The sequence below is a fragment of the Danio aesculapii genome, chromosome 2, assembly GCF_903798145.1.
Source record: "Danio aesculapii chromosome 2, fDanAes4.1, whole genome shotgun sequence".
Lineage (NCBI taxonomy): Eukaryota > Metazoa > Chordata > Actinopteri > Cypriniformes > Danionidae > Danio > Danio aesculapii.
The window spans coordinates 11,585,337-11,650,542 of NC_079436.1; the positions used below are offsets into that span (position 1 = coordinate 11,585,337).

The 65,206-nt window shown below is 37.4% G+C and overlaps 3 protein-coding genes across 3 annotated transcripts in view; 2 read left to right on the forward strand and 1 right to left on the reverse strand.

Annotated features, from left to right (window-relative positions):
* Positions 1 to 31,216: 31,216 nt before the first annotated feature.
* Positions 31,217 to 33,356, reverse strand: ftr01 (finTRIM family, member 1). Its single transcript, XM_056472825.1, has 3 exons — positions 33,185 to 33,356; positions 32,041 to 32,186; positions 31,217 to 31,950 (listed from the first exon to the last, which is right to left on the reverse strand). The coding sequence occupies exons 1-3, from the start codon at positions 33,213 to 33,215 to the stop codon at positions 31,855 to 31,857; spliced, it is 273 nt and encodes a 90-aa protein (XP_056328800.1). The 5' UTR covers positions 33,216 to 33,356; the 3' UTR covers positions 31,217 to 31,854.
* A 173-nt stretch (positions 33,357 to 33,529) lies between these two features.
* On the forward strand, positions 33,530 to 56,871 carry mffb (mitochondrial fission factor b). The gene is made up of 7 exons (XM_056472836.1): positions 33,530 to 33,894; positions 35,448 to 35,662; positions 35,772 to 35,947; positions 38,059 to 38,147; positions 43,740 to 43,907; positions 46,936 to 47,023; positions 56,353 to 56,871. Exons 2-7 carry the CDS (start codon positions 35,452 to 35,454, stop codon positions 56,482 to 56,484), a joined length of 864 nt encoding a protein of 287 aa, XP_056328811.1. The 5' UTR covers positions 33,530 to 33,894; positions 35,448 to 35,451; the 3' UTR covers positions 56,485 to 56,871.
* A 6,442-nt stretch (positions 56,872 to 63,313) lies between these two features.
* The window catches only part of bpnt2 (3'(2'), 5'-bisphosphate nucleotidase 2), a 14,055-nt gene continuing 12,162 nt past the window's right edge, over positions 63,314 to 65,206 (forward strand). The window contains exon 1 of the mRNA XM_056472846.1: positions 63,314 to 63,999. Coding sequence (XP_056328821.1) covers positions 63,661 to 63,999 — 339 coding nt within the window. The 5' untranslated portion in view covers positions 63,314 to 63,660. The remainder of the gene's footprint in view (positions 64,000 to 65,206) is intronic.

Here is a 65,206-nt window from a genome sequence, read left to right on the forward strand (position 1 = left end):
AAAATATGAATACAACAGAAAGACATACAACTTTACAAAGTACATGTCAACTTTTGTAGGCTCAACACAATAGTGTCATTTCTAGATAAAATAGCCTAAGCTATATAGAAATCATTTGGCGCGTCAGTTGGCGTTTCTGTGTGGAGTTTGCATGTTCTCCCTGCGTTCGCGTGGGTTTCCTCCGGGTGCTCCGGTTTCCACCACAGTCCAAAGACATGCGGTACATGTGAATTTGGTAGGCTAAATTGTCCGGAGTGTATGAGTGTGAGTGAGCGTGTATAGAGGTTTTCCAGAGATGGGTTGCAGCAGGAAGGGCATCCGCTGCGTAAAACATGTGCTGGATAAGTTGGCGGTTCATTCCTCTGCGGCGACACCAGATTAATAAAGGGACTAAGCCAAAAAGAAAATAAATGAATGAAATATTGGATATAATAAAATCACATTAAATATCACCAACAAAAGCTATAACAATGTAGCTATATACCAGGGGTTTTTAAACTGTGGGTGGGGCGTGAGACATTGAGGCGTGTACTCGAGTAAATTATGATGATTTTTATGTGTTCACTAGAGGGAATAATATGATTAATGTTAGCTCCACAGCTAACTATCAGGCACCAGTAGTTAATGCATTCCAGTAAAATATATACAAATAAAATGGACCAGGTGCTTTTTAAAACTAATGACAGTGAATGAATGAAAGTCAAACCAGTGAATCGTCTGACAAAAAAATGCACTTCGGAATCAAATCAGCAGGATGCCTACCTGGATCTTTCACTTTGAAGATTACTGACTTTGTTTACATGCACATGTGTAGACAATAGTAAGACAATAATAAGACAATAGTAAGACAATAATATAATTACGTAAAGTGCTTTTGAATGTTGTGTCACCAGGCTATTCACATTTCATGAGTCTCATGTTTCATCTTCAATTTCTTGACAACTGCAGTTCGGCAGTTTAACTTTCACTCATGTACAGTTTATTCATGCACCCATGACAAACTGGGGTTTTTGACGCGAATATGAAGGACTGGTGGAAGAGTGTTGTTTTTAATAATACTGCACGTTAAATGGAAAGAAAAAAGTCCTACATGAGGTAATAATACTGTTACATATTGAGTAACATTATTTTGACAATGCTAGTGTGTATTGTTCCTGTGTGTGTTGTATCCTATTTTCTGTCTCTTTTTCTCTCTCTCTCTCCACATGAGCGGAGATCAGGTGCAGCTGTGAGAGGGGCGGCACCAATTATAAAAGCATGCTGTTTGCGCTCTTCATTGAGTTCTCTTCCTGTTTCCCCTTGCTGTTGTGTGTGTGTGAGCAGATCGCTCTAAGTTCTCTGTGTGGCAGTGATATCTTTCTGTCTGAAACCTTTTTCCAAAGTCATCTGGTGAGATACTCCGTTAAATACGGTACTAGGACGGTATTCTGTGTTAGCTGTGGCTAAATGTTTACTTACTGCTGAATGATCTAAGGGAATGCCCCTTTTCTTTTGTCCCGTTTTCACCTGTTTAATGAATAGTTATGGAGGTCAGAATTGTTTGTTTCATTTACGGAACTTTATTTTCGGTTTTAGGTAAGAAATTTAAGATTAGGTAACGTGCCTTGTTTTGTTTATTGTTTTGGTCTTTTTGTTCCCTGTTTACGATGCTGGAATTTTTTATTAATAAATTTGTTACCCCTTTTTCACAACTTGGCCTGTGTGTGAGTGCTTGGGGAACAGGAACGGGGACTCCGGGTGACCTCTTTTAACAGCGGTCATCCTTAACCTTATGTGCGTAGTGAGGTGCATCCGCTACATAACATAATTGGGGGCTCGTCCATAAGTTATTGTGTGAATGCTCATCTGCTTTTGTTAGTCTGTGCGTCAAAACTGGTGAGTAAAACTTTTTTTCTCTTTTCTCGTAATTGTTGTAATAATTTGGGTGAGGGGGAGGAAATATGGAAGCTGAAGTGAAAACGTTTATTGATTCTCCGTCGTTAGAGCGATTAGATCACTTTCGAAAAAAAGATTTGCTGCAAGTGGCAGAGCTCTATAAAATATCAGTTTCTTCTGCTGCAGTGAAAGCTGAAAAGCCGAACTTCTCTCTGAACTGACCTCACAAGGTGTTTTTCCAGCCGCTGTTTCCCCTGCAGCGCGAATGTGGCACTGAAATTAAAGGAACTTGAGTTTAAAATTAAACAACAAGAATATGAGACTCACCTATTACGCATTTGTGAATTACAACTACGCCAGGAAGCTAGAGAAGTGCGAGCTGCTGAGGGTAGTCAGTTTGATCCCAGTCGCTATATGAAACTCGTTCCTCAATTTAGAGAGTCGGAAGTGGACGCTTACTTTACTGCTTTCGAGCGAGTGGCAGGCAAATTGGGCTGGCCAAAAGAAATGTGGGCGATTATGCTGCAGAGCAGTTTTGTGGGAAAGGCGCAGGAGGTGTGCTCTGCATTGTCCATGCAAGATTCGCTCAAATATGACGTTGCTAAAGCTGCTGTATTGAAGGCATACGAATTGGTACCAGAGGCATATAGGCAGAAGTTCAGGGGCTATACTAAAAAAGCTCAACAAACCTTTTTGGAGTTTGCTCGTGATAAAAAGACCATGCTAGAGAAATGGTGCACTGCATCTGAGGTTACCACTTTTGAAGGTCTCCAGGAATTAATTTTGTTGGAGGCCTGGGAATATGGTTTTATATTTGAACGAACAAAAAGTCCCTACGCTGTCTAAAGCCGCTCCACTGGCCGATGAGTAGTTGAAAGTTGATCGTGAGAGAGATTTCACAGATATGCGTCCCATGAAGCCAGAGGCTGTGCGCACTAGAGCATCTACGGTTGGAGTGTCTAGTCGCACAGAAAAACGACTTTGCTTTTATTGTCTTGATTCTAATCATTTTATTGCGGATTGCAAGGCATGGAAATTAAAGAATGCGTCCGGTAAACCTAAAAGTGTCTTACATGCAGTAATTAAACCTTGGATGATGGAGACTGAGAACACTGGGCTGCACACATATCTTTAAACCTTTTCTGCACGAAGGTTCGGTTTCCACGTCTCCAGGGGAGACCGTGAAAGCCGTGTCCATCCTGCGGGACACTGGTGCAGCCCACTCTTTCATTCAGGAGAACATTTATCGGAAAGGACCTATGTTTTATGTTAACATGTTCAGATGTTTTAATTCGCAGAATTGAACTGGTTGTGTGAGAATTCCGGTTCATTCTGTGTTTTTAAAATCTGCACTGGTCACTGGAGTAGTCAAAGTGGGGGTGTGCGCACAATTTCCCATTGACGGGTTAGATTTTATTCTGGGAAATGATTGTGTCCGATTGTCCTGATAATAATGTTGCTAAGGTAACTGACACATCTAAATTGTTCCCAGCCTGTGCGATTACACGCTCGCAGTCACGTAAATTTGAAAATACTGTTGACTTGTCTGATTTGTTTTTGCTGCACTCGGATCCTACCGAGCTTGTTCTGTCAGTGGATGACAATGTGGTGAGTATACATGAAAATATATTGGATAATCAAATTGTTAATATTGGTCGTAAACAATTGAGTGAAGCGCAAAAATCCGACCCGTCAGTATCTTATTGTGTTGACTCTGCTGTCAAAACTGATTCCGAACTAGATGGCGTTAGAATTGGGTACTTCTGGGATGGTGAAATTCTGATGCGTAAGTGGACATCAGCGTCTGTGGTTGAGCCAGACACACCGCCCACCTATCAAATTGTGTTGCCAGTCTGTTATCGTTCAGCAGTGTTGAAATTAGTCCATGACCACATCATGGCAGGACACTTTGGTGTTAATAAAACTTTTAGTCGCATCACAAAGTATTTCTTTTGGCCTAGTCTGAGATCGAGTGTGGGTAATTATTGCCGTTCATGTCATGCGTGTCAGGTCGCCAGGAAACCTAATCAAGTCTTGAGGCCGGCTCCCTTGCACCCTATACCGGTGATAGGTGAGCCCTTTGAGTGTTTAATTTTAGATTGTGTTGGTCCCCTTCCAAAATCTAAGCAGGGTTTTCAGTACATTTTAACACTGATGTGCGCGGCCACTAGATTTCCTAAAGCCGTACCTTTACGCAACATTAAAACTCAGTCAATTGTAAAGGAGCTGATTAAATTCTGTTCGCTCTTTGGTCTGCCTCGCGTAATCCAAACCGACCGTGGAACGAATTTTATGTCTACTCAGTTTAAGCGAGCGCTCGAGGCAATTTCAGTGTCACATCAAGTCTCCAGCGCATATCATCCACAATCACAGGGAGCGTTAGAGCGCTTCCACCAAACACTTAAAACAATGCTGCGTACTCACTGTATCGATGCAGACAAAGACTGGGCAGAGAGCCTCTCGTTTTTAATGTTTGCTGTGAGGGAAACCGTGCAGGACTCGTTCGGATATAGTCCGGCAGAGCTCGTTTATGGACACATAATCCGCGGCCCCTTAAAGCTTATGAAGGAGCAGAAACTAGCGAGCGAATCTTCTTCTATACCAGTAACTGTGTATGAGGACTCGTTATGTAAATGTTTGTCATGCTTATGTGATCTTGCCAAAATTCACTTAACGAATTCTCAAGCGATTATAAAGGAGCGTTATGATAAACAGTGTTGCTCATTCATTTGAGCCAGGTGATTTAGTGCTTGCCTTACTGCCGGTGCCAGGCTCTGCTCTCCAGGCTAAATTTGAGGGCCCTCATGTCGTGAAAAGAAAAATCAATGACACCAACTACGAGCTAAAAACCCCAGATCGACGCAAGAAATTTAAAATGTGCCATATCAACATGCTGAAACTCTATCACTCAACAAACCCCAGCAAAGTGATGTGTAAATCTGCAGTGGTAGTGGCAGTGCCAGCTGTATCAAAGAACAGTGATATGGAAAAGGAAACTTGTGACGCAGTGTGTGTGGGGAGTTTACAAAACTCTGTCATTTTAAAGGACTTGAATGCCCGTCTGTCTTACCTATGTGATGGTCAAAAAGACAGTGTGATGTGCTTGATACACAGTTTTCCAGAGATCTTTACAGATGTTCCATCCTGCACGAACGTTTTGGATCCCGATATTGACGTAGGCAGCGCATCTCCGATCAAACAACACCCATATAGAGTCAATCCTTTTAAGTGCAAGATTATGAAAACAGAAGTGGAATATATGCTCACTCATGGCTTAGCGGAGCCATCGCAGATCGCAGAGTGCATGGAGCTTCCCCTGCCTTTTAGTTCCGAAATCTGATGCGTCTTTTCGTTTTTGCACTGATTTTAGAAAAGTAAATGAAGTTACCAAACCTGACTGTTTTCCTTTGCCGAGAATGGATGACTGTATCGACAAAGTTGGACCTGCTAAGTTTGTTACAAAGCTTGACTTGCTTAAAGGTTATTACCTCTTACTCCACACACTGCTGAAATTTCTGCCTTTGTCACCCCAGACATCTTTGGTCAATATTCTGTGATGGTGTTCGGGATGAGGAACGCCCCTTCCACATTCCAAAGACTTATGAACTTTGTTTTACAAGACATTAAAAACTGTGACGCATATCTGGATGATATTGTAGTGTACTCTTCTCTGTGGGAGGAGCATGTTGAAACCTTACGTGAGGTGTTTTCAAGATTAAAAGCTGCATCGTTGACTGTAAATCTCGCTAAATCCGAATTTGCTAAAGCTTATATTACCTACCTGGGTAAACGTGTGGGGCAGGGTCAAGTGTTCCCGTCAGTGCCAAAATGGATGCTATAATGGAATTTCCCTAAGCCTTCTAACAAACGAGAGCTGCAGCGTTTTCTCGGCATAGCCGGCTACTATAGAGGGTTTTGCCGCAACTTTGCCAGCCTGGTTGCTTCCCTGACTGATCTCACCGGAGTGTGAACTTTCTTTTAATGGTGTAAAAGATCTGCTGAGCAACGCACCTGTTCTCACTGCTCCGGACTTTGAGCGCCCCTTTCAGATGGAGGTAGACGCAAGCGCTGTGGGAGCAGGAGCTGTCTTTTTACAAAGTGCTGAAACCGGCATTTTAAAACCCGTGTGCTACTTCTCAAAGAAGTTTAATCGAAACCAGTGCAACTATAGCACAATTGAAAAAGAAGCCCTTGCTTTGTTGCTAGCTTTGAAACACTTCGAAGTATATTTGGGTGGCTCAAGTTTCCCGATCAAAGTTTACACCGACCACAACCCTCTGGTGTTTTTAAATCACATGTTTAATTCAAATCAACGGTTGATGCGTTGGGCACTTTCACTGCAGGAATTTAATATTGAAAATGTGTACAAGTGCGGGACTGAGAATGTGATCGTGGACGCGCTGTCCAGAGCTCCGGGTGCTGAAAGCTTTGGATAAAGTTTGTAGTAGTAAAAAAAAAAAAATTTAGATTTTTTTTTTTTTTTACTAAGGGTGGGGAGCAGTGTTACATATTGAGTAACATTATTTTGACAATGCTAGTGTGTATTGTTCCCTATTATCTGTCTCTTTTTCTCTCTCTCTCTCCACATGAGCGGAGATCAGGTGCAGCTGTGAGAGGGGCGGCGCCAATTATAAAAGCATGCTGTTTGTGCTCTTTATCGAGTTCTTTCTGTTTCCCCTTGCTGTTATGTGTGAGCAGATCGCTCTAAGTTCTCTGTGTGAAAGTGATATCTTTCTGTCTGAAACCTTTTTCCAAAGTCATCTGGTGAGATACTCTGTTAAATACGGTACTAGGACGGTATTCTGTGTTAGCTGTGGCTAAATGTTTACTTACTGCTGAATGATCTAAGGGAAGGCCCCTTTTCTTTTGTCCCATTTTCTCCTATTTAATGAATAGTTATGGAGGTCAGAATTGTTTGTTTCATTTACGGAACTTTATTTTCGATTTTAGGTAAGAAATTTAATATTAGGTAGCGTGCCTTGTTTTGTTTATTGTTTTGGCTTTTTTGTTCCCTGGTTCCGATGCTGGAATTTTTGTTATATAAATTTGTTACCCCCTTTTCACAACTTGGCCTGTGTGTGAGTGCTTGGGGAACAGGAACGGGGACTCCGGGTAACCTCCGGGTAACAGCGGTCATCCTTAACCTTATGTGCGTAGCGAGGTGCATCCGCTACGTAACAAATATAATTGCGATATTTACTTCAAGAATGCCATTAATATATGCATACTCCACGTCTTAATTACATTTCTGTTCAGTCCAATTATGACTTTAGTCGGATTAAGGTAATCAAAAATTTCTGTTTACATGGTAGACTCTAATCAGAGTCACCACACACCCTCATCCACTAGTCCCTAAATTAGTCAATTAGTTTGGTCCACTAGACAGAGTGAATGACCACAAAGAAGTGAATTCATACTCTGATGAACAGCTGCTGCTAACAAGCACAATCACTGAAGGAAAGAACAAGAAATAAACCTACAGACTCAAGCTACGGTCACACTGGGCTTTGTGTGTGCGAAATTCTGTCGTACGGCGCTGCGAAAAGGGGTGAGACTAAACAAGATGATTAGACTTTAAAAAAAGTGTGCGATTGCTCCATGTTTTAAATTTCTGTCCAGAGAGGTCATGTTTTAATCCTCCATTGGTCTCACGCAGTCAAGTGATGCGATTTCGCAGGTCAGAGTTCACCAAGCTTGAACATTGCACCGCAGCAACATGCAAAACTTGATGCATGACCTTGCGTTTCCGGTCTGACGTATTCGCGTGCGTATGAATGGAAGTCTATGGGAGGAAAAGCCCAGTGTGACCGCAGCTTCAGCCTTTCACCAAACCAACTGAATTAAAACAGATGATTAAACAACTCTGTTAAATAACAGTATAACCAGCTTCACTTCACAGAAAATTACAGTTTGACTTCAATTCTCTCATATCTGCAAGAATATTTGATAATTAACAGAGGTTTATATTTTTTATTGCAAATATTTCATTTGACCTCACCATCATGGAGATCAGAGGCTGCTTTAGTTGCACTCTTGATCCTTTACTTTTCTATCTTAATGTTTCTCTGGTCTATTATAGCTGTGTATCTGAAACTCAGTTATAGCAAGAAAGGCAATGAGAAACTATACTCTATGTACTTTCTCGTAACAGATATATTTTCTAGTATTATGTAAGTTAATAGAAAATATTGTTTGGGTTATGTTACAGCTTCCCATGGAAGTTCAACAGACAATTATCAAGGAATTAAAGAAAAATGTAATTTAATTAGCTTCATGCACAAAACCTTGAAATCTCTGGCTGCACATTATGTCACACAGACATCAAAAATCAGGATATGAACCTCATCCATGGTTGCTAAAAAAGCTGCTTAATTCGTTCATGCTGCAATGCATGCTGGGTGCCAGCATAGTACAAAAATCCCAGCATGCATTGCAGCATGAATATATTATGCAGCTTCTTACAATCTCTTTCTTTTCCTTTATTTTATGTTGTTTTTGGGAGGTAATATTTCGAGTGTTTTGTATTGTTCTGGGTTGATTTTTATTTTTTGTTTGTCACCATTGTTGAGATTCAAAGACTAATTGTTGATGTTGGTGTGTTTTTAACTTCTGCCATAGATCAAACATTCTCATTGTGAATGGTGTATTTACACCTGGTAAACAGTCATTGGCTGCTGTAGATCAGGTGGTTTCATTTACATGCGGTATTCACTTCTCACTTACAACTAACAAGATATTCAATGAAGGCACAAGCCGATGAGGGTGGTTTTGATATCATAGTTATTCTTATCAGACTTATTATTGCTTTTCTTTCAGCTTTTCATGGTATACAAATAGAGTGGTTAACACAATTAGTTATAGCAGTCAAAATAAAAACTAACGTCAGAACAAATAGTTGAAGAGCCCAACTAAAGCAGACTCTGTCCTCCATCATGGTGACTTCAAATGAACAACAAAAATTTCATTAAGAGCTTTTGTTCACATAACAGAAATAAAGTCAAAAATCAGTAATAAGTGAAGCTCTTGATGTTTGTGGAGTTGTTTAATGATCTCTGCTGAGATCTTGAGAAATCACATTTTTATTGTGTAATTTGTTTTATTTTTATTAATTATTATTTCATTTCGAGTTTTATTCTCAGTTGATTTCATTTTTGGTTTTGGCAGTTTTTTTTGTGTTTTTCTTTTCTTCTGTGATTCTGCTTGTTAACAGTTGTTCATTAACAATTCTCAATCCTCCTTTAATTAGACACTTAATTATCTCATTAACTTCATCACTGAGTGTTCAACCCTCTGTAGTGAAGACACTAGTGAGGATTTTGTTCTGGGATTTAAATGTGTTAAATGTGGGGTTAAATGTGTTCGATGAAAAATACAGACTGCGGAATGTATTTTTAACAGAAATATTCTGTAAACTGAATTTATTAATGTAAAATGTTAAAAACAGTAGATTACTGGCAATCACAGCTGCCGGTATTTTACCGTAAAATCAAGAAAAAAAAACAGCAAAATACTGTAAAACGTTTTTTGTGTCACCATTATGGAGGATAGTAGCATCTGGGTGCAAGTCCAAGATGAACTCGTATTTGATGTTATGCTGCATCTTCTTTTGTTTAAATGTAAATTAAATTAAAAGTAAAATTAAAAACTACAATTTTAAATGTAGCTTCTGAGCGCAACGAAATATAGGCTATAGCACTTAACAGTTTCCTTTACCTAAGATAACCGAATAATATGCAACAGCTTTAAATTTTTCTCTTAAATAAAGGGGAATTACATATAAAGGCCCAATCCCAATTCTATTTTTGTACCCCTACCATTTCCTCTTCCCCTTCCCTTTGGCCCTTAAAAACAAGTGTTAAGGGAAGGGCTTCAAAATTTCCCCCTAAGAATTGGGACAGCACTACAGCACCTGCCCATCATCATATGCCATCGCGATCTCAAGCTTCTTATGAGATCAGACAATCATGACTGCTATAGTTTTTCCACTTGTGTTATTTTTTGGTATTTATCTTCAGGATATCCCTGAAGGCATATATTATGTTATCATAACGATCTAATGTGGCAATAAGATCGTAACTGTACTGTACATTTACACAGTGGCCATATTCAACACATGAAAACAACACTAACATTATATCAGACACTGTAAAAAAGATCCTTCCCAGTCAATAGACTTTTCTGACTGGGTATTCGAGTATCATCGAGTGACAGAACATTGTGGGACTGCTATACAGAAGTTATTGTTAGGGATTATAGATCGCAAAATTTTGCGGTTTTTATTTTACTGTTTTTTTTTAAAGCATGACTGTAAAACATGATTTAGTTGGTTATAAATATATATTAAACATATGCTTGTTTGTTGTAAAAATTTGTAATAATGACAAAAAATACTAATTTGTGGATCTCCTTACTTCTAGGTGCAGCTGTGGCTGGTGTATTCTGGGAAATTTTCTTACCCCTTGGTTTCGAGTGTGGTCCTGAAAAATCTTAGTTCGAAGGAGTATCTACCCCTTGCCCTTAGCCCTACGCCTTCAAGCTAAAGAGAATTGGGACACCCCTATCCCTTGGCAGGAGCGCGCAAAACGAGGGGTAGGGGTAAGGGGAAGGGCTAAGGGGTAGAATTGGGATTGGGCTTACGTGTCATACTGTATAGCCTAGGGAAAAATTAATATGTTTTAGGTCTCTCCGGAGCATTTGGGCTGAATGTTTGACAACGTCTATCAAAAAGAGGATGTTATAAAATATATTTTAAACCAAGTTATTACTGGAAAATTTCTGTGGTTTTATATTATGGATGGTGTGCTGGGTCATCCCTCCATTATAGGTGAGATCTCTTGATGCATGATGCCAACAGTGGGCCTGTGCGTATTGACATAATAATGTAATGCTGTACAGTAACGTGTCATTTGTTTGTTTTGGTTGTCTTCGTTTTAATCGTTTCATGATGATGTGATGGTGTGCTTTATCTGCTTGATTCCTGCAGAAATTGGCAGGTTATGTGGTGTTTGATTCGGGGGACATTCATGGGGCAGAGTTTACGTGACGCGCTACAAGCTGTTAAGTTTAATTGATGACAATCGTAAATGTGTATGCTGCACATGGAAAGGAAGTAGGACTTTTATGTTATGTCAAAATGGTGGTCATGCATGAAAGTAGATGAGTTCAAAACTGTTGTTTTCATTTAGTAACAATCGGTATCAGAGGATGGTTAGCAATTACAGAGTCCCGCCAACCTTTGATGAAGGGAAGCCGTACGAAAGCTGGAAGAATGAAGTCGGAATGTGGACTTGAGTTACGGAGCTTGAAAAAAGTAAACAGGCGCTCACCGTTGCTTTGGCGCTGTCAGGGAGAGCGAGAGAGACGGTGATGGAAATACCGGTTGATGATTTGAATAAGGACACTGGCATGTCAACTTTACTAGCGAAACTTGATGATTTGTTTCTCAGGAAAGAAAAGGACCGGACTTATGAGGCTTATACGAGCTTTGACGGCATTGTGAAAGACAGTAATGTTTCAATGACGGACTACATAATTGACTTTGAACAACGCTACTCGTGGATGCGCAAATATAAAATGGAACTTCCTGAGGCAGTCTTAGCTTTTAAATTATTGGATACTGCTTGCTTGGATGTGAAAGATCGAAAGTTGGTTTTAACAGCATGTGCAGATCTGACTTTTGCATCAATATAGTCAGCACTTAAAGAGAATTTTCACCGGAAATACGTCTGCATTAACGGTGGGAATTAACCAGGAAACTGCATATATAACAGAACAGAGACGACAGAGAGTCGTCATGGCCTCAGAATGACCAACAAAAGACACCATTACCTGGCACAAACCCCCTGGATAGATATGGTCGCAGATCAAAATGTGTGTCAAAGTACGTTTCATTGGGCTAAGGATTGCCCACACAAAGGTGAGCAAATCAAACTTACTGAAGATTGCGCAAGAAATGATGTAGAGGAATGCAACATCAGTAAGCAGAAACCCTAATGACTGAATGTTTTGGACCTGCAATAATATACAATGCATGCACTCGGACTGTGTGTGGACAAGAATGGCTAAATCACTACATAACTGAGCTCAATCAAGAAGAGACTAATGACCTGAGAAAGACAGAAACATACAGCCATAGACCATTTAGGTTTGGAAATGGAAAAGTGGTTCGCTCAAACAGAAAGTTGAAAATCCCAGCTAAAATTGGACAGATCAAATGTAAGATTTAAACTGAAGTCGTTCCAGCCAACATAGCATTGCTCTTAAGCAAAGCCTCTCTGAAAAGAGCAGGAACAGTTTTACCAGTTAGACATGGAAAATGACAGAGCGGTAATGTTCAACCAGCCAGTAGAACTTGACTTTACAAGCTCTGGTCATTATTGTGTAATGGACAACGAAAGTAGCTCAAAAAGACATGCATTCTAATAAGCAGATTTTGACAACTAACAAAGACATTACACAAAATGTAAAGTATGATGAGAGTAAAATCTTGATAATTTCAGATAAAATGAGCTCAACAGAAAAACGTCACATCATGATGAAGCTTCACAAACAATTCGGCCATGCTTCTGTTGCTAAACTGCAGCGACTACTTGAGAGCTCAGGTAATAAAGATGCTGAATGTAACATCATCTTGAAAAAAGTTGTGAGTGAGTGTGAGATATGTAATAGATATGGTAAAACTAAACCAAAGCCTGCTGTTGGCCTGCCACTGGCAACATAATACAACAAAACTGTGGCTGTAGATCTACATGAACTTAAACCAGGTGTGTGGTATCTCCACATCATTGACCAGTTCACTAGATTCAGTGCAGGCAGCATTCTAACCTCAAAGAGATCCTCTGAAATAGTCAAACATTTTCTCCATGACTGGATAAGCGCACACGGCCTATTCCAAAAAAATTTAGTGATAATGGGGGAGAATTCAATAATGCCCGTGGAGGAATGGCCTCATGGGGCGACAACCAGACACTCATTGGAAATCATAATGAAAGTGAAAACAAGCATTGGTTGTGACTGGCACACTGCAATGGACTGGGCTCTTATGGCAAAAAATTCAATGCAAAATGTTCATAGCTACAGTCCTCATCAACTTGTGTTTGAACAGAATCCCAATTTACCATCTGTGCTAATTGATTAACCTCCAGCTTTAGAGGGCACTACAAAGAGTCAATGGGTGGCAAAACACATCTCCGCTTTACACGCATCAAGAAGGACTTTTATTGAAGCAGAGTCATCAGAGAGGATTTGGAGAGCATTGCGGAAACAAATACGTAACACAGATGAGAAATATGAAATGGATGACAAAGTGTACTACAAAAAAGTGGATTGTCCAGAATGGAAAGGGCCAAGAACTGTCATCGGTCAGGATGGTGCAGTAGTATTTGTGAGACATGGAGGGACTTGCATTAGAGTACATCATCTCAGACTGAGAAAAGTGTACAAAGAAGGTGAAGATCAACATACAACAAAAACTGATGAAGACAATGTCGCAGACAATGAACAAGACTTTACTGAAAGTAACCGACAGCCAGCAGAAGAGACTGAAATCAGTGTACAACAAGGGGTGAGACAAATGCAGGACAAAGGGAGGCAGTATGAAACAGAACAACACACAAGTGATAATGCAGAAACACTGAGTGATACTAGTATGGAAACTGTGGTCATGCTACAAAAAGGACAAACTGTAAGCTACAGAGATAGAGAAAAGGGTGTTTTACACACAGATGAAGTCCTGGGGCGTGCAGGTCAAGCTACAGGCAAATATAAAAACTAGTATAAAATGTTGCTTATTGAACCCACTAGTGTTGAAGGTACCACAGAATCTGCTGACATGTCTAATGTTGAGAATCTACAAATTGAAAACACTGTTGCTAATGTTAACTCCATTAATGTATGTGAGGATGTGTTTGTAACAAAATATGTAACATTTCACTTGGCAAAATAGGATGAGACAAAAAGCTAGATAGATAACTATGTCTTTGAGGGAGCAAAAGATGAGGAACAGAAATTCATTTCCACTAGGTGGGTTTGCACTTGCAAAGAGACACCTAATGGGGTTTCACCCAAAGCTCGTCTTGTAGCATGAGGTTTTGAAGAACTAGAGGTGTCAGAACTAAAAGACTCTACAAAATGTTCTTCAGATTCTTCGGCTCCTTGTGGCAGTGATTTGTTAAAGACAGTGGAATCTGAATTCTTTGGACATAAAAGCTGCATTCCTACAAGGAATGGAACTGTCCCGGGACCTTCATATCAAACCACCTCCTGAGGAAAACTGTGAAAAAAAGCTATGGAAGCTAAAAAAAGTGTGTGTATTGTTTGGCCGATGCTTCACTTTACTGGTATAATAGAGTGATGGGGATTGTCATGAAGTCAGGTGGAACAATGTCAAAAGAAGATCCAGCTGTGTTCTACTGGTTGGATAAAGACTGTACTGTGACTGGTGTACTAGCTTTTCATGTGGATGACTTCACATGGGGAGGCCCACAAAGTTTCTCCACAACAGTAATACCCCACCTCAGAACCATGTTTCAAGTTGGGCGTGAGGAGAATAACAGCTTCTATTATGTGGGAATGAACTTTGAAACTATTGACAATAAATTGCGGGTTCATCAGGAAAACTACATCAAAAACATACAGCCCATACAATTGAATCCTGCACGTGCAGTGGAACAGGACTCCCTACTTTATGAGGAGGAAAAGGATCAGCTAAGGTCAAAGGTCAAAATTCTTTGGGTCGCAAGACAAAGCAGGCCATGATGTCATGTTTGATGCCAGCAGCCTAGCTTCAAACATTAAAAATGCCTCTGTAGAAACTATTCATGAAGCAAACAGAATTGTGTGTAAACTGAAGTCCAAAAAGGTACTGCTGAACTTCCAATACCTCGGAAAAGACTGTGAGCTCAAGATGGCTGTATCTAGAGATGCCTCTTTTGGAAATCATTCAGAGGGGGGAAGTCAAGGAGGACATCTAATTATTCTTATGAAAATGAAAGGTTCTCTATTAAAAGAGCATCTCCTTGTTAGGAGTACTGAATTCTAGCAGTTAAAACTTATGTCATGTTATCTTATGTTTTACTGTTATCTTATGTATTAATGTTTTCCAGGGAGTGCGTAAGACAAGTTTTTTTTTTTTTTTAAAGAAAGTAGGACTTCTATGTTTTGTCAAAAGGTCACTTCCGGGGTGAGCGGGAGTTGTTGTTTTGTTGGTGAATGGCCATGGTGGTCATGCAATAAAGGAGCCGAGTTCAAAACTGTTGTTTTCATTTAGTAACACGAGCTACTAGCCTAACAGTGGAAACACGACATGATTTCGGCCGCACTGCTCATGGTCTCGGGTTATTGGCACAGCCCAGCCTGATAAAAGCTCTGGCTCACACTGGCCCGACAGTGCAAATGCGGCTACTGCTGAGGTGTGATTCTCCAGCAATACACAAGGTGTTCTCCAGTGTTCTTCAGATAAATGTCCACTATTCCTTTGCAAGTTTCCGTCTTCTGCTCCACTACAATCTGCAAAAGATGAAGACAGCACCAACAGAGCCCTACTGTACCTGCTGGCTGATCTCACCGATGCTCTTGAAAGGACATCTATTTTTCTATCTAATTCATCCACCCATCCATCTAAGACATCTAACTAACAATCTATGCCCACCACCACCCCCTTCCTTTTGGAAGGACATCCATCCATGCACACATCCATCTGTTTTTGAAGGATATTCCTGACCATTAGTTTCTAATCATTGCTGAGGTGTGTGATTCCTATTTTACTCCACATACTGCTCCAGTCTGTAAAAGACAAAGACAGAACTAACAGAGTTCTACATGCTTGCTAAACTCAAGCAATGTACAAGCTGTTCTCCACTATTCTTCAGATAAATTTCCACCTATGCTCTTTTGAGTTTTCATCTTCTGCTTGTTGTGTGTCCATTACTTGAAAAAGAAGCACCTGCTGCAGACAAGACATCTAGCTAACTATCTAAGCCCACCACCACCCCCTTGCTCTTGGAGGGACATCTTTTTTCATTCATTCTTCCACCAATCCATTCAGGAAATATCTAATCAGAGCATTAGTTTGCAGTCATTGCTGAGGTGTGATTCCTATTTCTCCACATGCCCCAGTCTAATCTACAAAAGACAAAAACAAGAGTAACAAAGCTCTACATGATGGCTGATCTCCAGCAATACACAAAGTGTTCTCCAGTGTTCTGCAGATAAGTCTCCATTGTTCCGTTGTGAGTCTCCTTCTTCTGCTCCACTCCAATCTGCAAAAAACGAAGACAGCACCAACAGAGCCCTACCTGCTGGCATGAGCTCCTGCAATGCACAAGCTGTTCTCCAGCTATTGTTAGATAAATCTCCACTGATGCTCTTTTGAGTTTCCATCTTCTGTCTGTTGTGTGTCCATTACTTGAAAAAGAAGCACCTGCTGCAGACAAGACATATAGCTAACTATCTAAGCCCACCACCACTCCCTTCCTCTTGGAAGGACATCTATTTTTCATTAATTCTTCCACCTATCCATTCAGGAAATATCTAACTAGTCCATCAGTTTGCAGTCATCGCTGAGGTGTGATTCCTGTTTCTCCACATGCCCCAGTTTAATCTACAAAAGACAACAGCAAGACTAACAGAGCTCTACTTGCTGGCTGATCTCCAGCAATACACAAAGTGTTCTCCAGTGTTCTTTAGATAATTCTCCACTGTTTGCTTGTGAGTCTCCCTCTTCTCCCTGTTGTGTGTCCATTACCTACAATGTAAATAACAGCCACAGACAAAACATCTATCAAACAATCTATGCCCACCACCACCCCCTTCCACTTGGAAAGACATCCATATACACATCTATCTGTTTTTGAAGGATATTCATGACCATCAGTGTCCAGTCATTGCTGAGCTGTGTGATTCCAATTTGTGTCCACATGCTGCACTCCAGTCTGTAAAAGACAAAGACACGACTAACAGAGCTCTACATGAGCTCCAGAAATGCACAGAAATGCTTCTTCCTGTTGTGTGTCCATTACCTGAAAAAGAAACTCCTGCCGCAGACAAGACATCCATCTATCTAAAGCCGGGCTCAGACTACAGGAGTTTTAGCACAATTTATTTTCACCTCCCGAAAATCGGAGATAAAATCTTGTCGAGGACTTCAATCGGTTCTAATTCTTAGCGCAGATTATCTGGTAATGTGAGCCATATAAAGACAAAATCTTAGAAACCTCACGATCTTCAACACAAATTGGAGCCTCCCTGATCATAGCAAACATGATTGATATCCAGGATTTTAAATTGGGCTGATAGCTTTTCCAATCTATTCCATATTAACAAAGCCATGGGGTGAGGAGAATCGTGTTGCTTTCCATAAATAAATAAATATATAATTTTTTGAATAAGCTTGAAATATCCTTTATTATTAGCCAGATTAACATTATTCTTATACCGGAGTGCAGATATTTATGACACATGAGTAGCCAAGTACTAAAACGCTGCCAGTTATCTCCATAACCCAAAATTATTAAACATGTTAAACTGTGTTGTTTTCTGTGATGGAGATAGAATTAGTTAAAAATAGATAGAATTAGTTTTCTATTTAGCCTAGTCCTGTAAACTGAGAAAAAGTCAGCTAAATCTATAAGACAATACTTTTAATCTATGAGAATATTTTGACAGAGAGCGATAACTGAAGACCAGGGGTGTTGCATTGAGTCAATTATTTTATTTCTACACTACTGGGCTTATTAAATGTGCAACAGGTACAATTTCACTATTTTAAAGGGTTATAGTAATCTTAAAGCCAAGCTATTGCCAGTCAAATACAGCACAGCCATCATTTTGCACAAATCAACAAGCAACATTTCTTCATTTTGCAGTCCACTCCCTGCATGTCATACCCTGATGAACATCCAAACTGCCTATTATTATTAGCTATATATTATACGCATTTATGAAATGAATGTTTGTGTGCGAGAGAATTTAACAGACACTTGCGGCTCACCTTGCGAGTGTTTATTTTTATGGGCTAACTGCATGAACAGCTACACAAACTGAGACGTAATGTAGCCTATTTTGAGTGCAGGCTATTAGTGTTTTCCTATAGTGGCAGTTGGTCAAATATTACAAAAATAATAAGTAATAAAAAAAGTGAATTATTGCGTTCGTTGCGTTGTGACGGCTTCCAAGCAGCACTAAAGAGAAGAGCTGGGGAGAATCGCATCAGTTTTACAAAACAAATAAATATAGGTTCATTTATAATATGATAATGGTCATTTTTCATTAGCCACTAACATTATTCTGTGTGCACGAATGCTTATGACCCAGATGTAACTGGGTAGCTAGGCCTACTACGTTGTCAGTTATCTCCAAAAAACAAATTGCTTAAACATTAAAATGTGCTTTTAGAAACAACAAATATATATTTTCTGTGAGGGCTTTGTTTAGGATAGGGGCTAAAATAGTTTTCTGTACATCATTTTACATAAATACATTTGTACATAAATACATTTGTCTGTACATAATTTGTATTGTCTCCATTTATTTAACTTTTTAACCGCCACTAACACCTACACAAACAGCAGGCTAATGTATTTTGAGTGCATGGGAGTTGCCAGTAGTGGCAGTTGGTCTAATATTAGTATAATAATAAATGGTAATTATTGATAAAGAGAGTGATGTGCTCCACCGGTCTTGATAATCTTCTAGTGCTGTGCTGCAGTTATCATATCTTGTAGTGTGCGCACGTTTAAGATTTGAGGTAGACAAATAAATTCACCGAAGATTCTCGTCATGTGTGTGCTACAACCACATTTCATTAACGATTAGGATTTTAAAACTCCTGTAGTCTGAGACTGGCTCAAGCCCACCACCACCCCTTCCTCTTGGACATCTGTCATTGAAAGGGGATACCTGACCATCAGAGTCTCATCATTGGCCTAGTTTCTTCACTGCACTCTGTAAAAGACAAAGACAACATCAACAGAACTCTACCTGCTTGTTCAATACTATCTATCTATCTATCTATCTATCTATCTATCTATCTATCTATCTATCTATCTATCTATCTATCTATCTATCTATCTATCTATCTATCTATCTATCTATCTATCTATCTATCTATCTATCTATCTATCTATCTATCTATCCATCCATCCATCCATCCATCCATCCATCCATCCATCCATCCATCCATCCATCCATCCATCCATCCCCCTCCATCCATCCATCCATCCATCTATCTATCTGAAAAACTTAAAATATATACTTTTAAATGTTTTGAGCTAATTCAACTTAAAAAGTTACGGCAGTACCTACTTTATTATGATGCACTTGTCATTACTGACGTGTGTTTCCCTGTTTCTCCACATGCTCTGTGCCAATCTGTTAAAGAGAAAGATATCAGGTCTTTAATTAATCTCAATACATTTCTCTGCAAACTAACTCCATTGTTCAGTCTGTTCAAGCAGTTCTACCTGTTCCTGAGCTCCTGGTCTTCAAGTATATCTCCTTCTTCTGCTCTACTCCAACCTGAAAAAAGTCAAAGACAGCCCCAACAAAGCCCTATCTGCTGTTGTCCAACAAAGCTCTTGTGAGTCTCCCACTTCTGCCTGCTCTCTCTCCATTACCTAAAAAAAAAAACCTGACACATACAAGGCCTAATTAACCATTTATACCAACCACCCCTCCTGTTTTTTGGAAGGACGTCCATCCATGCACCTGTCAATCTGATTTAAAAAATAATAAATTTCTGACCATCTAGTCATTTTTGAGGTGTGTGATTCCTCTTTTTCTCCATGTGCTCCATTCCAATCTGCAAAATACAATAGAAAGATATCAAGTCATTAATTAATCTCGATACATTTCTTTGGAAAGTAACTCCATTGTTTAATCTGTTCAGGCAGTTCTACCTGCCTCCTGAGCTCCAGGTCTTCCAGTATATCTCCACTGTTCCCCTTGTGAGTCTCCTTCTTCTGCTAAACTCCAACCTGCAAAAGACAAAAGCTGTGCAACAAATGGCACACTATACACTATGAACTTATACACTATGTACTTACGCAGTTACACACTCAATAGCATAGTATATGAATGTAGTGTCGTCCCAAATAGAAAACTAATGGTTATTTACTAACTATAAATTCAAACCTTTTCCCAGATGATGTTTGACGGTTGCCAAAGTAATAAAACAAATGACCAAACTATCAAATAATACCTGCCATGAGTATAACCGCATTCACCATCAGGAAGCAGCATAATAAAGTAATCAAATTTAGTTGCCTGATAGCTCCACACCTTTTCGCTACGTGATCAAAACTGCGTCTCTTGAGTGCGTGAAGTGTCCTACAGTCCACACCTCTGTTTAACAGTTAAATAAGTGCATCATCCGGGAATTTAAAGTGCACTTAATCTCTTTAGAATAAAATGAATATTTCAGTGTGAACGCACTACTTAGTCTATTTATACTACAAAATGGCACAGAATAGTTTATAAGTATGCGATTTAGGATGCACCTACCTACCTGCTGTACTCCAGCCCTACCTGCTGTACTCCAGCATTTTTAGATAAATGTCCACCGATGCTCTTGTGAATCTCCCTCTTCTGCCTGCTCTCTCTCCATTACCTGAAAAAGAAAAACCTGACACAGACAAGGCCTAATTAACCATCTATACCAACCACCACTCTATCTTGGAAGGACATCCATCGATTCACTCGTCCATCTGATTTAAAAAAAAAAAAATTCCTGACCATCCAGTTGTTGCTGAGGAGTGTGATTCCTTTTTGTTCTCCATGTGGTACATTCCAATCCGCAAAATACAATAGAAATATGTCAAATCATTCATTTATCTTAATACTATTCTTTGGAAGTTTCATCTACTTTTGTCTCCAGTCTGGTTCTGTTCTAACACTAACAAATAATATTTTACAGCTATAAGTAAATACTCTACAAGATGACAATCTATAAATTTGGAATAGATAAATGTGTTACAATAATTAGGAAAATTGTCAATAAAACAAATAACAATAAATAGCTAAAATGTTGAACAGGCTAACAGCATAAAGTACAAATAAATAATACAACAGAAAAACAATCTATCCGACAATAGACAAGCAGTAATAGTCAATGAGTTAAAGCTGACAGCATACAAATAAATTATAACAGATCAATTTATCTGATAGCAATATCCAAATAAAGCATAAAAACAAACAAAAAATACTGTAACTATCTATGTCTATCTGAAAGAAACACCCAACTGTCACTTACTGTTACAGTAAGATCAGATTCTCCACCCACTGAAGCACCACGAGCGCCCTCACCTGAGTCACACCTGACAATCATCACCATCATCATCACAGCACTATAAAGACTCCACTCACATTCACTCAGTGTTCGGCCTCTTCGCTAGTAAAGAAAGGAATGAACTCTCTATACATTGCCAGTGTTAAGTCTTAGATATCAGTTTACTTACATCTCCTGTGTCTTCCGTGTCTCTTCTAGTATGATGTCTCCTGGTTCCTCATCTGGTCTTCATCCTGTTCGCCATCTGTGATATCTGTCTCCAGTCTCCAATCCCGCATAGTCAAATGTCCAGGTTCATAGACCATTATCTGCATCAATATAATCACCTGCTTATACTCACCTGCATCCTGTAAATATACATTGTTTATATTATTCACTTGAATTCCGTCCCTTCTGTGACAAACGTTTATTAAAGTTGATTATAATCAACTTAAAAATGTAAGGCAATACCTGATTTATTATGATGCACTTGTCTTTACTGAGGCGTGTTTCCCTGTTCCTCCACATGCTCCGTGCCAATCTGTCAAAGAGAAAGATATAAAGTGTTTTATAATAAATCTTCATCCATTTATTTGGAAACTAACTCCATTAAGTCTGTTCAAGCCATTCTACCTGCTTCCTGAGCTCGAGGTCTTAAGTATATCTCACCCCGTTCACCTTGTGAGTCACCTTCTGCTCCACTCCAACCTGCAATAAAACAAAGACAGCCCCAACAAAACCATCCCTGCTGTTCTTCAGCAGTTGTAGATAAATGTCCACCAATTTTCTTGTGAGTCTCCCTCTTCTGCCTGCTCTTCATTAGCTGAAAAAAGAAAAACCTTACAGAGACGAGGCCTATCTAACTATCTATACCAGTGGTTCTCAAAGTATGATACGCAGCCGTTCTTCTAGTGGTGCGCGTAGGAATCACTGAATAATAATAAAAAATAGATGAACACTCTTTTACCCATTGTATGATAACACCAATGTGATCAGCAATGGCTGTTCCCTGTACTGTATGATCACACTGTTGTGATCAGTATGTTTAGTGCACCACGTCATGAGATGCTAAGAATCAAAAAAATTGCAGACCTCTCGAGCAGATACTTGCTAGAGAAGTGCTTCTGCAGACAATTCCTGTTGGCATTTCAGTTACTGCAAACTCAGGAATTTCTCCATGCTGCATCACTGGTAAAATAATCATCACAAACGTGTTAACGTGTGTTCGTAGTTGTGTAAAATAATGTGTGTTTTCGATATATAGCCTAAAGTCATTAGTTTTGTAAATAGCCTAGCGGTGTGGCTTTCGATTTAGTTTATTACCTCAGATTTAAATGAATCTGGATGTGATTCAAATGGTGCGGGCCACAGAACATAGACTCAAGCAAATTTGCCATGTTTGAAGCTTGAAGAAACAGAAAAATTTGTTAGTTAGTCTTTGTGTGCACAGACGAAGCATCCGCAAACCTTACCCGAGTTGGCCTGCAAATGGTGGTCGGGTGCACAGTTTAGTAGGGTAGCTCGGATTGGCCGGACATCGTATCGGCCGATAATCACATTTCACAAACGGTACTTATTGATCTGGCCGAACTCATGAATCGATCGCAAGTGTTTGTTTACAAGTTTACAACAAACTCGGAGGAAGATGCATGTGCGTGCCCGGCTTATGCATCAGCAGCGCTACTACACATGAGCAATGTTTCCAAATTGCACCACCGGAAAAAGGTGGTTTGCCATCTCCAGGTGGGAGAAAAGTCCTTACTCCAGGTGGAGGTGTTCAAGTATCTTGGGGTTTTGTTCACGAGTGAGGGAAGGATGGAACGTGAGATTGACAGGCGAATTAGTGCAGCGGCAGCAGTAATGCAGTCGATGTACCGGTCCGTTGTGGGGAAGAAGGAGCTGAGCCGAAAAGCAAAGCTCTTGATTTACCAGTCAATTTACGTTCCTACTCTCACCTATGGAAGGACAAGATCTCGGACACAAGCGGCCGAAATGAGTTTCCTTCACAGGGTGGCAGGCCGCACCCTTATAGATAGGGTGAGGAGCTCTGTCACCCGGAAGGAGCTAGGAGTGGAGAGAAGTTGAGAGTGGTCAGCTGAGGTGTTCCAGGCATGTCCCACCTGGAGGAGACCTCGGGGAAGACCCAGGACACGCTGGAGGGACTATGTCTCTCGGCTGGCCTGGGAACGCCTCAGGATTCCCCTGGAGGAGCTGGAAGAAGTGTCTGGGGAGAGGGAAGTCTGGGGTTCTCTCCTAAGACTGCTGCCCCCGCGACCCCGGCCCAGGAAAAGCGGTTGAAAATGAATGAATAAATGTATAAATTGATAAATCATGTATCAATTGATAAATCACATATGAATTGGTCAAATTGTGTAATTATAATCACTCACTTTTCTGATGCACAAATTGTAAATGACGCGCTGTAAGCAGATCTAATCTCTAAACGAAATATGGAATTTATTCAGTCATTCATTAATTTTCTTTTCGGCTTAGTCCCTTTATTAATCCGGGGTCACCACTGCGGAATGAACCATGAACTTATCCAGCATATGTTTCACGCACCGGATGCCCTTCCAGCTGTAACCCATCTATGGGAAACATCTATACACACTAATTCACTATAGACAATTTTAGCTTACCCAATTTACCTGTACCGCATGTCTTTGGACTGTGGTGGAAACCGGAGCACCCGGAGTAAACCTATGCGAACGCGGGGAGAACATGCAAACTCCACAGAAACTGATCCAGCCGAGGCTCGAACCAGCGACCTTCTTGCTGTGAGGCGACAGCATTACCTACTGCGCCAATTGCCATATATTTAAAATACAAGTTCATGATTAGATTTCAAGGGGGAGACTGGGGATAGTTGTAACACTTCCAATCTCTACAACCAGGAACTAGTTATAAATCAGTTAATTCACTTCACACATGCTCCTATTAGTCCTCATATCACATACGAAAGAGTCCTGTGACAGACACAGCAGATATTAGACGGGAAAATCTACATTTCAGCTAAGAAAGTAATATTTTTGACTTTAATTATTTTGAGGTAGAAATGCCTAATTTTTAGTTAAACCTATGTCATTTGTGTGTCTGTGTGTGGATATATTTAATCCAAATTGTTGGTGATAATGTTTTAGCTGTTTAGCAGTTTCATGACCCGATAACACTGGGTCAGTTGTAACAAAAACAATTTGGCTAGTAACTTCAGTGAAATGTTACCACCAACCCCAAGCAGATTTAAAACTCTATTTATATGATTTAATTTAAGTATTCCTATAGCGCTTGAAATAGAAAGAAGTCAAAGTAGTTTGAGGTCAGTGTTCAATTGTTGAAGCTGATGCACATTTGCACATTTTATTCAGCTTTGTAACTCAGACACACAAATGATATTGAAAGCTCAGTCATAATTCTAATTTTATAATGTTACATCTCACCCCAGTGGAAATCATCATTTACATCTTACTACGGGGTGTGTTATAACTAAAGTAGAAATAACTTATATGCCTTTTAATAGCAGACACTCGTAACTCAAGATCTCAAAGATATATAAAGAAATATAATAGAAGTACAACTATCCCGGCTCTCATCCATACAAATATGTCATATGTTCATGCAACATATATTTCAAAATGTATCAAAAAATGGTTTATATATGGCATGAATATGATGACTTATAAATTTATGAGGTCCAAGCTCATTTCCAGGTTTTGATGATTATAGGCTACTTACTACATGCTAATACTTTACCTTTAAGTACAGCATTTTATTTATTTATTTATTTTTACTTTTTATGAACAGTATCGATGTTAATTCACTTTTAAATGCATTTTAATTTAAACGTAAGCATGGTACAGTGTTAATGTTCAAACTATTTATAATGTTTAAAGTGTCTGATATTATTTTATGAATAAATCTGCCTTGTTTATGAACTGTGCAGAGCTGTAGCTGATTAATTAGGCCTACTACACTACTATATTTCAATGCTAGTCTTTACTAGTACTTGGAGAGACAAATTATTTCTGAGGTGAAAAATTTTGAGAACCACTGATTTATACCAAACGCCACCAAACGTCCATCGATGCACCTGTCCATCTGTTTTTTTTTTTAAATAGCTGACCATCCAGTTTTTGTTGAGGTGTGTGATTCCCTTTTTTTCTCCATGTGGTCCATTCCAATCTGCAAAATACAATAGAAAGTCATGTCATGTCAAGTCATTAATTTATCTTAAGTTTCATCTACTATTGTCTCCAGTCTGGTTGTGTTCTAACACTAGCAAATAACATTTTACAGCTATAAGTAAATACTCTACAAGATGACAATCTATAAACTTAGAATAGATAAATGTGTTACATTAAATAGTAAAACTGTCAACCATCAAAAGCTACAAATGTTGAACAGGCCGGCAGCATAAATTAGAATTAAATAATACAACAGTAATATGAAATATATGTTAAAGCTGACAGAACACAAATACATTAAAACAGATCAATTTATCTGATGACATAACAAATAACAATCTGCAAATGTTAAATTAGATAGCAATAAACAAAGCATAAAAACAATCAAAAATATTGTATCTATCGATCTACCAACCTGGCAACATAACAAATGGCATTCTACGATTATAAATAGGCAACTGAGGATGATAACAGAATACACAAACAATAAAAAAAATATATCAAATCCTAAAATTGACAAGTCGACATTATAGCAATCTCCAATTCCAACCAACATTCAGTAACAGTTACAGTTTAACTGAAAAAAAGACGTGGAAACACTAATATAATGATCTGAAACGATACGACAGAGAGAAATACTAAAATATTTCGTGTCCTTCAGCAAAAGCACGTCGAAAAAAAAACAAATATAATAACCTAAAATGATACTTTTAGAAAGATCTTTACATACCGCTAATGTCAGCGATGGACACACACTTAATGCAGGTCACACTAGTTTCTCAACGTCATCGAACGCTTTTTGAACACATTCTTTTTTTTAGAACGTCGCTGACCGTTGCTAAGATACGTCAATGTGGCCGCCATCTTAATCAGGTCATCAACGCGCTATAAACAGATATAACTAAACGAAGGAACTGATGTTTTCTCGGATATAAAACACAATAGCGCGTATATTTATTAACTGATTATGATTTTATGGTGTGTAAAAGCTCCAGTTACCTAGAAGTAAGAAAGCTCGAACTTGTAATGTATATTTTACCTTTATTGCGGATGCCCAAATTTATTATCAATAAATGTGTCTGCTTTACCAAAAGTAGTGCTAGAATCCTGTTTTTTCTTAGTTTTATGACAGTTAAAAAAAAAGTTTATAAAAAGTAATGACTCTCACATTATTGTAATAGTACAAACTATTTTATTAGTACATACAATATGTAGAATAAAATAATACATTATAACTGAAAACATTAATTAATAATAATAGCAAATAGAATATAGTATGTGTGTGCTATGTATAATTATAACTATTCGAGTATGAATAATACTAATACACTACTGCATACACCATTGGCTAAAAGGAACATATAAAAGGTAATATGTTTACTATTTATATATATATATATATATATATATATATATATATATATATATATATATATATATATATATATATATATATATATATATATACATATATTAGTAATTTTTTTCAGGTCCAGGTAGAGTAATAAGTTTTTTATGTGTTTTTAAGATATGTAAATGTATGTATGCTGCATGTTATGCCAGTGCCAGATATGAATTTGGGCTCAGAAACTCCGTGTAGACAATAAAGTAAATTAAAAGTAAAGTAATTTATCATAATAGTAGTGGAAATACAACAATTGAAAACAGGCAGATAAATATTACGCAGAATATAGACAATAACAAAAAATTGTGTGTAGTGAGTAATAATATAATAAAATAATATGCAGGTAGCATGCTGTATAATAATAATAATATTTTTGAAAGCAATCTCACTTTTACAGCAATTTACACAAATCTTGGATGCATGTTTCAATGCTCAGACTTCGTCTGACCAGGAAAAATCCAACAAGTGTTATTATACCACAAGCAACAGTAAAATAACCGTCCAGTAGGGTGGCATGTTGGCGCAAAGGGTTGGGTAAGCTAAATTGTCTGTAGTGTATGTGTTTGAATGAACGTGAATGGGTGTTTCCCAGTGATGGGTTGCAGCTGGATGGGCATCCGCTATGTAAAACATGTGCTGAATAGGTGGTGGTTCATTTATCTGTGGCGACTCCTGATTAATAAAGGGACTAAGCTAAAATGAATGAATGAATGAACATTGTTCAGTGACAATACAGACCTTAAAATGGAGACATTCTCTTACATTCTCTTTGGAAACAAGTGTCGCTTGAATCCACACAGTCATAAGATTATAACAATATGGAAAGAAGAAAATAATAATAAAGCAATAATTAAGGATTAAGGAAAATAGTAATAATAAAATATAAATAATACAATGACAAATAATAATCAAATCATTAACTAATAATCACTAAAATGAAAATTATATAAATTACTAATGATCATATGATTAAATAAGATAATTAAATGAAGAATAAATGAATATAAACAAATAAATGGTTGCTTTCTTAAGGCAACACACACATAGGTTTGCTACAAAGATTTTCAGATCCTTAGTTAGAGTCTTCGATATAAACACAAGCATATGACCACACAAAAAAGGCAACAGTCTAACAACCATATAATTTTATTTTCATTTATTCACTTGTTGTATTTAGATTGGTGGGCAATGTTTAGCTCTATTCTTGGTTAATTTTGTAGACCGCCACTCGAAGACCATCCTCTATGTTCAGTCATGGCCTGTATTTATTTTTAATCTTGATTGCCGTAAAGGTGTCTGAAAGTTTAACATGGTGCTGTAAAATCAATCTGCTGCAAATGATGCAATTGCTCATTGCTCATGCAATTGTCGTTAATCTAATGGAATCATCCCAGGGGTCGCAATCCAATTAAAAAAAGTTAAAATTTGATGGCTTGTTTATTCGCATGTTTTTTTTAAAAAAATACTTTTTATTTTAAATCGTTTGTAAGTTATAGATAAAATATGATAAGTCTAACGGTTTCATAAACTGTATACAATTTTTGAAAAACAAGTGACCCCCTCATTGAACTTCACTTTTGGAAGCACTGAATTAGATGATAGTGACAGACCCCACAAGGTTTGTTATAATGTTTGTAATAAAATCGAATAAAAATCATGACTATAACTTCTTACATACATTTTTATACATATTATACGATTTTAGCATAGGACTAATAAAGGATTTATACAATTATGTGTTGTTTAACACAGTTTCACTTTTAAGCCTATATTTAATCCAAACCCAGTTTAGAGAGGCTGAGTGTATGTGGTCTGGACTTTGTGGATGAGGGTCATTGTGCCAGAGACACCATAGAAGCACAGAGTTCATGCACTGTGATCCACATACACTCCTATCCTAGATGATTTGGAGCACACAGGGATTTCGGTCATTATCTTATTATGCCTGAATAAGTAATTGTAGGCAAAGCAGTACAAACCCCAGGACTGATTATTAAATCCGAATAGACATTCGTTATTGCTTCCCTTCCTGCTAGTAATTTTATATAACACTGATATACACACACCTTTATTTCCACACAATTTACCAATAAGAGTGACCACACACACTCTCGCACCTGCACACAACCATCAAATCTGTCTGGATGACCAGGATACTGCTGGGGCTTGTCAGTGCGAGTGCTGCTCTGTTGCCTTTGGACAGTTGGAGAAAATGGTAGGTCTGAGATCAGGAAGGTCTCAAGAGCTCCCCCTGGTAAAGGAGGAAAGGGGAAGATGGGGTGAACGGGAGGATGCTTCAAAAATGAAGATAAGGCAGGTAAGGCAAAATGAGCTATTTATTGGAGGCTTGGATTCATCTGATTGGTCTATCGTTTATTGTTCATGCGGGACTAGCTGCAATCAATCATGGCACATGCTACTCTCAAAATTAGTTTATGAAACTTTACTTACAGTATGTAATGGATTACAGTCAACCAAAAATAACTAGTATGAAAACATTAACACAATTGTCAATACTTTGTTGGTTCACTCTGAGCCTCAGTTGTTTATTAAAGAGGTGGTCCAGTTCGATATCATATTTTATACTTTAGTTCATGTGTAATGTAGCTGAGTGAACATAAACAACATCTCTGAATGTAATATGCTCAAAGTTCAATGCAAAGGGAGACATTGGCTTTTACAGAGTTAGCTTAGCAAAGCCTACAGCGAACAAAGTTTGGGGACTACAAAAAAAATACATCCAGACTAGTGAGATCACAAACGCTTCAGGTTACACGCATTCACCATGTGCACAGCAAAGGGGTGTGGCCAGAGGAGCTGTAATTTTATAGCAGAGAAAACTAAAATGCTGTCCAAACGCTGCTATTTCCACAGAGCTTCTTCTGTTTCTGCATTTGGGCTTCCAAAGGACACGACACAAAGAAAGAGGTACTAACAGTTTAATTTTAATTATGTTCCAGAAAAGCTCTAGCATTTGACAAAGGACAGCTTCCAGAATCTCTCCCAGTTCAGTGCTGGATTTGGCTAAAAACTTCTCAAAGGAGCAGCTCCAACCATAATAGACGAAGTTGTGGATAGTGAGCCACAACCTGTAAGTATTTTTATTTGTTAAAATTGATCTATTACATGCACAGTTTCTAGCATTAATGGTGTGTTGTGGCAAGGACATAAACAAGGATATAAAGAACGAGAAATGCTGTTTGGCACCGCTAACAATTTAGATACAAATTCATATTTTTCCATCAAACCACTGTAAACAGTATAATATTCAGCAACGCTGCAGTGTCTCTCTATGTGGATGCTTTCCGTGCTTTCTACATCTCAAATAACAAACTCGCTAAAGATATGTGAACGTTTCATATTACTTAGATATGCTTATAACTCGAATATGAAAGACACTTGTCAGATTTTATTTTAGAGAGCAAGCATGAGGTTCAGCTGTGTCCTATTCATTTTCTGTCTCATTCAGGCTCAAACTTATATGGCTAACAGCTACTCTGACTGACAGTATTTACAGAGGCAAATCCATGGGCAAAGTGTGTGCTAGTGACACTTTTCCTGGTGACATTGAGGCGATCAGTGAATCACAGCACATTATGTTAGCTGACCAATCAGAGCCTTTAAAGGGCGGGGCTTTCGGAGGAACTAGGAAATATGACAGTCGTTTTCATGCTAGCTGAGTGGCAATATATAATCAAAGTAAGATATATAAAAAACTATATTCATTTTTTTACAAATGAAACATGAGCACATACTGCTTTGCATCTTATAAACACAACCAAACCAAACAATACACTCTAGACCACCCCTTTTTAATATGAATATGGTTACAACACCACTGTTCATGTGATTTGCTTAATTTTTTTATAATGTATTACTTTGTCTCAATGTGCAACAACTGCACAACTCAAATTTTAAAATACTAATTTCAGAATACCAAATTGAAGCTATAACACACCCTCACCAACATATAAGTATATGTGTGTTATTGTATGCATAGTATATGCACACATAAATGCCTAAAATTATTACACTTTGAAACTTTAAGGGTCCTTGTGTAGAATTCTTACACTTGAGGAGATCTTTCCTGTTATTGACTTCACTGGATAGAGTCCCTTCAATGCATGTCACTATGGAAATAAACATGTGATTAGAAAATGTTTTGTAATTAGTTTCCATTTAAAATGTGTTTTCTTGTAATGCCAGAATGATTTCTGAGAGTAAATACTTCATGAACTTTACCTCTATTAGATATTTTTTCTACCTCTTCCTTACAAAAACTCTCTAGTTTTTCCTTCAGCTTAGAGATTGACGTTACTACGTCCTACTAAAGAGGAAAGAGAACTGACAATGATGTCTGTATATTCAGGATCAGCACAGATATACTGGAACATCTACACAAAAAATAACAAATATACAGACAAAGAAACCTGTCAGAATTCTTAAGCACATTTCTAATAACAGTCCTTTGTTTTAGGGTTTTGCTACCTGGAGAAAATGAATGTGATTTTCAGTATGTGAAAGCTGATTAAATTCAGCATCTCTCCTCAAAGCACAAATCTCCTGCTCTAGTGTCTCCAAGAGTTCATCAGCTTGACTCACTGCAGCCTTTTCCTGATCTCTGATCAGTCATGTCACTTCAGAGCAGCTTCGTAGAAATTAGGGCGACGTAGAAAATCTCAATGAAGATGTTTATTCAGCATAACAGTCTCAAAATACACGGCAGTACCTTGTTTTCACTGGAGTCAGAATGAACCCCGAACATTCCTAAACTCAAACCTTTATACTGTTGTAGATGTTGCCTTTAGACTTTAGATGTTACAACTTTAAGATGCTGATGAAGTTGCAAGTTGCTCCTTGGCTGTTGACCCAGCTGTTCTCTCTATCTCTTAATGCAGTATCAACACCAGTGATTAGATGGTTCTCTGTGCACCACACCCATCCCCATTCTACAATTGTTACCATTTGGTTGAGATGTAGTCACCTCAAACAATGCAGAGACAACAAACTGTTGACTTCTCTTTTCTGGAAGAGTGGAAGTTGGGTCGTGGCAGACTAATTTCTTACACATCACATCAAATCAGTGAACTTCAGTTGGTTTAAAAATGTCCTCAAACAGAAGACAATTCACTTTATGAGACTTCACAGCATCTTTCAACTTCTGAAGCAGCTTCTGTCTCTCCTCTTTTTTTCTGCTGGAATCTTGTTTGTGTTTCTAACAAAAGCTTCTGTAGGAAAAGAAAAAAGCCCATGAAATCAATATGTAGGATTAAGCAGTAGCATTTATTATTTATCATATTTTTAGCATTAGTTCATACCTGTTTCTCTGTCCTCTCAGCTTCAGCTGTTACAGTGTCGTGGTTTTTATGTTCGTCCATCAAACAGATTTCAAGTGGTTTGTTGGGTTTTAGGCAGAACACCTTATGGAGTTGGCTAGTGGGATCCAGTAGATTGTGTCTCCTGTCTTTAAACAGATTATCATGTTGTTCAAGATGACTTTGGCAATAAGTTTAGACACTACACATAGGACTTGACAGCTTTATATTTTCTTCCAGGACAGACCACACACTCCACATCTTTGCAGCGTAAGCATGAGCAGGACAAGCGGTTTGTAAGTTTGTCTTATTTAGTTTCTCTGCTATTTCTGCAAACATGACATTCCTACATAGCGCAGGTCTTGGGCTAAAGGTGTTTCTGCACTGAGGGCAGCTATAGACTCTCTTCGATCCTCCCAGTAGTGAATAATATGTGTCCACAGGGAATGGTCACTGGATCCTTCAATAAATCCAGACACACTGAGCAGCTGAACTAGTCCTCAGAAAAATTTAGGCTTCAGCCATATAGTGTTTAAGCACAAATACAAACAACAGCTTGACAGCAATGAAGTTTCAGTTTCCTAACAAACTAAGAAATATTTTCTGGTTCTGTGTTTCAGTGGCGTGAGCAAAAAAGGTTTGTCTGTGATGTCTCACCTGTATTTTAGTACAGATTTTACCTCTTTAATATTTAAGTGATTGGTGAAGATAAATGGCTGAAATAGTGACACGTGATAAACATAACAGTGAATGAAAAACGACTATTAAGTCAATTCACATTGATTTCTATAGCGCTTTAAAGCTGCTTTAGAAAATATAAGACGTCAGTAATAATAATAAAACGTCAGATAACAACATTTGTTTGTGTGGTATAGTACAAATTTTTAAAATGTGCAATTAATACTTATAAACACATACTAATTTAAACAGTATTAACGAGTCCCAAACTATAAACAGACAATAAGGCTGATACTGTAAATACAAATTATATAAAAATTACCACGTTTTTCTAAGGACGTAAACAGTAACGTTAACTTTATTATTGCGATTGTTTATCATTTTCAGATTTACAACCTAGCTTACGAATTCATAAATGTTCAACGTATAACCTACTATCATGTTATTTAAGGGAATGTTTTGCACTCACTTTCCACCAGCTTTCCACCCAACAAACACATCTATCCTGTAGTCTGTACAACGAAGCTTTAGTTTGCTCCCTTCTTTACCATTCTTCTCCCTTTCTTTTTTCTTCTGTAATGTTTTGCTGTTCCGAAATATTTTTGTTTATATTAATACAGTCTTCCTTTTAGTCATTTTTTCTAAACTATCTATCTAAATCTATTTTGACGTCTAATGTTTACTATGGCAACGGCGCTTGTTATGAATATTATCTAGGACGTGCAGATGTTGATTGGTTACCTGCTCAAACTATCCGTGACGTAATATCTTATATTCATGAGCCAAGTGTTCCTCATAGTAGGATTCGCGGTACGCGAAAACGCTAACAGGAAGTGAGTGAAACCAGCAACGGCTAGCCGATAAAAATGTTTGAAATAAAGATACCACACTCTTATTAAACAAACATCCCAAGGTGTCTGGATGTACAACATAAGGCAAATAAATGTAGTTAACTGTCAGCATTTTTAACAATATTATTTAAATATTTTAAAGCGAGTTCGTTGTATAGCCAGGCAGTTGACATTCAGCAGCAGAGCACATCATCGTACAGCTGTACACTTTGTTGGTTACCAAGGGACTTACGGTTGTTAGATGGAAATATTTATTCTCCGATGAGGTTGTAATCTGTGTCCGAAACATCCGCTGCAACCGAAGTGCAGATCGTTGCAAAGTAAACGGGTAAATATCTTAATATTTAACGTTATGCAATGCTTTTCAGTATGGTTCGATGAACGCACGGATTTCTGACTGAAATATAAACAACGGCAAGCATGGCTTCGCTATTGATTTTGTTTCCTATCAGAACATTTGAGAGGCTGGATATGTAATTGATCCCAACCAATTCAACATTTTGTGTAAAATATATATTACATAGTATAATGTGTGTCCACATATTCAGTCGATGCATTTTTCTAAATAAATATCTGAAACCCAATTCGATATTTTGATATTAGTTTGATACTGACATTCTAGATTTATAATGTTTTGCTATAGGCCTATTTTGATTTAACGAAACATTACTGAATGATATCCATGCGACATATTATATAACCAGGTTACAATCACACTTGTAATTGCCTGGAATACATGCACCTATTCCAATGTTTCTCAACCACGTTCCTGAAGGACCACCAGCTCTGCACATTTTCCATGTCTCCTTAATCAAACACACCGATTCATATTATCTGCTCAATAGCAGAGACTGAAAAACCTGTAGTTGGTGTGACAGACAAAGGAGACGTCCAAAACATGCAGTGTTGGTGGTCCTTCAGAATGGTGGATGAGAAACACTGTTATTTAACTGCTTCTGTTTAACATAAAACATCATTGTCTCAATTAGGGCTGCACAATGTATCGTTTGAGTGTCGATATCGCAATGTGTGTAATTGCAATAGTCACATTGCAGGATTAGACTATTTATTAAAGATCAAAAGATAAAAACATTATGCAGTATAAATATTTTTTAAATAATTTATACAATGATGACCATGTTATTTTACATTTGACTGATTCTGTACCTGATTACTGTAAGACTACTGTTAAAAACCATAAAGCATGGTTTATTTAACGTTTATCTTTGCACTGTTGTATTTACATTTGATCATCCCAATCTATCTAAATGAAATTTTTCTTTGGCTGTTCAAATCATCTGGTGAAATTATATTCATATCGCAATATACAGTTGAAGTTTGAATTATTAGCCCCTCTGTTTATTTTTTTCCTCAATTTCTGTTTATCGGAGAGAAGATTTTTTTCAACACATTTCTAAACATGATAGTTTTAATTACTCATTTCTAATAACTGATTTGTTTTCTCTTTGCCATGATAACAGTAAATAATATTTGACTAGGGGCTAATGATTTTGACCTTAAAATGGTTTAAAAAAAATAAAACTCCTTTTATTCTAGCTGAAATAAAACAAATAAGACTTTTTCCAGAAGAAAAGAATATATACGCACTGTGAAAATTTCCTTTCTCTGTTAAACATCATTTGGGAAATATTTAAAAAAGAAAAAGAAATTCAAAGGGGGGCTAATAATTCTGACTTCAACTGTATATTGCAAAAATAAAATGTATTGCAATGTCAGATTTTTCTAAAATCATGCAGACCTAGTCTGAATGCTTATTTTTTCTTTCAGTCCTTTAATTTGCAACTAATTTCATACAGCTAGTCTAATAGTAAAACAAATCTTCAGTGTTGCATGCTTTATAATGGAATGTTCTGTCTGAAGGTAAATGAGCGAGGCTGACATCTTTCACTCTGCCGATATGGCAGAAGTGAACCGCATCCACTATGAACTAGAATATACAGAAGGCATCAGTCAACAGATGCGGATACCTGAGAGGCTCAAAATCGCCTCTGGTTCATCAGAGGAACCGCCCGGTCTCCTTCTGAATGCATCCCACAGTACTATGATGCATGTGCCAGAACGGATTGTGATTGCAGGTATTATCAGATCATGGTGTAGTTTTAAGTTAAATGAAGCCAAAATAAATTTGAAAGTTAGCAGAAGTCAACTAATGCCTATAAACCCCCCTCCCTTTCATTGTCCAAGGAGATGATAATGACGCTCACTTTGGAAGACCGAGAGATCTGGATTTGATCCAGTCCACTCCACTTGAAACGGTTGAACTGAAGACTCCACCACGGGTTCTCACCCTCAATGACCAACCTCTGGACTTCCTCGAGCCAGAGCCAGTAGCAAACTCCACTGCCCAGCAGAGAGAAGAGGTGAGATCACTGCATGTCAAAGAACAGGTTAAAAACATGGCTGTGTGTATTTATAGCTCCTTAAAGTTAAACACTCAAATCAATCATGTATTAAAATAAGATAATATCATGCCTGAAATCCAAAAGTCTTGAAATCCATGCTGTCGTATCATCAAGGCTTGACTGTTGTAATGCCTTATACAAGGGTATCAGCCAAACATCTATCCTACGGTTGCAGAAGGTTAAAAATGCTACTGTGACTAAACATTAAAAAACCCTGGCTTCCGGTTCAATACAGGATCGATTTTAAGCTTATTTTTATTAGTGTATATACAGTAAGTTGTTACATGGTCTTGCACCATCCTACCTATCAGAACTGTTAACGAAATATCAGAGTGAAAGTACATTGAGATCATCAACTCAAAATCTCCAACAAATACCAAGGACAAAATTAGGACAGAAAGGAGACTAAGCTTTCTCTGTTGTGGTGCCAATTAGGACTGTGCAATATGGGCAAAAGAAACCTATCATAATTTTCTTGAACAATATTGCAATTTCAGTCTTACTCACGATTTTGATACACACAGACACGTTTTACAAGTGTAAATGTGAAACATATTTCTAAAGGAAAATAACTAGATCTTTATCAAAGACCTGCAACATTTTTCTGAAACAGGCAAAAAATTTAAAATCACCTTGTAAAGATGTAACAAATTGTCTCTAGAGCAGACCTATGGTAAAACAAATAAATAGATTAATGTGTGCGTGCGTGCGTGCGTGCGTGTGTGTGCGCCTTTAAACTCAAGTAAGGGTCCGATGTTCTGCTTGACCACATATCAAAAGCAGTTGCGTGTACATTTGTATGCATCCACAGATTTTATGAATTCTTTTTGCCATGCGTAGCTCATAGACCTCTTTGTGATGGTGCCGTGAAATAGGCCATTCACATATCACGTCTTTTGCACGCACAAATTATTTCCAATAGAAGCGCGTGGTTTGCATGCATATTGGGAGTGATGCGCTCGTATTCCAGGCACACCCAGGTGAAAACATCTTAACTTTTCTGAATGCTGCAAGCGCACAGCGAGTCACGTAACAAGAACTGACCTATTCAGCTTCATACTTTGTATAGAATAAACACATTTAGCTAGACTAATTACCTCAGACTTACAAAGAACACCGAAACACCCAGTGTTTTTAAATTTTCTCCACAAATAAAACTTGTATCAGTGCTGCAACGATGTTTTGTAAGTTTGTTTGTCATCCTTTGAGAAAAAGTTTGATAGTCGCTGAGCAACGACAAAGGAGCGCGAGCGCAAAGTGTATTAAAAATGCTGATGGAAGCGATGCTATGCACGCTTTCCATGCGCTTTTAGACACAATATGTGACTGACAGGTCTTACAAATCACCTGGCTCTGCGATATATCAGCCTTCCTGTATCCAAAGTGCTGAACTTCCTGTGCTCTGTTTAGGTGTGCTGCGTTATGATTGGTTCAAACAGCATACTGCAGGAAAATCGTTCTGTAGTGTGAGTTAGAAATCACGCTTGTACAAATCACAATTTTTTTATAGGATTTCAAATAATCACACAGCCCTAGTGACAATACTTTGGAACACATTACTTGTACCATGTCAGAAATGCAGATTCTATACATTTTTTAAAAATACAGTTAAAGACTTGTTTGTCATGGCATATTCTTGTTTATGTTTATTTTTGTTATTGTTTTTAATGATGTAAAGCGCATTGGTTAACGTGTTGTTTTATTAAACCCATTAAAATAAATTTTACATTGAGGAATGAGAGAACTCTGAATCATGTACCGTAATGACATGTACCGGATAGAGTTAAAGGGATAGTTCATCCAAAACTGAAAAATCTGTAATCATTTAGTCACCTTTCACTTGTTTCCAAACCAGTGGCAGTTTTTTTTTATTCTGTTGAACATATTTTGAAGAAAGCTGTAACCTTTGGCATGCATTGTATGATAAACAAATACTATAGAAGTCATGGTTACAGGATTTCATCTTTCTTTAAAATCTCAAACAGGTTTTGAAGGGTGAGTAAATGATGACATAATTTGCAGTTTTGGGTGAACTATGCTTTTAAGAGCTGTTGTCTGTCTCTTCACAGTTAAGATCTCACTTTAGGTCAAGACGGGAGCGTTGTAGGAGTGAAAACTCTACAATGCGTCGCAATGGACAAATAAACAAACATGATTTGTAAGTAAAAATACATCCTGTCATTAACAGCATTGGTTCTGTGAAATGCCCTTCTTGTTGTGAGGGGATAGTGCTAACCTCTGAGCCACTGATTTGTGATTTATACATAGTTTTTTTATAACTATATAAATTATACTACAATAAAACACAGTTTACTGTAGTAAAGACAAAGAATGCTACAGTATTTATTGCAGTGTATCAGTTCACAAAAGTTAATACTACAGTATGCTGTATTCTTTAAGTGAAGTTTATTTATAAACTAATTTCGAGAGGATCACGTGCTTATGATTGCTAGTGGCTGGATCAGCATTATCCAATTCTCAATGCACCAATCGGACGACTCCTAAGCTACTACAAATACCCTGGGTTACGTACCGCCGCTATCTTCATTTTGAAGAATCCCCCCATCCACCCCACTCCTCCTTCTTCCTAGATGGGTGACACGGTGGCCCAGCGCTTAGCACTGTTGCCTCACAGCAAGAACGTCTCTGGTTCCAGGCTTTACCAAACCAGCAGATGTTTCTGTGTGGAGTTTGAATTTCTCCCTGTGCTCACAAGGGTTTCCCCAGGTTCCCCGGTTTCCTCCCACCGTCTAATAACATGTAGCATAAGTTAATTGACTAATCCAAACCAGCACTATAGACATGCTCCTAGTAAATGGTTATCTTTTAAGAGCAATCCCTAGCTGTTCATTGGTTACTACAGCAGGGGAGTTCTCGAGATCTACCTAAGCTCAAACTCCCCTCTCGCCTTGCAACGGGAGGGAGCCCCAGGCTCGAGGATCTTATGAACTCAGGGCTCTCTCCCGGGACAGCATGCCAAACAAGCTTATAATTAATCATAATAATTAATAGTTTTTTTTTTGCCCACATGAGCATTTCTTTTTTGTCCTGCCAATTAATTCAACACTGCTCCACCTCTGTTATGGTTGTTTAATTTACTCTATTAGGGTGATTTTCTAAGGAAACGCCACTAAAGACGTTAATAATTGCAAAACAAGGAGAAGTCAGTGCAGTACATTGCAGTTGCTTTACACATTTTTTTATTTTTGACTAAGCATTGCGTTACCTGTTTTTCATATAATATATTAACATATTATTACAAAAAATGATAATACAATCACTGGCCACTTGGTACATGTGTCCAACTGCTTGTTAACGCAGATTTCTAATCAGCCAATCACATGGTAGCAACTCAATGCATTTAGGCGTGTAGACATGGTCAAGACGATCTGCTGCAGTTCAAACCGAGCATCAGAATGGGGAAGAAAGGTGATTTAAGTGACTTTGAAATTGGCATGGTTGTTGGTGCCAAACGGGCTGGTCTAAGTATTTCAGAAACTGCTGATCTACTGGGATTTTCATGCACAACCATCTCTAAGGTTTACAGAGAATGGTCCGAAAAAGAGAAAATATCCAGTGAGCGGCAGTTCTGTGGGCACTAATGCCTTGTTTATGCGAGAGGTCAGAGGAGAATGGCCAGACCGGTATGTTGCTGAATCTATGCCGCGAAGGATTAAGGCAGTTCTGAAGGCAAAACTGGGGTCCAACCTGGTTCCAGTTAGCAGGGTATCTGTGGGGTCTTAAAAAGTCTTAAAATATCTTAAATTTCAAAAACAAAATTTTAGGCCTTAAAAAGTCTTAAATTCACTGAAATATTGTGTTGTATTTCTTAAATAATTTTAAACTGGTCTTAATTTTTCTCTGTCCAAGTAAAGCTACCCAATCAGGCCGACATTCATTCAATCACCAACAATCAATCTTTATAAAATCATGGAAAGAAAGCTAAAAACAATTACACAGTTCCTCATGATAATAACAGAGCAATATATTGCTTTACGTTATTTTCCATTTATACAAAAACTATTTACAGCAATAAGGGGGTGTAGACTAGACATACTATTCATAAATAGACATGAAACTTAAGCTTTTATAACAAAAATGCATTAGGTAAAAAAAAGTTATACTTAATTTGGACCAAAAGCCAACAAATGAAGAGTTCAGATGCAAAACTCTAAATTCATCAGACCCTTTTTTTGTAAATGAACATTTTCTACCAGGCTCCTCTGATTAGATTCAGAAGTTTCATTTTATATGTAATGATAAGGTTATTAGCTAGTAAATAAAATACCTTTAAAAAAAAAGTGACTTTAGACATTTCTTTGGTTTTTAACAAGGTAGATTTTATTTTCTGTCAAAACCAGCTAAATCCACCTGTGCTTTTTTTTGCAAAAACCTCTAAATCCTCTATTGGCACAAGACAGTGTAACTAGTTGAAAATCACTAAAGATGCAATTATAAATTATTTTACCAAACATAAAACACCTAAAATTAAAAATATATAAATCTGTCAAGTAATTGGCGGTTCACTCCTCTGTGGTAACCCCTAATAAACCAGGGACTATGTGTCAAGTAAGTGCATTAATCAATAACATTAAAACTGACATTAATTAAATCTTAACAATCTGTTGTCATTTCTGATATTTAGGATTTAGATTTAATGTAAGTAGAGCAATGTAATCATTGTAAACTAAGTTTGGTAGATTCAAATAATATAGTGTAAAAACATTGTGAAACATCAATATCTGTGCATTGTCCATTAATATAAAGAGCTTATGAGACGTGTAGGTATTATGAAGTAATATTAATAATGTATAGTTTTACACATTATATTTATCTTTTAAAACTCTTAACACAATGTAGGCCTACTGGGCAAAAAGAGGATGCCTCTCAGACAATTTTAGAAGCTATTTTTCATTCATTCTCACCATACTTAAGGTATTGGTCTTTTGTTTATCCTCATAGCAGCCACGTGGAATAGTACAACAGCATCTTAACTCTGTCTTTTGTGAAATTGAGATGCCTTTTAATTTATAGTAAATCGGACTCATTCAAAGTAGCGTCGCTGCGCAAAAAGCATTATGAATGCACGCCACACTTCCTACTTTACATTGTGTTTTTTTTTTCATATAATGCAAGTTTTGAGGTAAGGGATGTTTTCATTTGCCATTCACTGACAGTCGGACAGGCTCATTCAGTTCATCAAACTCCATCTTTTAAAATCTAAATCGGAAGCGGAATAAAACTTTTCATAAAAGCTCTTCATAAAAGCCGGCGTGTCAGCGCGCTGTTACATTGAAAACATATAATATGATTTGTGCTTTTTGATTGGTTCTCGGGATCTAGCAGCTTTTGCTGTCAAAGGCAAGTGGCATTTAGAGGATTTTGCAAACAAACTGTTATCTCTGAATGTGCTGGCGCTGCGATTTGGATGATTAGAAGCAAATCTATTTGTTGTTGGTGTACTACAGGCCTAAATCATTCACTCAATGTCATTATCTCATTTTGGCGGAAGTGGCGTTTAGCGGCTTTTGCATCTGAACTCTTCAAATAATATATTTTTATTATTTAAGTAATTGCCTCCACAATAAATATACTTTTAACAATGTTAAACTTGTCATTTATAAAAAAAAGTTTTATAATGTTGAAAATAGTGTATACAACTAGTTTTTTATTTTGACATGTTAAAGTATGTTGCTCAGAAAACTAATTACATTAGTTTTTTTTTTTTTTTTTTTTTTTTGTGGCAAGCATTAGAAATAATCCTTAGTGTTTAGCCCTGTATAAGTCAAATTTCATTCATAATGGTCTTGAAAGGGTCTTAAAAAGTCTTAAATTTGACTTGAAACCTGTAGAAACCCTGAGGAAGGTTTACCTAATAAAGTGGCCGGTGAGTATAATACTAATTATATATTCTTATTCAGGGTATCCTTGGGGTCTTAAATAGTATTAAAAGTTGATAAATAAATTATGAGAAAATTAAGGCCCTTAAAAGGTATTAAAAAGTCTTAATCTCGTTTTCACTTTGAATGTTGTTCAAGTGTCCAAAGTGTTTGACTCCAAAAAAGCATAAAGCAAAACAGATGGCTAAATGGGATAATGCAAGTTTGCGTACTCCATGGTTGGAGAAAGATGAGTTTAAACAGTGGCTGAAACCTGTCGTTGAAAACAACCACTTAATTTATTCTTTCAAGGTTTGTTTCTTACGAGTTTATCTAAGTTCTGTTGCGTGGTTGTGCTCCATTGATTTATTTAACTACAACTGTTTATTGACGACTGTTTATTAGGTTAAAGATTTGATACTGATTAGAACTTGAAGATGAGGTCTTAAAATATTCTGAGAGGGTCTTTAAAAAGTCTTAAAAAGGTATTGAAATTTCCTTTAGGATTCCTGCATATACCCTGTTATATTTATTAGTCCTGTCAAATGACTATTCATGTTCAAAATAAAGCTTTATATACACAGGCATTAAGAACTATTTTTATTTCAAGCCAGTTTTACTTCTTTTCTTCTTTCAATTTCTACCCTACTGTTTGGAACTCTGTAAAATCGAGCAACCATAAACGACACAAAACATAAACCTTTTGAAGTGATTCCTGCTAGTGATTCCTATATAGAAAAATCAGTTCCTTCTCAATTTCACACCGCAGCGGTTATAATCATACAATATTACATACACGAGTATACAAGTGTCTGTAGCTAGCTCTCTGCAACTCTCACATGGTCGCCCACTGAAGCTAAGCAGGGCTGCGCCTGGTCAGTACCTGGATGGGAGACCACATGAGGTTAGGTTGCTAGGTTGCTGCCGGAAGTGGTGTTGTTGAGGCCAGCAGGGGGCGCCCAACCTGCAGTCTGTGTGGGTCCTAATGCCCCAATATAGTGACGGGGACTCTATACTGCTCAGTGAGCGGCGTTTTTCGAATGAGACATTAAACCGAGATCCTGACTCTCTGTGGTCCCAGGATGTCCTTTGATAAAGAGTTGAGGTTTAACCCCGGCATCCTGGCCAAATCTGCCCATTGCCCTCTGTCCAACATGGCCTCCTAACCCTCCCCATTTCATAAATGGCTTAATCACTCTGTCTCCTCTCCACCAATCAGCTGGTGTGTGGTGTGCGGTCTGGCTCAAAATGGCTGCCGTCGCGTCATCCAGGTGGATGCTGCACACTGGTGGTGGATGAGGAGATTCCCCCCTATGTGTAAAGCGTTTTAAGTACCCAGAAAAGCGCTATATAAATGTAAGGAATTATTATTATTATTACTATTATTATTATTATTACAATATTGTATATAGTAATATGCTGTACATACATTTGTCAAAATGGTATATTCTTGTTTTATATATATATTTTATTTCTTTATTATTTGTGTCTTTGTCCTGTCACTGTCATTCTGCTGCACTGTGGAAACTTCTATCATAAAAGCAAATTCCTCTTATGTGTAAACATAATTGACACATTTTTTTTATCTTCCATTTTCTAGTTTCATGATCAGAATTTTGAATATTATTAATGATATTTTAAAATTAATCTTCACACACTGCTGACTGCTTAGTGACTGCCAGTTTGCATAATTTTGTTGGAAATAGCTCTTTGGAATGTTTCATATAAATGATATATACTGTAGAAGCATTTCAACTTGGCTTTTTTTCTCCTTTCATTTTTACCGGGTGAGTTTAGCCATACCTGTGTTGGTATGCAGATAGATTAAATGTGCATATTATTTTTGTCACAATTATGTCTCTCTCTTTTAGTGCAAGCCCATCTCCATCTCGTGCTCCTGTCCGTGTTTGTCCTCCTCTTATCAGCCCTGAGGACAGTCAGAATCTAAACAGTGCCAGTGGTGTCCTCAACTACATCAAGAGCACAACTCGCAGGGCTTACCAGCAGGTCCTGGAGGTGCTGGACGACAGTCAGCGCGGGTGAGCTCTTCCCAAAGCATGCAGTAGTGTTAATTATGCATATGTAGAGTATAAATGTCAATGAATTAGTGATCGCCTGATGCCAGTATCCTAGAGAGCAGGGAGGCATTTGGCAGTAGGCTACTATATCTGTCGATATATATGCAATAGGCCATATGTGATATAACACAGTTAAGTTTGAACCATCGCGCTTCAACTACTTGTAATGGAAAGTCAAATACTGCAGTGCATTCTTTAGAGTATGTAGCATTTGGTTTATTTGCTTTAACAATTGGTGTTATTCTGTGGGATTACTTTGTAGTAATGAATTATTAGGCAATAAGCTAATGAAGAGCATTTCTGGCTCAGCAATGTCAAAATTAAAGTCCAGTTTTGATAATATTGTGCTACAGTGCAGGTTTAACTTCATTAATTTTCTCCATAGAGACAGATATTTTCAATAATAAGGAGTAAATCTTGCTCTGATCTTATTTGATTATTTATGCTTTGGGTGGAACCTATCTGTGTGCATAAGTTCAACAGATTCAACATAATTTTAAAACATTCATGTTTAATGTCTCCTATCTATCTATCTATCTATCTATCTATCTATCTATCTATCTATCTATCTATCTATCTATCTATCTATCTATCTATCTATCTATCTATCTATCTATCTATCTATCTATCTATCTATCTATCTATCTATCTATCTATCTATCTATCTATCTATCTATCTATCTATCTATCTATCTATCTATCTATCTATCTATCTATCTATCTATCTATCTATCTATCTATCTATCTATCTATCTATCTATCTATCTATCTATCTACCTACCTACCTACCTACCTACCTACCTACCTACCTACCTACCTACCTACCTACCTATCAGTCTGTCTGTCTGTCTGTCTGTCTGTCTGTCTGTCTGTCTGTCTGTCTGTCTGTCTGCCTGCCTGCCTGCCTGCCTGTCTGTCTGTCTGTCTGTCTGTCTGTACTTTTGTTTTTGCTCTGTTCTATTTGCTTGCTCGTATGCTTGTAATATTTATTATAATTTGTGCAAACGCACCACATAGAAAAAAGTCTATCATCCCAATCTATCGAAATGAATGAAATCTTTCCAAATAGAGCTATTCAATTCATCTGGTGAAATTATATTTATATTGCAATACACATCACAGAAGAACAAAATATCGCAATGTCAGTTGCAGCCCTATATATATAAGTCCATAATGGCCCGTTTCCACTGAGGGGTACGGTTTGTTTGGTACGCTTTTATAGCCGTTTCCACTGTCAAAAGGTGTACTGAACCAAACCGTACCGTACCACTTTTTCGGCACCCTGTCGAAAGGGTACCAAACACAAGAAAGGGTACCAAAAGGCAGAGCTAGACGCGCAGCTGAACGCTATTGGTTTACAGAGAGGCGTCATTCACTTACACAACAAGCCAGAATGAAAACAATAAACCCGCCATGTTTAAAATACACAGCCGACGAGCTGAGACATTACAGCGGAATTATATATACAAATAATAACGAGCCATGGTCGACCCGGGCTCAAACAAACCTTGTCGTCATCATGATGGACAGCCACAAAGCCAAGAAGAAGACATACAGTTACAGTTAATTCTCAAGATGAGATCCAAAGAGCTGTCACTATCAGTCAAGCAAGCCATCATTAGGCTGAAAAAAATAAAACAAACCCATCAGAGAGAGAGCAAAAACATCTGACACAGTCTGACACAGATTGGCAAAAATATATCAAGCAACTAACTAACTACAATCGGCTATGGTGATTATGTTTTTGTAAACAACAGTGCAAATTGTAAAATGTCAACTGTAATGTAATTAAATTATTTAAAGGTGCAGTATGTAGGTTTGACACCCAGTGGTTGAACTAGGTATTGCACACGTGGTTAAAAACAAACGGGAGCGCAGGTTGCCAGATTGTTGACACCAACAAGTGTGCCTGACTGTCAAGCCTGAAGGCTGATTTAAGGCTGATTTCAGCCATGTTTTAAATAAAAGCAACAGCATGTAATATTTTCCATATTAAAGGGAGTTTTTTTTTTCTAACCAGCACCTAAAAAATTAAATGTTAGAAACGGCTTCTATTTATTGCAGTTGAACAATACAAAACTATGACAGTGATCACCACGGGTACAGCTCATGTGCTTTATTCAGTGTTAAATGTTAATAATGTGAGTTTGAGTGCCATTTAACATGACATTTATTGTCATACTACTGAAAGCAGCAGCAGATCTTGAAAATGAAACAAATCTTTTGGAACTGGAATTGGAACTTCAGTGCAAGCCAACACATATCAGTGATTCAGCATCTACATTTAATAATGTTAAAGAAGTTTAATATGTATTAATTAGATTATAAACATTACCATTTTGTTGGAGTGCAGTGAGTGCACTATTCTGTGATTCTGAATGGCTGTATTTAAATTTCTGTTATGTTGCATTAGGTGCAAACAGCCAAATTGCTTTTCACTGCAAATCTCGTAATGCAGCATGTTGTTAGGACACAGGGTTACACTGTAATCTGCTCACCTATTGTTTACACTCATAATATTTATATTATTTGCTAATTAATAACCACCTCATGTGAAACTCTGAATCTGCGTCTTATTTTAGAGTCTGCTGCTGTCCATCAGAGGTCGCATTTCGGTCACGGACGCACACTTTGAGAACCTTCCTTACTGAATAAATGAAATAAATGTTTTCTACCAAGACAACCTGGAGTGCTGAAATATAATTGGCTAAAATGTTTTGGTCATTTAACCCACTCAATGCCAAAGACAGACGTTCCAGCATGTAACGCCTATTTTCAAAGCAGAATATCTGACTTTAGCATTGTTTTTCAGATATACAACTATGTTCACTTAGCATGTTTCTTAAATATCAGCAAACATATTATGGTATTTTTATGCTTTAGACGAGTCAAAAACTTACATACAGCACCTTTAAGTCTATCATTTGTTAGTTTGACTAAGAATTTAAAAAAAAACAAAAAAACAATGTAAATGTTCTTTTCCTTGTAGTCGGGCATCTCTTGTGACTTTCGATGCAAGTGTGGAGAACACTTCTGATGATGCTGGTTTAACAGACGCTGCCTCACTGCGACGACAGGTAATAGTAACTCCTCTGCCTTTAACTCTTCATTCATTGTTAGAAAATGTCAATAAATATATGCAATTTTACAATATCTGTATATTATTATACAAGACCAAACTATATATTACTTATTATGTAATCTGTGCAAACTTAGATAGATAGATAGATAGATAGATAGATAGATAGATAGATAGATAGATAGATAGATAGATAGATAGATAGATAGATAGATAGATAGATAGATAGATAGATAGATAGATAGATAGATAGATAGATAGATAGATAGATAGATAGATAGATAGATAGATTCAGACAGGCAGATCCTGGATCATTTAATCTTGGCTACTTTGGTTCTTCAAACAAGTTTGCTAATCAAATTAAAAGGTTTGAATGAACTGATCTGAGATCTCTGCATGTGTTGTAAAGGACAGATCTATTGGTCCATGAAATCATGCTTAGCACTGCAACGATTGGCTGACGACGCAGCAGTTTAATGACATCATCTAATTTAATATGCAATAATCCATGTGGGCAAAATTACATAAAATTCATAGTAAACGGTTTGTTAAATCTGATACGTGATAACTTTCCTCATTTGTTGTGGGCTACAGGCTTTACACTTTCATGTGTCAAGAGTATTTAGCAATTTATTTAGTTTTACATTTGGAGCGGATTTTCTTCATTATAGTATCCTAGGCCTATTCAAGTTTCTTAATCGGCGTAAGGAATAACTGGCTGTTTAAATTAATTTTGCTGCAAAAAAGCATTTTGATACCAGTAAAAGCATCAAATCACCATCATATTAGATGTCAAAACATGGGCATGACTGCATAAATTATAATTCCTTTAAAAAAAAGAAACAGTCGAATATAGTCTATTATTATACACAAATTGTACTAAAGGTGGTACTTTAAAATACTACGCATTTGTGTCCCTTAAGAAGAACCACCCCGTGACAGTTTTTGTACTTTTATTTTGGAGTGCATATTATATAAATTTTATTTATATTTATATATATATATATATAACCTTAAAATATACAGTTAAAGTCAGAATTATTAGCCTCCCTGAATTATTAGCCCCCCTGTTTATTTTTTCCCCAATTTCTGTTTAACGGAGAGAATAGTTTTAATAACTCCTTTCTTATATATATATATACATATATATACATACACACACTAATTACTATTTTCCCAAGTGGATACAACTACTACTGTAAGAAAATGTCAGCATTCGGTACATACTTTCAGTATTACCTTTTTTTGAAAGATTTGATCTAATCCTGTTTATATGTAATAAGCCTGCTCCGAAGCAGGTTTGAGCTACCAGAACTGTTGCTATGACAACAACTCTCGGAAGAGTTTTGAAGAACGAAACAATCTTGGGGCCATTTCAGAAAGGAAGTTAAGTGAAAACTCAGAGTATTTAATCCTGAAATGAAAGAAATGAGAGAGTTTTCCATTTCAAAATGGCAGGTTTATTAAACTCCAGAAAGCAGGGTCAGTCAAGCCTGTTTTTGAAAGAGAGGTAACTTTAACTCAAAGTCAGTTACTGTGGTAACTTACTCTGTGAACCTAACCTGGTCGGGAGCAGGTTTTATGCTCGAAACTCTGGTCGGTCTCCTCCCCTTTTTAAAGACGAACCTGTATTTCTCGCCTAAGCCTTACGTTTCCACCCACATATTTTATTGATCATTTTGGAGATGCGCATAAAAACGATTGATGGAAACACCAAGATGCGCATAACTTTTGAAAATACGCATAAAAAACATGTGCATAACTGAGTAGGATAAATAGATGCACATTGTGAATGGACAAACCAGCAGGCTGAGCACACTATAACACATCTGAAATGTTGTTTTGGTCATTCATTCTAAAACACCTTAACCGTTTCATTATTAATGTTATTATATTATTAATGACCTCCAGAGTGTCTGGAGCGTGTCAAGACCATCTGTTCTCCACGTCTCATGGCTTCAAACGCCACCATGCGTTCATTGTGTGTCAGCATTGTCTTCTGAGGCACAAGTACATTTATTAAATAAAGAAAAGATTGACACAGCTTCTTTTACCGCAGTAAATTACTGTTGATATTTGGCGCCCGTTTAATCAGGAAGTGATGATTTTGTTCTCTTTGACTCGTTGGATTGAAACGGTGCTTTATTCCCACATATTTTATGCGTAATTCCAGTTTTGAACATAAATTTAATTAATATATTTGGATGGAAACATAGCTTTTGCCTACATTTCAGTCACACAAAGAACAAAGTCACGTACGAGAATGGCTTGTCCTTTTTAAATAAATAATTAGCTTAAATTCACTGACCTTCGACAGGGACTTGTACTGTTACTAGATTAATGGGATTATTATTATGGTGGCTTGAAAAGCCAGCATACTGTTATCTATCTTAAACTTATTATTAGGCTGGCTTGTGCAGCAAGCCAGACTACTGTTATCCTATTTAAACTTATTATTATTATTTTTTTTTTTTTTTTATTATTCTTCTTCTGAGACTAAATTTCTAACTCTATCTCCTCCTAGAGCTTTCAAGCTATGACCACCAAACTCGCACCAGACCTCCGAACTATTCGGACTCGGATTGCTATATCTCCTCAGACTGATCCGACTTTCGGTTTTCCGAAAAACGTCCCGGGACCACCGAAAAAATCCCATAGGCTTAACATGGGGGCAAACTTTGTGAGCTCATAACTCTGCGTCAGAATGTCACACAGACTTCTAACTGGGCTCATTTAACTCAGACTACCTAACTGCCAATAACTGATGAGCTTTAAACTTTCTAGCCACGCCCTAGCAACCACTTTTGGACCCTAGAAACTGTCCCATAGACTTCCATTGCAAATGATGCTCATTGACTTTACATTGGATCAAACTTTGTGAGCTCATAACTCTGCATCAGACTGTCATAAAGACTAATGGCTGAGCTCATTTAACTCAGTCTAGCCAGCAGCCAATCACTGATGGCCTTTTAACTTTCTAGCCACACCCTAACAACCAGATACTGCACCCTAGCAACTGTCCCATAGACTGCCATTATAGAGGCCCAGATTGATATCGTCCTGCTGCAGTGTTATAGAGACATGGGGGTTGTTTTTAACTGTTCATACTGGCAAGAAGCTTTGATACATCATCAGTCTAAGCTGTCAATCAACTCCATAGCAACAAAACAGACTAACCTAGCAACGATATAACAGCAGCTATATCTCAGTATCAGAACATCGTAGAGAAGCGGGGGTTGGCTTATTTGACTCATGCTAGCACACCATAAATCCTGTATGGTTCACATGCTAGCAATGACTAGCAACATGCTAATTCATGCTGGAATCATGCTAGTAACATGCTAATTCATGCTAGAATCATGCTAGTAACATGCTAATCCATGCTAGAATCTTGCTAGTAACATGCTAATTCATGCTGGAATCATGCTAGTAACATGCTAATTCATGCTAGAATCATGCTAGTAACATGCTAATTCATGCTAGAAACATGCTAATTCATGCTGGAATCATGCTAGTAACATGCTAATTCATGCTAGAATCATGCTAGTAACATGCTAATTCATGCTAGAATCATGCTAGTAACATGCTAATTCATGCTAGAATCATGCTAGTAACATGCTAATTCATGCTAGAATCATGCTAGTAACATGCTAATTCATGCTAGAATCATGCTAGTAACATGCTAAATCATGCTAGAATCATGCTAGTAACATGCTAATTCATGCTAGAACGATGCTAATTCATGCTAGAATCATGGTAGTAACATGCTAATTCATGCTAGAATCATGCTAGTAACATGCTAATTTATGCTAGAATCATGCTAATAACATGGTAATTAATGCTAGAATCATGCTAATAACATGCTAATTCATGCTAGAATCATGCTAGTAACATGCTAATTCATGCTAGAATCTTGCTAGTAACATGCTAATTCATGCTAGAATCATGCTAGTAACATGCTAATTCATGCTAGAATCATGCTAGTAACATGCTAATTCATGCTAGAATCATGCTAGTAACATGCTGATTCATGCTAGAATCATGCTAGTAACATGCTAATTCATGCTAGAAACATGCTAGTAACATGCTAATTCATGCTAGAATCATGCTAATTCATGCTAGAATCATGCTAGTAACATGCTAATTCATGCTAGAACCATGCTAGTAACATGCTAATTCATGCTAGAATCATGCTTATTCATGCTAGAATCATGCTAGAACGATGCTAATTCATGCTAGAATCATGCTAATAACATGCTAATTCATGCTAGAATCATGCTAGTAACATGCTAATTCATGCTAGAATCATGCTAGTAACATGCTAATTCATGCTAGAATCATGCTAGTAACATGCTAATTCATTCTAGAATCATGCTAGTAACATGCTAATTCATGCTAGAATCATGCTAGTAACGTGCTAATTCATGCTAGAATCATGCTAGTAACATGCTAATTCATGCTAGAATCATGCTAATTCATGCTAGAATCATGCTAGTAACATGCTAATTCATGCTAGAACCATGCTAGTAACGTGCTAATTCATGCTAGAATCATGCTAGTAACATGCTAATTCATGCTAGAATCATGCTTATTCATGCTAGAATCATGCTAGTAACATGCTAATTCATGCTAGAATCATGCTAGTAACATGCTGAATCATGCTAGAATCATGCTAGTAACATGCTAATTCATGCTAGAACAATGCTAATTCATGCTAGAATCATGCTAATAACATGCTAATTCATGCTAGAATCATGCTAGTAACATGCTAATTCATGCTAGAATCATGCTAGTAACATGCTAATTCATGCTAGAATCATGCTAGTAACATGCTAATTCATTCTAGAATCATGCTAGTAACATGCTAATTCATGCTAGAATCATGCTAGTAACGTGCTAATTCATGCTAGAATCATGCTAGTAACATGCTAATTCATGCTAGAATCATGCTAATTCATGCTAGAATCATGCTAGTAACATGCTAATTCATGCTAGAATCATGCTAGTAACATGCTAATTCATGCTAGAATCATGCTAGTAACATGCTAATTCATGCTAGAATCATGCTAATTCATGCTAGAATAATGCTAGTAACATGCTAATTCATGCTAGAACCATGCTAGTAACATGCTAATTCATGCTAGAATCATGCTTATTCATGCTAGAATCATGCTAGTTACATGCTAAATCATGCTAGAATCATGCTAGTAACATGCAAAATTAATGCTAGAATCTTGCTAGTAACATGCTAATTCATGCTAGAATCATGCTAATTCATGCTAGAATCATGCTAGTAACATGCTAATTCATGCTAGAATCATGCTAGCAATATGCTAATTCATGTTAGAATCATGCTAGTAACATGCTAATTCATGCTAGAATCATGCTAGTAACATGCTTATTCATGCTAGAATGATACTAGTAACATGCTAGTTCATGCTAGAATCATGCTAGTAACATGCTAATTCATGCTAGAATCATGCTAATAACATGCTAATTCATAGTCGAATCATGCTAATGACATGCTAATTGTTCTATCTATCTATCTATCTATCTATCTATCTATCTATCTATCTATCTATCTATCTATCTATCTATCTATCTTTTCATACTTTTTAAAACTACTTTAAACTAAATAAACTATTACCAACAGACTTTCACAAGCCAGCCTCAAAGTTTGTCCTCAAACTTTAATAATCTAGTTATTCTTCTTCTTCTTCTGAGACTAATTTCTAAGTGTATCTCCTCCTAGGCCTTTCAAGCTACATACTTCAAACTTTCGTCAAACCTTCGAACTGGTCTGACTCGGGTTGCTATATCTTTTCTAACTGATCCGACCTTGGGTTTTCCGAAAAACGACCCAGAAAAATCCCAAAAGTCCCATTGACTTAACATTGGGTCAAACTTTGTGAGCTCATAACTCTGCATCAGACTGTCCTACAGACTTCTAACTGGACTCATTTAACTCAGTCTAGCCAGCAGCCAATAACTGATGACTTTTTAACTTACTAGCCACTCCCTAGCAACCAATTACAGCACCCTAGCAACTGTCCCATAGACTTCCATTGTAAAAGACTCCCATTTACTTAACATTGGATCAACCTTTGTGAGCTCATAACTCTGCATCAGACTGTCCTACAGACTAGAGTCTGGCCTCATTCAACTCAGTCTAGCCAGCAGCCAATCACTGATTACCTTTAAACTTACTAGCCACTCCCTAGCAACCAATTTCAGCACCCTAGCAACTGTCCCAGAGACTGTGACTAGCTATTCTAACACACGCTAACAGTTTTAACATCCTACTGACATGCTAATCTTGCTAGAAAGGTGCTATCAACACGATAGTGACATGCTAGTCATGCTAGTAACATGCTAATTCATGCTAGAATCATGCTAACAACATGCTAATTCATGCTAGAAACAAGCTGATTCATGCTAGAATCATGCTAGTAACATGCTAGTTACATGCTAGTTAATGGTAGAATCATGCTAATTCATGCTAGAATCATGCTAACAACATGCTAATTCATGCTAGAAACAAGCTGATTCATGCTAGTAACATGCTAGTTACATGCTAATTAATGCTAGAATCATGCTAGTTACATGCTAATTCATGCTAGAAACATGCTAATTCATGCTAGAATCATGCTAACAACATGCTAATTCATGCTAGAAACATGCTAGTAACATGCTAATTCATGCTAGAAACATGCTAGTAACATGCTAGAATCATGCTAGTAACATGTTAATTCATGCTAGTAACATGCTAATTCATGCTAGAATCATGCTAGTAACATGCTAATCCATGCTAGAATCATGCTAGTAACATGCTAATTCATGCTAGAATCATGCTAGTAACATGCTAATTCATGCTAGAATCATGCTAGTAACATGCTAATTCATGCTGGTAACATGCTAGTAACATGCTAATTCATGCTAGAAACATGCTAGTAACATGCTAATTCATGCTAGAATCATGCTAGTAACATGCTAATTCATGCTAGAATCATGCTAATAACATGCTAATTCATGCTAGAAACATGCTAATTCATGCTAGAATCATGCTAATAACATGCTAATTCATGCTAGAAACATGCTAGTAACATGCTAATTAATGCTAGAAACATGTTAGTAACATGCTAATTCATGCTAGAATTATGCTAGTAACATGCTAATTCATGCTAGAAACATGCTAGTAACATGCTAATTCATGCTAGAATCATGCTAGTAACATGCTAATTCATGCTAGAATCATGCTAATAACATGCTAATTCATGCTAGAAACATGCTAGTAACATGCTAATTCATGCTAGAATCATGCTAGTTACATGCTAATCCATGCTAGAATCATGCTAGTAACATGCTAATTCATGCTAGAATCATGCTAGTAACATGCTAATTCATGCTAGAATCATGCTAATAACATGCTAATTCATGCTAGAATCATGCTAGTAACATGCTAATTCATGCTAGAATCATGCTAGTAACATGCTAATTCATGCTAGAAACATGCTAGTAACATGCTAATTCATGCTAGAATCATGCTAGTAACATGCTAATTCATGCTAGAATCATGCTAATAACATGCTAATTCATGCTAGAATCATGCTAATAACATGCTAATTCATGCTAGAATCATGCTAGTAACATACTAATTCATGCTAGAAACATGCTAGTAACATGCTAATTCATGCTAGAATCATGCTAGTAACATGCTAATTCATGCTAGAATCATGCTAATAACATGCTAATTCATGCTAGAATCATGCTAATAACATGCTAAATCATGCTAGAAACATGCTAGAAACATGCTAGTAACATGCTAATTCATGCTAGAAACATGCTAGTAACATGCTAATTCATGCTAGAATCATGCTAGTAACATGCTAATTCATGCTAGAAACATGCTAGTAACATGCTAACTCATGCTAGAAACATGCTAATTCATGCTAGAATCATGCTAATTCATGCTAGAAACATGCTAGTAACATGCTAATTCATGCTAGAAACATGTTAGTAACATGCTAATTCATGCTAGAATCATGCTAATTTATGTTAGAATCATGCTAGTTACTTGCTTATTCATGCTAGTAACATGCTAATTCAGACTCGGCTTTTCAAGCCACCATAAAGTTTGTCCTCAAACTTTAATATCTAGTTCTTTCTAAAAACTATTGTTTAATTCTGCTTACATTCTAAATGTCATATCAACCTCTATCACTTGATCGATAAAAAAGGCAGTGCACTTTTAAATGTATTAAAACTGATCAACATGTATAAAAGTGGGAACCTGTGTAAAAATTTTATAAACGTCACACATAACATTACATATTTTATTATACTTAAATATTTAAATACTTTAAATGTAAAATTATGCATTAACTTGATCAGCTGTTTCCCCACACTAACTGTCTCTTTTTCAGTGGTGTTGCTTTTTTTTTTTTTTTTTTTTATATATGGTCATATTTGCTATAACTTTGTATGAGCACATCAAGTTCAGCTGGAGAAAGAAATGGTGATCTCTTTTTTGAAATGTTGCCATGGTCTCTCGTAATATCTGCACTCTATTGATAATGCCTTTTTATTGTTGCGGTGTCCTCGCTTAACTCTGAGTTGGTCTACTCAAAGTTGATTGACCTAACTCAGATCTGCTATTCTGAAACCGAAAACTCAAGAGTTTTTAATCTCTCTGTAAATCAACTCATTGTTCAAGTTTAAACTCCGAGTTAGTTGAACCTCCTTACTGAAACAGGCCCCTGGATCGTGTCAAATCGTCAATAACCAAATCCAGCTAATTGAGTAATCCACGTATGAAGAACGAACCCATTATTTGCAATAAATGCTGATACACTCAAACTCTATTTGCAATCTCTGTCAATTTAGGTTACTTTTGGGTTACTTATTGTGTGCATTTGAAAACACAGTTTCCCAAATTTAGATTGTGAATTGTTTCTACATTTGATCAACAAAACAAAAAAGTACTTTAATAATTCAATACAAATTTGTTTCAAATGTAGGGCAAACTTACATTTAATAATAATAATAATAATAATAATAATAATAATAATAATAATAATAATAATAATGTATTAAAGTATACAATTATTTCATTTTATAACAACAATAATAATAATAGTAATAATAATAATAATTATTATTATTATTGAAACAATACAAAAACTGTTCTATTATTTCAATAATAACAATGAAAACAATAATATATATATAATTATTATTATTATGTTTATTAATATATTATCATTATTAAAATAATACAAAACATTTTCAACATGCCTGATTTCTCATGTGTTGTGATATATTGAACAGATTATCAAGCTGAATCGAAGACTGCAGCTACTGGAGCATGAGAATAAAGAGCGAGCCAAGCGTGAAATGGTCATGTACTCCCTCACTGTTGCATTCTGGTTAGTTAATTCCTGGATCTGGCTTCGTCGCTAGAGAGCCTCTTTTTTTTCCACACATCCTGTTAAACTAAATAATAAAAATACATTTCATTCACAATGTATAGTGTGTGTTTTATGATTTTCAGTTTATAAAAGGGTCAAATTAATAATATAACAGTTGCACTTTCAATAACAGTCTGATTATGCGCAAACAAATGTATAGTTATTCGTAGTTATTGTTTTTGTCATAGTTACGCTGTTTTTGTAAATGTTTTGTAACTGTGTGTATCATGGATCAGTGCATTTTGATGTAAAGATGTTCATAATATTCCATTTTTGTGAATACATGGAGGTTTGCACTCATATTTCATTGAAAATGTTTATGCAGGAACATATTAAAAGATGTGGGATCACCAAAGAATAAAAGTGTAAAATGCATAAACTTCATTGCTTTTTGACTAAATTATTGTGAATGTTTTCTCTTCAGACCCAATAAGTCATTTAAAAAAATGTATATAAATCCCATATTGCATAAAAATTGCAGTGCATTTCTATTAACTACACTCACCGGCCACTTTATTAGGTACACCTGTTAACGCAAATTTCTGATCAGCCAGTCACATGGCATCAACTCAATGCATTTAGGCATGTAGACATGATCAAGACGATCTGCTGCTGTTCAAACCGAGCATCTGTGTGGGGAAGAAAGATGATTTAAGTGACTTTGAACGTGACATGGTTGTTGGTGCAAGATGAGCTGGTTTTCAGAAACTGCTGATCTACTTGGATTTTCACGCACAACCATCACTAGGGTTTACAGAGAATGGTCCGAAAAAGAGGAAATATTCAGTGAGTGGCAGTTCTGTGGGTGCAAATGCCTTGTTGATGTCAGAGGAGAATGGCCAGACTGGTTCAAGCTGATAGAAAGGCAACAGTAACTCAAATAACCACTCGCTACAACCGAGGTATGCAGAAGAGCATCTCTGAATGCACAACACGTCCAACCTTGAGGCGGATGGGCTACAGCAGCAGAAGACCACTCCAGGTGCCACTCCTGTCGGCTTAACAGGAAACTGAGGCTACATTTCGCGCAGACTTGCCAAAATTGGACAATAGACGATTGTAAAAACGTTGCCTGATCTGATGAGTCTCGGTTTCTGCTGTGACATTCGGACGGTAGGATCAGAATTTGGCGTCAACAACTTAAAAGCATAGATCCATCCTACCCTTGTATCAACAGTTCAAGATGGTGGTAGTGGTGTTGTGGTGTGGGGGGATATTTTCTTGGCACACTTTGGGCCCATTAGTACCTATTGAGCATCATGTCAACGCCACAGCCTGCCTGAGTTTTGTTGCTAAACATGTATATCCCTTTATGACCACAGTTTACCCATCTTCTGATGGCTACTTCTAGCAGGATAACGCTCCATGTCACAAAGCATGAATCATCTCAGACTGGTTGGAACGGGAGATTTGCATAAAATGATACTATCATGTCAATATGGACCAAAATTTCTGAGGATTATTTCAGAATCAGAATCAGAATCAGAAAGAGCTTTATTGCCAGGTATGTTCACACATACTAGGAATTTGTTTTCGTGACAGAGCTTCTACAGTGCAACAGGATTACAGAGACAGGACAAAAAACAGATAATAAATATATTTAAAAAAATTGAAGTAGTGAGTGCAAATATACAGATTGACAAGTGTATGTACATGTTTATTACTATATACAACGTTATATGTGCAGCTGTTAGGTGCAAATTGGCATGTAAAGTGTGTTGTTAAGTAAGTGTATGTGTATAAAAGTGTATGGCAAGTAGTGATGTTGGTTCCACAATTATTATCATCATGAGATGGATTGCCTGAGGAAAGAAACTTTCTGTGTCGGGCTGTTCTGGTGCGCAGTGCTCTGTAGCGTCGACCAGAAGGTAAAAGTTTAAAGAGGCAGTGTGCTGGGTGTGAGGGGTCCAGAGTGATTTTGGCAGCCCTTCTGCTCGCTCTGGATAAGTACAGTTCTTGGGGAGTAGGAAGGGTTGTACCAGTGATTCGCTCAGCAGTCCGAACTATTCGACGTAGTCTTTGGAGGTCGTATTTAGTAGCTGAGCTAAACCAGACAGTTATTGATGTGCAGATGACTGATTCAATGATGGAGGTGTAGAACTGTTTCAGCAGCTCCTTTGGGAGGTTAAACTTCCTCAGCTGACGAAGAAAGTACAGCCTCTGTTGAGCTTTTTTGACAATGGAGTCAATGTGAGTGTCCCACTTCAGGTCCTGAGAGATGGTGGTGCCCAGGAACCTGAATGACTCCACTGCTGCCACAATGCTGTCCATGATGCTCTGGGGGGAGAGCAGGGGGGTTTCTCCTGAAGTCCACTATCATCTCCACTGTTTTGAGCGTGTTGAGCTCCAGGTTGTTGTGGCTACACCAGACAGCCAACTCCTTAACCTCCTGTCTGTAAGCAGACTCGTCACCGTCCTGAATGAGGCCGATAAGTGTGGTGTCGTCTGCAAACTTCAAGAGCTTCACAGAGGAGTCTTTTGATGTGCAGTCATTCGTGTACAGGGAGAAGAGCAGTGGGGAGAGGACACACCCCTGGGGGGCGCCAGTGCTGATTGTGCGGATGCTAGATGAGAATTTTCCCAGCTTCACCAGCTGCTGCCTGTCCGTTAGGAAGCTGTTGATCCACTGACAGACAGAGGTGGGCACAGAGAGCTGAGTTAATTTGGGCAGGAGAAGTTTTGGGATGATAGTGTTAAACGCCGAGCTGAAGTCAACAAACAAGATCCTCACATAGGTCCCTGGTCTGTCTAGGTGTTGCAGAGCATAATGCAGTCCCATATTTACTGCATCATCCACAAGACCTGTTTGCTCTGTAGGCAAACTGAAGAGAGTCCAGTGAGGGTTCAGTGATGTCCTTCAGGTGGGCCAGCATCAGTTTTTCAAAGGACTTCATGACCACAGATGTTAGTGCCACTGGTCTGTAGTCATTTAGTCCTGTAAGTTTGGGTTTCTTTGGGATGGGGATGATGGTAGAGCGTTTGAGGCAGGAGGGCACTTCACACAGCTCCAGTGATCCGTTGAAGATCAGGGTGAAGATGGGGGCCAGTTGGTCAGCACAGGATTTTAAACAGGCTGGTGTTATAAAATCTGGGCCTGGTGCTTTTTTCCTTTTCTGTTTCCGGAAGACCTGGCGCACCTGTAGGGCAGGTATGAGGGAGGCGGGGGGTGGTGGAGGTGTTAATGGTGGCGTGAAGAGCAGTTCAGAGTGGAGGTGGGGGGTTTTCTCAAACCGGCAGTAAAACTCATTCAGGTCGTTTGCAAGTCGTTCATTGGCTACAGTGCTGGGGGATGGTGTCTTGTAGTTTGTGATGTTTTTTAAACTTTTCCACACAGATGCTGAGTCGCTGGAAGAGAACTGACTCCTTAGTTTCTTAGAATAGTTCCTTTTTGCGACTCTGATCTCCTTTTCCAGTGTGTATTTGGCCTGCTTATACAAGGCCCTATCCCCATTCCTGTAAGCAACCTCCTTGGCCTGACGTAGCTGTCTGAGTTTTACAGTGAACCATGGTTTGTCATTGTTGTATGTGAGTTGAGTCCTGGTAGGAATGCACACGTCTTCACAGAAACTGATATAAGATGTTACAGTCTCTGTGAGCTCATCCAGATTGTTTGCAGCAGCTTCAAAAACACTCCAGTCAGTGAGGTCGAAACAGGCTTGTAGATCCCGCTCTGTTTCGTTAGTCCATCTTTTCACAGATCTTAATACAGGTTTGGCTGTTTTCAGTTTCTGCCTGTAGGTTGGAATGAGATGAATCAAACAATGGTCAGAGTGTCCCAAAGATGCTCGTTGGACGGAGCGGTATGCATCCTTTATCGTGGTATAGCAGTGATCCAGAATATTGCTGTCTCTTGTGGGACATGTAACATGCTGTCTATATTTTGGCAGTTTACGGGACAGTTTTGCTTTGTTAAAATCCCCGAGAATGATTAAAGCAGAGTCCGGGTGTTGTTACTCTAACACCGTGATCTGATCAGCTAACCAAATCAAATCTAATCAGCTTTCCAGGACCTTGTGGAATCTATGCCACAAAGGATTAATGGAGTTCTTAAGGCAAAAGGGGGTCCAACCTGGTACTAGTAAAGTTTACCTAATAAAGTGGCCAGTGGGTGTACGTAACAGTTGGTTTACATATCACCGACACTTTGTGGGAAAAGTATAAACAGTTTATTAAATGTTACTGCGTGTTGAAGTTACAAAACATATATTTCCAACTCCAAATAGAATGACAATTTGTTTCTTTAGAAAAATTGGCTAAATCTTCAGGATTTTGTCCCGTTCACATTTTTTTTCTCTTCAGCAAGTATTGGTTCTGTGGAAAGCAGTTGCAGAGCATAATAGTTTTAATAGCATTTTAAGATATTGTTCACCCAACTCCCTCATGTGGCTTTAAACGTTTATCCATTTATTTTTTCTGTTGAAGACAAAATAAGATATTTTGAAAAATGCTGGTTAATTGTACCTAATGACCTGCATAGAAGGAAAAAAATATAAATATTATTGCCAATGGGTGCCATCAACCAGCATTTTTCAGATAATCTTTTGTGTTAAAGAGAAGAAAGAAACCCAAATAGGATTTGGACCATTGAAGGGAGAGTAAATAATGAAAGTGATTTCATTTTTGTGGAAACTATCCCTTTAACCCTTTAACTTCCTGCTCTACCAAATGGTTGACCATATTTTGATTGTTTCAAATGTTTAAAAGTCTTTTGTTGGTTTACAAAAAAATCAAACAAACGTAAACTTGTTGCACTACTATACTTGATTTTGGTTTTATTGTAAATCTGAAATATTTTATTGCATACTTCAAAAAATAAATATGATTTAGTATTCATAAATCTTTTATTTTGATGTTTTTAAATAAGTTGGTATTACACTATATATTTTCATATTTTTCATACTATATGTGTTAGTTCTGGTACCAACATATCTAACATTTGGTAGAGGTTGATATTTTAAATTATGGGATGTGTTGGGGAAAAAATGGATTGAGTGTGTTAACTAGCGACATTAGGAGTTAAGAAATGCAATCCAATTTTTTTTCTTGGTGGGGCAGTTAAAGGGTTAAGGACCCTTTTAAAGTGTTGATTTAAGGAGCAAATCAAAATATTCTAATACATTCTTAAGTAATGTGACAGAGACATAAATTATACCTCAAAATATATAATAAGAAACCAGCTATTTTTGGTTGAGCAATTATATAAAAACAATCAGACTGACAGATTTTAGGTAATGTATTCTGACTACATTTTGATTACTCTAATATTACTTTTGAACTGATCAAAGGTTTGCTTATGTTTTACTATATTTCTATCAAAGAGAAAGAGAGCACCATTATTTGTTTTGAAAAACATAAGTGTATTAAACATTATGTTACATCAGGGTTTCCTAAATTTGGGGTTTGTGAAGAAACATAATATAATTAATTGAGCCATAACATTGTACAATTAAAATATATAATATAACGCTATAAAAGATTACATTTCCTAATTTACTTCAAATGAGCTTTATTGGCAGGACTTGTCAAGTATTGCTGAAGCATTGCACATTACATAACCAATAAATGAAATGATAAAATGATTAAATAGTGCATGCATAAATACAATCAGAAATTTGATACATACACAGATAAGAAAAAAGACTAATGTGATTCTAAAAAGGATAATGAAAGAAAAATGTGTACTATTATTATTATTAATAATAATTAAAATAAACTACAATAGGAGTTTGCATGTTAGGTATATTGGGTATATAGGTATATAGGCATAGAGGTAAATTGGGTAAGCTAAATTGTCCGTGATGGGTTGCAGCTGGATATGCATCCGCTGTGTAAAACATGTGCTGGATAAGTTGACAGTTCATTCCGCTGTGGCGACCCCAGATCAAGCGGAAAAGGAAATGAATGATTAAATGAATAAAGTACAATACTCTCTCTTTCTCTCTCCCTTCAGCAAAGTTACTACAAGTTTTACACATTTTTTTTTTTTTTTTGCATTTGATTTCATCTAATTGCTTAAGTGTTTTTTTCTATAAGGCTTACCAAAGGTTTTCTTATTGTCTAAGCAGTATTTTAATAACACCTAAAGTTTTTTTTATAACCCTTGTGTACTGTTCAAATCAATTTCCCTTTCGTTATGTTCGTTGCTGTTTTTGCCCCATTGACTTCTATTATAATGACATTTTTGACTGCAAAGCCATGACACCATGTAATTATACATGCAAGTGTATAAATACACTTACTGTGTTTACTATGTTCGGAGAGCTGAGCTATTTTTTATTTTCTCAAATATATCAAGGTAAGTGCACAAAGTTCTCTCTCTCTCTCTCTCTCTCTCTCTCTCTCTCTTTCTCTCTCGCTCACACACACACACACACACACACACACACACACACACACACACGATATACTCCATACAACCATATAATTTTTATCCAGAAACTAAGCCTTTTTTTCACTGCAATTACGATTAACAGTAAACATTTGTAAATTCAACAAAAATGAAGAATGCATGATTATATGGTGTCATGGCTTTTGTGACCAAAATTGTGATGATAATGGAAGTCAATGAGGTCAAAAAAGCCACAAACATGACAAAAGGGTAGTGAATTTGTTCAGTATATTGTTGAATTTCTGAAAAATTTCAAAGCATTTCCCCAAAATATGTCAAAAATAAGATTAGTCACCAAAAATCATTCCATTTGCCAAAACACAAAGTTGTGGCTAAAAATCACCCCACAGTGGATGAAAACAGATGTTTGTGTTGCTGGTAGAGGGCGCTCTCTCGTGCTGAATCCACCGTTTCTGTCTTCCTGACCTGGAAGAAAAACGCAGTGTCAGTCAGTTCGGCCCTGCTTGGCACAGCAGTGGACGTGGAATGCTGTCAATGTATCAGTCGCTTTCACAGTAATGGATCTGTCATCGTAACAAACCACACATTAATGCTTAGACAGCGAATTACACTGTAAACCAATGAGGGAAGCGTTCGCTCGACCTAATCTGGACTGCCCCGGCGAAGGAAACAAGTGACTTTTGATTAGCTTGTAAGCTATTTTTTTGTCGTTTATGTCATAGCTGCGTTCAAATTATGCGCAGCAAAGAGGAACACGACTGGTAAAGCTGCTGTCCTGTTCTTTCATTCCCTGGCTTTGCTCGCACGTCTGTTTTTGCGATGGCTCCTATGGGCATCCGGCTTTCGCCGCTCGGCATAGCCGTGTTCTGCTTACTCGGGGTCGGCGTGATCTATCACCTGTACGCGGGGGTTTTGTCCAGCAGACTCGCCTCTTTTCGCCAGAAGAGGACCGTGGATCTGAGAGAGCTGCTGGCGCTGTCCATAGACGCTGCGGTGCAGGGCGGACGGGAGGTGAAGAGGATCCGGGAGGACAACACACTGGAGGAGAAGTCAAAGGGAAAAACTAAAGAAGGGGCCAGCGAGAAACTTACGCTGGGGGATCTCAACTCCCACCGCAAGATGTACTACCTAATCAAGAATACCTTCCCTAATATACAGGTACTGCTGATCTGTGTGTGAGACGTGCTGTACAAAAACAGCTTTGTAAACTTAGAAAGTTCAGAAAATCTTAGTAAAATATGAATTCAGAGTACAAAAGCACTGTTATATGTAAGTTACGAGTAAAAAATAAGCTACTTAAAGGGGTAGTTTGTCCAAAAATTAGCATTTTCTCACTATTTAATCACCATCAAGTGGTTTCTGTCCTTAATGAGTTTTCCTTCTGTTGAACACAAAAAAAGATATTTCGAAGAAAGCTAAAAACATGTAACCATTGACTTCATTAGAAGGACAAACTAATATTATATAACTACAGCTTTCTTCATTCATTTAATTTCTTTCAGCATAGTCCTTTTGCTTTCTTCATAATATTTTCAACAGAAGAACACAATGAGTAGATGATGACAGAAAAAAACAATAAATGATTTTCCAAAATTCACTAAAATTAGTAGTGTACTATTATTACATGGCTTTCTGAAATACTTTGTTCTGATTGGTCAGTCGCAACATTTCAGGTATGCTATATTGGGGTAATTTACATCCATTTACAAAAGTACTATTTTATGTAAGTTACGAGAAAAAATAAGTTGCTTAAGGGGATAGTTTGCCCAAAAAAGAGAATTTTCTCACTAATTACTCACCATCAAGTGGTTTCAGTCCTTAATGAGTTTTGTTTCTGTTGAACACAAAAAAAGATATTTCGAAGAATGCTAAAAACCTGTAACCATTGACTTCCTTAGAAGGAAAAAATAATGTTGTGGAAGTCAATGGTTACATGGCTGTCTGGAATACTTTATTCTGATTGGTCCGTCGCAACATTTCAAGGAATGTTATATTAGGGATCATTTACATCTAGGAGGTTGTTATTACAGAATAAACCTGATAGGCTTATCATGAGCCTGACACAAAGCGGAAGGTTGCTGTATCAGACTGAAGAACTTTATTCTTTGAAAATAATGTACTGTATCCCGCTTATTACATGACTATTTGCCACAAAACATAAAAAATAGAAACATAAGCATTGTTTTGAGCATTCATTCATTCATTCATTTTCTTTTTGGCTTAGTCCCTTTATTAATCTGGGGTCGCCACAGCGGAATGAACCACCAACTTATCCAGCATATGTTTTACGCAGCGATTGCCCTTCCAGCTGCAACCATATATCCATACACACTTATTCACACACATACACTATGGACAATTTAGC

Bases quoted from the DNA above. Each gene is read 5' to 3' on its own strand.
- ftr01 (XM_056472825.1), bottom strand. From the start codon at position 33,215: ATGTGTTTGTTGGGTGGAAAGCTGGTGGAAA. The intron at 32,187-33,184 runs GTGAGTGCAAAA...ATCTGTTTAAAG, and splicing joins GGGTGGAAAGCTGGTGGAAA to ACAGGAGACACAATCTACTG. The intron at 31,951-32,040 runs GTATGAACTAAT...CTTTTCCTACAG, and splicing joins CTGAGAGGACAGAGAAACAG to AAGCTTTTGTTAGAAACACA.
- mffb (XM_056472836.1), top strand. From the start codon at position 35,452: ATGAGCGAGGCTGACATCTTTCACTCTGCCGATATGGCAGAAGTGAAC. The intron at 35,948-38,058 runs GTGAGATCACTG...GTCTCTTCACAG, and splicing joins CTGCCCAGCAGAGAGAAGAG to TTAAGATCTCACTTTAGGTC. The intron at 38,148-43,739 runs GTAAGTAAAAAT...TCTCTCTTTTAG, and splicing joins CAAATAAACAAACATGATTT to TGCAAGCCCATCTCCATCTC.